The sequence below is a fragment of the Arachis stenosperma genome, chromosome 5 (genome assembly GCF_014773155.1).
Source record: "Arachis stenosperma cultivar V10309 chromosome 5, arast.V10309.gnm1.PFL2, whole genome shotgun sequence".
Classification (NCBI taxonomy): Eukaryota; Viridiplantae; Streptophyta; class Magnoliopsida; order Fabales; family Fabaceae; genus Arachis; species Arachis stenosperma.
The window spans coordinates 131,953,199-132,025,287 of record NC_080381.1 but is presented as its reverse complement, the minus strand read 5'-3'; the positions used below and the strand labels follow the sequence as shown (position 1 = coordinate 132,025,287).

Below are 72,089 nucleotides of genomic sequence, written 5' to 3'. Positions count from 1 at the left end.
CATTGTGAACACATAAGTTCCCCCATATCTGGCTTTCAGCTGTGAGAAACCAACACAAGTATACACAAGCATGGTTTAGATATGTGTAAGTTCTAATTTGCCGATGCTTTTGCAGATTAATATTGCATTTAGTTTGCATTTTCATTTTCTGTTTTCATTTTCAATATTCTGTTTTCAAAATTTTGTGGAAAAAAAAAAAAAAACAGAAAACAGGATTTTATTATTTTTATTGTTTTCTCTTTTTACTTCACAGAATCCTTAAAACAAAAAACCCTTAAATTGAATATAGAAAATAAAAATACAAATCAAGCACAGGTAAGGAAAAAATACTGTCCTTACATAATGGGAAAAATGTCTACATGCATCAACATTGAACTCTTAAAATTTCATCCTACGGAGCTTATTATCGAGAATGAAAGTAAAATGTCTATGGCAATAGACAGCCCTAAACCCATTTATTGAATTCATAGCGTGTACTTGAGTTAGCTTATTTCATGTTCAAATATTTATAGATAATTAATACGAACATAAGGAATTGGTTTTGTTAAAGCATATATCACTTTATGTATCATACCTCCTTTGGATTTCCTATGCACTGCAAGCTACCATCGACGAATATTCCTAACCGATCACATAAGACCTCTGCCTCTTCCATGGAATGTGCTGAAAATAAAGCATGTAAACAAGTTGAATCAATGTATTTATGCATAAAGTAAGGAAGAAAACATTTTAATCATGATGTTATGTAACAATAAGCTAAAATATCCAATCCAAGAAAGCAAGCAGAACAACGGATATAATAATAACACAGCATCAGAACAATTTGTATTAGTGCTTCAAAAACCAATGTGTATGAGCTTACTGGTGAGGATGATAGCACGATCCTGTTTCGCGCGCCTAACAACATTCCACAAGTTGTTTCTTGATGCTGGGTCCAATCCAGTACTTGGCTCATCCATGTAAACAACCTTTAACAAATTTATTAGTATTCACAAAATTAGATTACATAGCATGAATACTCTATTTCTTTCTTTTTTTTTTTTTCATTCGTCCAAATTTATATGTAATAGAACTGTTTTGGCAGAAAGCATACTCTAGGATCCCCGATCAATGAAATTGCAACACTAAGCCTCCTCTTCATTCCCCCACTGTATTTTCCAGCATGTTTATCAGCAACTCCTCCGTGGAAAAGGTTTACACTCTTCAATGATTCTTCCACTGCCTGTAGCATTAGATGGGGAAATTAAGTACTTCTCAAGTCTTATCCGCTACATAAATGTTTGAAGAGATAGTTGTACAATTTGTATCCACACTAATTTCTCTCGCTCAATACTCAAATCTAACGATTTAAGAACCTCTCAGATTATAATATCAAGCAAGCTTACTTGTGTTAAGGCTGAACCCTTAAGATTCTTAAGTCTTCCATAAAAGAGTAGGTGTTCTCTTCCTGTCAGGGTTTCCCACAGCAAGCTATAATATCAGATTTAGAAGGGAAAAAAACATTAAATTTCTCATTCGTTATAAATGCAAGATGAGATAGAGAACATAAAAATAGGAGGAGAATCCAACTTACTCATGTTGTGGACAGACACCCATGCTAGTATATATTCCATCCATATGAGTTCTTATGTCCAGACCTTGAACAAATGCTGTACCAGAGGTTGGCTTTGTGAGGCCGATCATCTGTAAGCATGATCAAGCTGGTCAGGTTTCAGAATTAAGGAGAACCGGTCAATAAAAGCACAACATTCATGGCATTTTATCAAAGTAATCATAAATTGGAATTCTTTTTATCAAGCTATTTTATAAAATTATTCTTTTCTCCTACTCGCTTTAACTGACCATATTGATAAAGGAGGTCTTCCCAGCACCATTGGGACCAAGCATACCGAAGCATTCCCCGTTGGGCAAAGCAAGGGATAAGCCTCTTACTGCAAACTTATCTGGATTACCATCCCTCCCGGGATAGACCTTTTTTAGGTTGTCACATACGATTGCTTGATTAATAGTTGGTTCAAGTAGCAGTTGCTCCACCTTCTCCCTCTAAAGAGAAAAAAAAAAGAAATAAAAAAGAAAAAGTAACACATTAGTGTAACTAAGAAACCATATTGAGTAAGCTAAATCACATTTTCGGGGATGGGAAGATGCAGCGCATGGTTCTTCCACCAAAAAAATACCATTAGATTTATAGGATTTGGGTCCTCTAAAAGTCAAGAGACTTGAAAAACTGTTAGAATAACTATCCTTTGATCAATGACTTCCATAGTACGTGGGTACTCCATTATTTTATCACTTTATAAGTTTCCTCAATTTAAGGGTGCATTTGATTTGCGTTTTCATTTTCAGTATTTTCTATTTTCTGGATTTTGTAAAGAAAAATGTAAGAAAAAATGACAAATCGACCCTAACTTTTTGGTCCGCGGATATTTAAGTCCCTGAGGATTTAAAAATACATTTAAGTTCTCGACCTCTTCAAAATCTGGACATATCGATCCCTGAGTCTAATTTATTCAATTTTAAAAACTCTCTTATGTCTACATCCATATCAACCAGGTCAATACAACGAGTCACGTTTGATTTTTTCGTTGAGTCTGACTGACCCAAATGAACATCAGGGATCACTATGTCTAGGTTTTGAAAAGGTCAGGACTTAAATGTATTTTTAAATCCTTGAGAACTTAAATTTCTGTAGATCAAAAGGTCAATGATCTATTTATCCTTTTCTCAAAAAGTAAAAATAAGAGGTGAAGACAGAAAACAAGATTTTATTGTTTTCACTTTTTCCTTCATAAAATCCAAAAACCAGAAAACACTAAAAACGAAAACAAAAAATGAAAACGCAAATCAAACGTACCCAAGTGATCCAAAACAAAATGTATGCCTAGTCTAACTTTAATGTTGCATTCATGTTGAAATTTTTTCCACTAGAATATTTATGTAAATGCCTAGAGTTACTTTTTCACTAATGGAATCAACCCATGCCTATATTAAACTTCACCAAGCTATGCCAAGTTATTCAAGTATTGTGCATTTGTACATAATACTACCACTATTCACAGGTAGCATCATCACACCAAATTCTAAATCTAGAAAGCAAAACCCTTTACTGATGGACATCCATTTTTTTCTATCCAGATAGGATCCTGCTTTTAATTTCTATAACCAGTAATCAAGACAAGTGAAACTCACCTCTTGGCTAACATCAGGTTTATCCATCTGAATGAAAACTTTAGATCCCTGCTTTCCCAAACTAGGCTTCCGAAAAGAAGAGAGTGGCTTTTTCTGAAACCTTTTCAAGAAAAAGAAGGGACTTTTTGCACTTCCAGACAAAAAAACTTGATCAATGTAATAAGCAAAGAAAAGGACGAATATCCATTCGACAAACATGATAATTAAGACATCCTTCATGCCATTTGTGCTATTGCTTAGATCTCCCCAGCGCATACCATGAGTCTCCAATTTATCCCCATTGAAGGCAGATTGCGAAAATTCATACAGACCACGATATAAACTAAAACCAGGATACAATTCCAAAACAATGATCCACCCTCCTGAGAAGTAGCAAAGGCAATCAATAAGCTAGAATAATGTTTATGTAAAGCCAACTGATACAAGACACATAAAGATCACTGACATGAAATACAATACAAGTACATGTAAATTCTAATGACAATGATCATGTTAGTCCATTGGTTACTAGAGGATTAAACGTGGTGTTCCCTTCAATTCATCAATACAATGTTAAATGCCAACCCACATCATTCAATGTGACTCTGCTCATCTTGAACAAAACCCACATCACAGCCGTTTTTGTCAAGAAATTTATTGAGAGAATGTGTAATTATTATGATGAATATTTCATAAAAAATTGTCTAATTCTGTCAAAAAACAATTAGCATCCATCCATCCAGCAATAATTCCTTCAGAATGACTATACATGAATGATCAAAGATGGGTGAACTAACTTACTTGGGAATGATGTATCCTGAACAAAAAACTGGAAAAGAAAACCACCTAACAGCCCAGTTCCAAATACCCCTATGTATGCAGTTACTGCAGATATTTAAAACGCATCAGAAATCTGATCCAAGAAGAGAAAATATTCATCAATTGATTTCGTGAACAATGTGGAGTAGTTATCATCAAACCTGTAGCAGTCTTGACATTTGAAAACATGGAAGCCAATAGAAATGCCAGCGAAATTTGTAAATTTATATAGATGAAGTAAAACACGAATTGGATGCTGTAGTCATTCTTTGTAAAGAATTTTAACCCTGAAATTGAAAACCCAGTTGAATTGAAGAGAAATGGAAAAAGTTGGAGGAAAAAAAAATGAAAGGAAATAGTCTGCTGGTTACATTCTTACCTATGCCTGAACCAAATAGCACAAAACACAGCATGTAGATCACAGATAGTGCAAGAAAGTAACCATATGAAATCATCCAATATGGTCCATCACTAAGACCATGCATTTTCATCATGATTCTTAACTTTTGTTGCTTCTCATAAACTAGAGATGTTAGAACAACCTACATCAATAAATGCACATGTAAATAATTAAGGATTGTGTTTGATTGTGAAATTTGATTATTCTAGATACACTTTTACAGCTTTATAATTTTATATAGTAGAAAAAAAGCTGAGAACTGAATTTAATCAGATGCTACTTGATTTAGCTTTTACAAAAAAAAAAGGCTGAAACTGAACTAGTTCTTATAAACTCTTACAGGGAAAAGCTGTAGGACGACCCATGTAAAGAAGAGACCACCCAAAAGAGAAGCCAAATCAAACTTGATTTTGGTCTCAGGTTTTGGCATTTCCTTCACAAACTCAAACAACAGTTTGGTATTAGGACCCATCAAAAATTGAAGGTAGGCATTTGATACCTGCAAGAGAAATACAAACATGTCAGTCCCTTCATAATCTGTCAGGTGCACAAAGTTAGATACTCAAATGTTAATTAAACTGGAAAAAGGAACATTATAACACCGAAAATAAGCATCACTTATCATCTTAGAAACAACGGTTAATTTTAGCCATTGATTAATTTCAAATTTTCAAAACAACAGTAACTGAATACTTCCTTCATTTATCACCAGGATCATAATTCCACTTACTAGTTACTACTTACTCAAATATGCTTTTCAAAAATAGTAACGATTAAACAAGGGTCTTGTCAAGAAACTGCATAGTTTCCTGGCTAATCCAAATCTATTCTTGCAACACTGATCAGTCAATTATCTGTTTTGACTTTTAAATATGTGTTCAAGTAAGAGAATAAATAACAACTAATAGATTCACTACATTGACTAACAAGTAAGTAGTAATTTTATATACTGAGGACTGAGAGCATTCGAGATAACAATCAATTTGGTCCCTGAGTTTTGTAACCAAATCGGGTTAGTCCCTCCCATACATTCCATCTTGATGCCGTTAATGGGATGCTGATGTAAACCGTTCAGTATCAAATTGATTATTATCTCAAGAACATTGAGTTTCACATGCTTTATCAATTATTCTGATAATAGCAATGAGGATGTACAAATAGAAGAAATCTTTTACACATACCAGATTTATGGAACGAGGAACCCTTGCCAATGCAATAGGATCAAAGCCAGTGTCATTTTTGTAGGTTGAGTTGTACCATATGCTGACATTATATATATTGTGATTGGAATTTAGAAAATCGTAACCTGTTAAAAGAATATAAAAATAAGTATACCCTTCCAAAATGTATATAAATAGAAGTAAATCATAAGTATCTACCTGCAGCTATCTCATTGATCTGTCTCTCGGAGTTCCCTTTTCGATAACCTTTATATAGTTCATTGTTCACTTCAGAAGGACTATTACGCCACAAAGGTAAAACCTGAGCACATGTTACCTCTAAAGAGAGTTGGAAAAAAATATATAGCATTAGATACAAACCTTGAACATAACCAACCTAGATATTCAAAATGACTTTACCCTATGAGAGTATGAGCGTGTAAAGAAAAGGATTAGTATACTCCATGCAAACAAATAAAATGATTTGCGGGAGCACTTATTTGCCACAAGAGTAATATCCTTATGAAAGTGATTCAAATGCATCCAAAAAGTTGCAACCATGGCCTTTGGACATGTAAACAAGAAACTCTAGTGCAGTATTTTATCTTGTATACTTTGTCCATATACATCATAGAGCATCATCTATGATTAAGTAACTTTCTCATTGACTGTTAAGTAAGTTTAATGATCTTTAATTAAATTTTCTCATTGACAAAGTAAATACTCTATGATTAGTCAAACTGCATCAAGCAAGCACTAAGCTACATACACAAACCAATAAATTATGCAAAGGCCAATTATAAAGCATTTCTTCCACTTCTGATACCATTATCATAACTTCCAGCTAGTTCAATTACTCTTCAGCACATGCATATTTATCGATGATTCACAAACAGGAATGGCAAAAGGGATTGTCAATTTTCAGTATAATAACCGCATAAACAGCACAGCCATAAGCCCATAACTATCGTTTCACTTTTTAGTTACCACTTTCATACACGAAACCTTATCAATACAGGAATGTCCCATACCTTGCTGTATACTATAGGATTCTATCTGGAGTGGAAAGGAAAATGTAGAGTTCTCTGTGCATTGCTTTTGTAGATAATAAACAGGAAGGCCTGAAAAGAAAGCGGATTCAAGAAAATTGGTGTTTTCTGTCTTTGATGCTGATCCCTATTTTGATATTTGCAGCAGTATCCAATTTTCACATAGAAAGAACAAAAAAATTGAAATCAAAATTAGATTTACACTTAGAAACTAAAACTTTGCCATCAACAAGAGAACATTGTAAATTAAAATAAAAAAATAACTCACCAGCAGATCTGTGGCCAAACTAGTCATCACATTAGATGTATTCATAGTGAAGTTACTAGGGATCATATTCCTGTACAAAACTGTCAAAAAGAAGAAACGCACAGGGTTAAGAAATTTAAAAGTTTGAACCTCATCATGCTATTCAAGTAGTACGCGAGAAAAATTGGAACAAGTAACACAATGCAACTGTTTAGAGATTAATTTATAACTAGAAAAAATGGCAAGAAGTAATTCAATTTAAAGGCTACAATACAGCAGCCAAAAAAAAAAAACGAAATAAGCACAAACAACAAAAATCAAAACGAATTCTTAAGATGGCATTTAATCAAACCGACGTCGTTTAGATCCTGACTCTTGAAACAGTGCAAAGACGCCGTTCTGCTTCTCCTTCTTATCTCTATTATCAAAAACGATAAACCCTTGAGCTTCCAAACTGCAATCCCTTCTCCCTTTTTCCGTTTTGTTTCTTTGCCCAATTTGGATTTTAAAAATTCTGTTAACTGTAGTACTAGTTATCCAAAAGGTTTAGGATCGTAACTGTTAAATTAAATCGCTGTGTTTTCTCATTCAAATGCTTACTTCAGATTTTATATTAATCACTTTGTGTATCTAGTTGCTTTGACTTATTTTCACGCATTTTTTGTTTTCTGTTTCTATGAATCTTTTGTTCTGATGCTTAACGGTTTTAATATTATGGCATGGCAATAGGAATGAATACATACTTTGACCAAATGATTGGTTGTTTCCCGTGAAGAGCATGGTGATAGGACAAGAGCCGTTACTCCTGCAGGAGCGGTTTGGAAGATCGGACTCGGAAATAAAGTCAGCGGAGACGGCTCTGTAATTAGGGGCAGGCACTTGTTGCACGGGAGGCCACTCAGGAGGATTGGGAACGGCACAAGCACCAACTTGGTCCAAATCTGAGTACTGAGCACCACACACTTTCTCAAGGCACTGCCCATCTTCTGACTTGGTACAGGTGCAGCCACACTTGTATTTGTCCTTGTCCAGCTGGTTGTCCACCAGCTTCTGGAGAAGCAGCAGCAGCAGGCACAGCACGAATGGGAACATGATTAGCCTCACGTTTGTCTTCGCATTCCTCTTCTGCAAGAAACAAAAAAGAAATATTAATCTGGCTCGATATGAAGACAGAAGAAGAAGAGTTTGCTCAAGGACCTGGAATGTTAAATTCTTCCGGAGGAGAGCGTTTGCTTGAGTCCAGAAACTTGCAGGTTCGTTCGCATGATTATTCATTGTATCTCCTCTGTTTCTTTTCTTCTTCTTCTTCCTTTTTACTTTTTTTTTTTTACCTTTTCCCTTCTAATTAGCTTTAAAGATCCTTTGGAGTTTGGATTACGCTCCAAGAAACTTGATTCCGCTTAGCCAAATTTCAGCGGAACATAAACCTCAACGAAATTTTGAACTCTTTTAAATGGTTTTATAGATAAAAAAATGCATATCATGGTTTTCTACTAAATCATCCCTCAACTTCAACTTATTTTCGAGTGTGAACTGAAGCTTGCTTTGACTAGATAAGTAGTGAATTTTTGTCTACCAATTATGCGTAGAGGAATGCTAGGGCAGCAATTTTGGGTTTTTTGTAATTATTAATTGACTATTAATAATATTTTTAATAATGTAAAATTATATCTAATAATAAAAAATCACTCACTTTTATTTTAATAATTAAATGCGAGCCAAAAAACACGATAGTTACTGCCCATAGACTTTTACTTAGGACGTATTGCCGTCTGTGGAGTCACGACTCACGAGTCACGACAAATCCACAATGCCCCTAGTTCACTTGATGCGGAATTGCTGAGTAATTTATGGGTTTAATTGTTATGGTAATAGGTAATCTATATAATTTTATTTTATTCATTTTTAATTAATTCTTTATAATTTAAAAATTTATAATTAAATTTATATATTTCTTAAAAATTTATATATCACTCTATGGATGAATTAATTTTCGTAAAAATGAAGTGACTAATATTTTTTATTGTATTTATTTATATAAATTAACGTTAGTCAATTTTTTGTTTTTTATTGAATGTGCTGTTGGTCTTTAATTTTTTCTTATTTTCATTATTATTATGTTCTATTGTTAAAAGTTTAGTTAAAAACAATTAGGTTTGCAATTTAATAGTTAAGGTTTTTTACATTGTTTATTTTAAAATATTTATTATTATTATTATTATTTAATATTTTAAATTTGACTATAATAATTAAAAAATATTAGTTATATTTATTTAAAAATAATTTTGCCCATAGTACGATTTTAAGTATTATTACCTTTTTTTAATATATGTAACTTTAGTTTTGAACTATTATTATCAGGTAGAATATTTTATTTTATCTGAAATTTATGAGTTCTACTTTTATTTTTTTCCTTTTATCAATATAAAGGATTAGTTGTACAATATAGCATATATATAGGATTAGTTGTTAGCACTACTAATTTTTTGTCAAATAACATTGCTCGCACTTTTAATTTTCTGTCGGATTATGTTAGGTAACGAATAATTTTTTTGAATAACATAAATAACTATCAATCAAATTAAAATATATTATATTTTTAAATTATTTATTTAAATTTTAATATTAAAATAACTATCCACACACTTAGTAAAATGAACATCCAATATATTCATTATTCACATTGTTTAATATTTTCATTGTTTATCTATACTTTATCTTTTCTAAATTATTCGTGTCTAATTTATTTTAGAGTTTTAAAAAATACTCTAATATTTATCATTAAACCCTATACTAATGTTTATTTACTATATATTATTATATTAGTGGTAGTAAAACTAATAAATAAATTAATATTGTTTGAAATGTAAATAAATAAATAAATTATTAGTATCATAACTAATTACGTCATAATTTTTTTCTATATCAAAAGAAAGAAGAAGAATTATTGTTATGAGTTTACAATTTACATCGATTAAGAAAAAGTTAATTAGTTATTCTAATTAATAATAATATTTTCATGTAATCCAAAAATAAATAATAATAAGTACTAAGGTTAACAGTTTAAATTATATAGTACATAAGTAATGCCAGTGTAACACTCTAAAAAACACAGCGTTATTATATTAGAGTGAAAGTTACCAACAAGCTCACTTAGTCCTTTTTTTTTTAATCCTATAACAATGTAACGAAGCATATAACGTCTTTTAATATATATATAAACTAATCCATCTTTTTGGCCTTTGGAAAAAATAGAAAGTGCAATATTCTTTAGACAATATTTATAATATAATAATTATTTTAAATTATAAATTATGACTATTATCAAAAGCTAAGAGTATACTTAAATAAATACTTAAACAGCGGGTACTTAATTGAACTTTAAATAATTTAATAACAAAATTTAAAATTATATTTAACTTGTTATTAGGACTGTCAATAGGCAAATGGTATAGTGCAATAATAGCTCAACTCTTCTTGTTATATGACTAAAATGTTCTCTTTTTTATAACAATTCTTAATCCATACGCACACAGTCACAAAATATTATTTAAAGGCCAAATATAAAGATTCATATATTATTTAAAGGTCAAATCATTTTAAACATACAAGATTTTTTATATCTGGAAAAAATATATTTTTATTTTTAAAATTTATTAAAAAATTTTAAAATATTTTTAAATTTTATTTTATATTAATTTTGTTCTAAAAAATTTTGATTTATATTAAATATATCATAACAACTAAATTTTAAAAAATTTATGACTAATCTAATAATAATACATGACAATTATATTTTTTATTTATATTGAAGATTATTTTTATAAAATTGTTGTTGAATTAAACCTAAATTTTTTGAAAAATTAATCATCAAAGGTATATATTTGATGCAAATTGAAAATTTATAAAATAAAATTAAAATAAAATAAAATTAAAAAATATTTTAAAAATGTTTAATAAATTTTAAAAATAAAAAATATATTTTATCCGTTTCTATATTATCTATTACGTGAATCTATGATAATATTATTATTATCTAATAGTTTTGTGTATTAACAAAATCAATAATAATTAAAATTCTAATTTTAGGTTTCTAAACGTAATGGCTATATTATAATTTGTATACCGGGAAATTTAACAAGTCTTCATTGAGTGAGAACCTCTTTTCCGCTCACCCATTTATTCATAGAGCTTATTTCCACCCCATAAGAAACTTGACTAATCACTGCTTTTGTTTCTATAATAATAGATAACTCCTGCGAACATAGTTTAATGTTTTTTTTTTTTTTCCAATCCCTATTGCTTAACGGTCACGCACCAGTTAAAATATGCCGAATTGTGAAGTCCATATGACCATATACAATATACATCAATCCATTTTTGAATTTCATTCCATTCTTAACGCGATATCTCAGGGTACCAAGCTAAGGAAACGATCGCATACCATTTCTTGCTAGTTGCTATAGACGTGTGTTACGTCATCAATCAATTTATAGTAGTATATTAGTATATTTAATTATATTTTAATGTAGCTAGATTGAGTGAGATATGTGATGAAGTACATAGTATGATAAACATTTTTTTTTTGTATAAATGATTAGATATCTATTTTATTTTTATTAATTTTTTTGAAGTTAATTACACATTTTTTTATCTCTTCACACGAAAACTTCTTTATTCTAGAATTATTTATACGATGATGAGCATATAGTATATGATATGACATATGATCAATTTCCAGGAAATCACATAATAAATTAAGATAATTTGACTTTTCACTTCGTTCAAAATCCACTTCTTGGGTCGTAGCCGCGTCCGGCGATTGTTTTATTTAACAGTGTAATATTGCATGATTTCAATAACATATACATATAACATTGACCTGCACGTGATATATATATATGCGCTATGCGAGGCTTATAAAATAATCTAAATTATCATGACTTTTAACTTTTTGCACTTTGCTTTTTTTCCTATCCTGTTATTAGGGTTGAAATTCAATGCCTTCTAAGTGCCGCAATTTGATCTCCTTAAAGATATTGTTAAGAAATAAATTATGTCAGCTATTACAGATTCGAATGGCTATATGATATACTTCTTCTTTTTCCCCCATTTTTTTTAGTTGGGGCAGTTGATTTCCTAAAGGTAATATGAAGTTGCTTTCAGACATCAAATGGCTCTTGTTTGCCAATTGCCATGTAAAAACCTCCAAGTACAATTTCCCTTTTATTTCTTTAATTCCTATAACACCGATAATTTTCTGCCGTCCAATGCGACAGAAAAAATATTATTCCCACGGAAAACACTTATTACTTGTTTGTCAACACTCAACATTGGAATTATTTTTTCTTTTTTTGTAAGTATTGTACCAAAAAAAATAGATTTTTTCGATTATCGGTAATTTCAACCACAAAAATAATATTTTGACTACAGAAGTATATTAGAAATAGACAAGTCGAAGAAAGATACAACAAAGAGCATTAGAGTTAGAAGAGTAGTTATTTCTTTTCTTTGATTATCAAGGTTTGTTACTTTACCTTTAAATTGATTGGAGGACATAGGTACAAAATTTGAGAAGCAAGTTGAAGAAACATGGAACTTTGAAGATCAAGAAAGACGTGGGTGTTAAAATTTGGGGTCAAGATTCTTCATGTCAAGGCAAGATCATGGTTGAGAAAAAGAAGGAAGTAAGATAGTGGACAAACATGCTCTATAGCAAGTCTATTTTCACAATCTATAAATAGTAGAAACTCAGAAGAGTTCGGAGACTTCAATCAGGAATACTAGATCATCACATAAGCACATCAAATTCCCAGTCTCCTCTCCGTAACGCAACAAAAGAACATAGAATGCAAAAACATGTGAGTGTTAAAAGTCAATTTTTAACTTGTTTCTTTTTGTTTATTTTGTTCAGTTTCATTTAATTTTTTTTAATTTCGTTATTTCTTTGTTTAAATTATTATTTGGTGCTTTTATTTCTTTGTTGTTTATTATAAAGTTTACCACTAGCAATCTCGACATAGATTGCCTTGACACTAATTAAGTAATTTTCGGGTCGAGCTCACTCTTTTTTAGAGGATTCGTGTCTCTCGGCCTCTCGCTGACGTTCGGCCTCTTGTTTGAGCTGTTTGAGGCGATCCTGCTGTTCACGGATGGCATCTAAGATTTATGTGTTTTGAGGTTGTTTGTCTCCCTTGGATTAGTGTGTGTCTTTTGGGGAGGTTGGTGTGGCATCCGTGTTCTTGAATGGCGTTCCTTCTTCTGATCCGGAGTTAAGGTCGTTGGTAGGGTTGTTTGCCATGTTGATGGGATGACTTCTAGATTTTCCGGCAACGGCGCTAATGTTCCGAGGGTTACTTGAAACGTTGAGGATGATCTCAGACGAGATCTTCTGCGGAGCCACGTATCCGACTTGTTGGAGCTTGAGGTGCTGCTGGTCTTCGATCACCGAAAGTTGGTGGTACCTGCAAGAGACTCCGATGCTTAAGTCAGTACGGGCTTTTATGCAGGTTTTTTGTAGAATTGGAGTGTGTGTTATACCTGGGTGTTTCAGTGTATTTATAGTAGTTTGGAGTGACCTTCTTTAAGATAAGTTTAGTTATCTTATCTTATCTTTTGTGGGTGAGATCACTTATCGTTTGGCTAGCCCCCTTCAGGTGGGCTGCGACCCTCTGCTTTGGGCCTTCTTGGGCCTTTGTAGTGATTTGGCCGAGCTCTTTGAGAAGAGATTAGTGACGAGCCAACCTTAAAAGAGGTCGGTCATTTTTGTCTTCATCCAACCCGTACCGTATAGCTCGGTCAGGATATGAACAAAAAGTGATAATGAAATTGATATTGATAATGATTCTGATATATATATATACATATACATATATATATATATATATATATATATATATATATATATATATATACTTACCTGAGTAGATGTAGTGGCATTAATCCACTTGCTCCGGGTTTGAATTGAGTCTCCCAGAGTAGATGTAGTAATTCGCCCCCACTTGCTCCTAGTTGAGAATGATATGTGATTTTAAAACTTTATCTGATTCCTATATTTTTCTGGGTAGATGCAGTGGGTCAGCTCCACTTGCTCCAGGTTGAGAATTGAGTTTTTGTTGACCCTCCATCGCAAGATGTGACCGGACACTTAGACCTTTCCAGATGGTGCCCCAAATGCATTTGATATATGAATATGAATTTTGAGCTTGGGGATGCGCGCACGCAGGGATTGTCCAATGATTAGCCACTAGGACATGTTGGGTTGGCTATATAACTGATAAATGAACTCATTAGCCATAGGGCAGTCATGCATCATTTGTATTTCTGTGTATTGTTTAGGTGTAAATCTTGTTCTTGGTTTGACTAATTGAGTAATTGCATCTATATGCTAGTTGATCTAATTGCTCTATCTATACTCTTTATTTGTGTATACTTTGCATTATTTTGTCTATGTTTGACAACTAAGAGATCCTTCATGCTGGTGGTGGTAACGCTGAGGGTTGTTTATGATATGTGGTGATGGAGGCTGAGGCAGGTGGACTAGGCGTTGCTTTATTACTCTAATTTATGTATTGGTTGGTTAGGAGTGAGTGATATAAGTTGGGTAGGAAGCACTTAGGCACGTCCTTGGTCCTTTTCATTTCTTTAAACTATTCGCCTTACTAAATTGTAAACTAAAGAAGTTTCTTTACGATTTTTCAAAATAAGTTTTTGCACAATGTTTTTCCAAAAGGTTATTTTAAGGATAAACTGTTTTATAATTAAATTAATTCTATTTGCAAGTATTGCTTTGCTTTGATGGTATTTTCTTCTCTACTGAGAACCTATGAAGATGATGTTCTCACCCCCTACGAAATTTCTTTTTCAGTGACAGGTTCAGAAAATTTTGGCACGAAGTCGCAACTGATCTACAAGCTTTATATATGTTGTATTTTTTGTCGGTTTAGTTGAGATTTTATCTCTCGTCGTCATTTTGAGATTTTAGAGGGGCAAGACTTCTATTTGATAATTTTTGAATAAGTTTATGTATTTATTATTATGTAGATATAATTGTGTGATGAAGTAAATAGTAAAGACTTTTTTATTTCGTAACTAAGGATTCGGTTTATATTTGTGAAAGTTCCATATTAAATAAATATAGTATGAAAATGAAAGGATTAGAGGTAACTAATGCCTGAAATTTTAGTATGATCATGAGGTGTTAAAAGTAAGGGTGTTACAAAAGCAAAGAAAAGTCGAAAGTGCTGGACAAAATAACAAGTTTTAAAGATTTTGTCGACAAAATAAGGGCAACTAAAGGAAGCTCCTTAACATAAGTATCAGACCCTGTTGGCGTTGGTCCAGGTTTGAAGATTCTTGTGCTGCTTCCTGAGTAGTGGTGGCTCGAGCGACGGCTTCGACTAAAGCATTTCGACCTGAAAGCTTGGAAGCATGAGTTTTTTCAATCAGTTCTAGTCGAAGAGAAAGAGCACCATTGGTAGACGCAACTTTGTCTCTTCCTGATTTTAGGTAAGCCAATTCTTTCTCTATGGTTGTAATATTTGATACTAGTTGTTGTTCTTTTGTCCGATGCTCTGACAAAACATCAATAATTTGAGACTTAGTTGCGTCATATTTGGTTAGTTGTGTGTCGTAATCAACTAAAGTCTCAAGTGATCTGTTCAGTTCTTGATCAGCATCGTGAATTCTATTAAAGTGGGAGGAGACGTCCTCAATAAATGAATCAAGAGTATAATACATGTTGGAGGAAATATGTTGCTTGAGAAAGGCGAGAGCATCAACAAATTGAACCATTAGAACGTTATTGTTAATATCCTCAATAGAATAATTAAAGCAGTCAAGAAGAACATTGATGTTATCAACGACCTGAAGATCTGGACTCATGGCCATAAGGGGAATAGACTTTTTGTAACCTCTTCTTTTTTGGTCGACGCTACCTAAGTCAATTTTTCAATTGTTTTCAACCCTGGATCAGAAGACATTGCTATCGTTTCTTCAGAGGAGTAGACTTGTCGGGCTTCAGATAGGAGATTTTCCATGTCGAAGTCGAAGTCGTCGAAATTAAAACCACCAGTTTTTTGAGAAGGAACATCTAATGATTTTATATCTTAATCGACGAATTTCTGTGTCGATAGTGTAAGAGTGGTGTCTTTGTTGACAAATTTCTGTGTCTAAAAGCCAGGAAAGCATAGGGATCAGGTGACAGTCGAAAGGAACATAACGTCAAAATTTAAATAAAAATACCATTGGAAAAGAAGTCGAAATATGAGATGCTATGGTGGATGGCAGATTCTGAATAGGAGTTGGAATAGGGGCAGACGGACCAACAGTCAGAGTAGTCTGAATAAGTTGAAGGAATTCTATATCAGCATAAGCTGGTTGATCCACTTCTGGATCAGGAGGATTGTCGACACTAGAAACCCGAGAGAAAATTCCTTTCTGAGATTGATTCAATTGCAATATGTTAGAAAATTGCATATATAAGTCGAAATTTTTGGATAATAATAGGAGTTATTAAGTATGCACCTTTGAGGAAGTAGGACCAACTTTTTGAGGCTTTAGTGTGTCAACTCTTTTCAAAACATCAATAGACCCATGTTTCTTATAAGTAAGTGTCACACCACCCGATCATCCTCTGCTCTGACTTCTACCTTGTGTATCCAAGTTCTCCTCAACTAGTTGTCGGTCAGTAACAACTGGAACAATAGGCGTTTATCGAGTAACTGAAGGAATTGAAAGATAAAAGTGAAATTATGCCTATGAAAGTACTAAGTATTGGGGAAAAGGATTTCTTTTGCTTACCTCTGATTTTCTTTGACGTTATCCGTGTAGTAAAGAAGACCATATTTGAGAGAACTTCATCGATAAATGTGCAATGAGAAAAAAAGTACTTTGACCATTATTTTGAAAGTCATGAGTTGATAGGAAGGAATGTGTGATATTAAGATGTTGGTATTGAGTCGACATCTTTTGGTGGTTCATTTTTAATATTCTGTCAAATTCTTGTATCTCTGATACCTCATACTGAATCTTTTGAGCTACAGGATCGAGAGACAAAGGAGATGGTAAGGCTTGGACTAAACCAAACTGTCGAGCCACATATTGGGGTGAATAAACAATTATTTTTTTTGAGAGCTCAGGTCGATTCATGAGGTAAGCCAACAGGTAGAATTTGAGGGGTTAAGATTCTAACTCACATATCATCGATTAATGATTGATTTTCTAGTTGAAAACTGATAAAAGAATTTAGACATGAAATAGAACTAGGTCGAAATGAAAATGGATTTGAAAAATATGAGATATTATTGTCTTTATTAACGTCAAACAAAGTTCTGACAAAGTGTCGAAAGGAACCAATAGGGGACATGATTTTTGGTTTCGTCTAGAAAAATTGGAAAAGATGAATGCCATCAATTAGAGTCTTGGGGTTTTCCAATTCAGAAGCTGTGAGTCAAGGCTCTAAAATAGCTTTGAGCCACAAATTTACAACCCAAAGGGACCAAAAGGGTTGGTCGAAGGATCCCCTTGATGAATTTCACCAACAATCAAAGAAAAAGTTTCAAAAAGCTAACTCAGGATCAAGGCAGGAAGGTCGATGAGTTTTTTTTAAAAATGGAGCATAATAGCTAGGGGCAAGTAATTATTTTTTTGAATTTGAACTGACTTAGAGCAGAAAAAAAGAATTGAGTCAAAGTAAGAGAAAGGCTACATGTTCACTATCAGAAATAGGGCCTTTGTCAGAATCTATGTTGTTTTGAATAAAGTTTGATATGGAATTCGATTCAAAATTGATATCAAAATCATCTTTAGGGCAGTCAGTCGACCATGACACAAATTCACCATCGACTAATAAACCGGTCAGGGCCAAAATATCCATCAAGGTCAGGCCCATCATTCCATAAGAAAAATGAAATTATTGGTGACAATTCACCAGAAGTACAAACTGGCCCCTAATAAAGGAGCAATATAAGAGAGGTTAAAGGTAGCTAATTCTAAGGCATACACAATATTTAGATATTCCCAAATTGGCTTATATACAGGTGCTAGTTGAGACATCCAGATTGAAAAAAGAGGACTCAAATCTTTAGGGGGAACAATTTTGAACACTCGACTAGCAAAATATGAAGCATTGATGTTCTTACAGAAAATCAATGGTAGATGTTCTGGTGATTATGGAAAGAAAGAAGAAATAGAATCAATCTGTTCTTGGGTTTCCAAAGGTTCTAAAAAGGAGTACAACACTCTATTAACTGAGAATGGCAAAAGTACTTGGCAACGCCAGAGACTAGAGGTTTCTAGATTTGGATTTGGAGCTCTTAAAGCTCCATCTTCATCATAAAGCTGCGCTATTTTAGCTACTAATGGAATAAGAGGAAAGGTTTTATCTCCTTTTTCACGAGAATGAGAAGTAGCGGCCATGGATGTTGAAGAAGAAAACGTGGCGATGATGTTTGCCGTAAAGGTTGAATGGAAGAGCAATTAAGAAAATGTGGGAAGCGCGTTGCCCAGAGAGAAAAAAGATTAGGGTTTTCAAGAAGCAACTTTCTTCAAAATTGGGAATGATTTAATTCAATTTGTGAAGCAATTCAAGGAATGGCCCATTAAGACCCAGGGAACGTTATGTGTTTCCAAAAAAGCCGCGTCATTTTAAATACTGTGTAACTGTCCTTTCAAATTTTAAGAATTTGAAAAGATCGCATGTGTCTGGCACAAGAAATATTAAAATTTGTATTTTTGAATAAAATAACAAATTTTTATGGACAATTTGTTGGTACAAAAAAATAAAATTTTTCGACTATCAGTGGTTTCGACCATAAAAGTAGTGTTTCGACTACAAAAGTAGAAATAGGCAAGTTGAAGTCGAAAAAAGATTGTACAAAGAGAGTCGGAGTCGGAAGGGTAGTTATTCGTTTTCTTTGATCATCAAGACTTGCTACTCGACTTTCAAGGTGAATGGAGGACATGGATGCGAAATCTGAAGAGCAAGTTGAAAAAACGTGAGACTTTGAAGACCAAAGAAAACGTGGGTGTCAAAACTTAGGGGGTCAAGATTATTCATGGTCAAGGCAAGGTCATGGCTGAAAAAAAAAAGAAGGAAGTAAGATAGTGGACAAACATGCTCCATCGCAAGTCTATTTCCACGATCTATAAATAGTAAAAATTCAAAAGAGTTCGGAAACTTCAATCAAGAACACTAGATCATCACATAAGATCATCAAATTCCCAGTCTCTGCAGCGTAACGGAAGAACATGGAGTGCAAGTTTATGGGAGTGTTAGAAGTCAAATTTTAACTTGTTTCCTTTTGTTTATTTAGTTTAGTTTCATTTAATTTTTTTTAATTTCATTATTCCTTTGTTTAAATCAATATTTGATGCTTTTATTCCTTTATTGTTTATCATAAAGTTTACCACTAGCAATCTCGACATAAATTGCCTTAACACTAATTAAGTAATTCTCAGGTCGAGCTCATTTTTTTTTCAGAGGAGTCGTGTTTGCTTCCCGATACTTGAGATCTTGATATAAGCTCGTTTCGACACCACCTGCCGAAGATAAATAAAAAATGAGTGAAACAGTAAGTTATTGTGTAACAATTATTTTGACTCCTCAGACAGAAAAAATATACTGTTGATATAAATTTCGACCCATAGGGATTCAACTCATAAGTAATCAAAATTTGACAAGTATCACTTGGTTATAGAAATTCTCTTTTGACTACAGAAACGAAGGACACTTGAGGGCGAAAGATTGATGGTCCAAAGTAAGTCGAGAATACCATCTGGATCGACATCACGTGGTCAAGTATAGGCACGATGCAATAACGTGGGACTTGAAGGACAAGACAAAAAAAACGCGGGAGCATCACGATGAAGATTCTTCATGGTCAAGACAAGGTCATAGCTTGAGAAAAAGGAGGAACCAGGTCGTGGTCAATATTATTCAGGAGCAAGTCTGTCATTGTGACTTATAAATAAGAGGAACTAGGAAAGGTTTAGGGACTCCAATCAAGAACACTAGATCATCACATAAACTCATAAAATTTCCAATCTCAACGGCGTAACGAAAGAACATGGAGTGCAAGTGTATATATTTTTTTTTGATGACTCAATTTTTTTTTGTGACTGGAGTGTAAGTGTATATGAGTGTTAGAAGTCAATTTTTAATATATTTTCTTTTGTTCATTTGATTCATTTTCTTTCCTTTTCTTGCATTTTCATTATTATTCTGCTTTCATTGAAATTTTGACACTTTCATTTATTCAATGTTTTTTTTATTTAATTATTTACTTATCTATTTTAATTTATTCATTATAAATTTGCTATCAGTATCTCGTGCAAATTGTTTCGACACTATTTTTAAGTAATTTACGAGTCGAACTCACTCTTTTTTCAAAAGAGTCATATCTGCTCTTTGAATTGAGATCTTGATACAAGTTCGATTTGACATCTTGTCAATAAATACCAAAATTTGAGTGAGTCATATACAGAATCAACTTTTAGTTAGTTAAGATTAATTATTTTTTAATTTTAATAATTTATATTTTTTAAATATGTAAAACTAAAGATTTATAATCTAAAATTTTAGATAAATAAAATAATTTCAAAAAATCAGCTACAAAAAATTAGCTGCATATCATCATTCCGTCGTAGATGCGCGGCTAATTTTGTCAAACAAACAAAATCATTTTCAATTACACGTTATAGTGTATTAAGAAAAAAATGTCCGTGTTTCATTTTCAAGAGAATAAAGGAGTGGTTAAAAGTATTTTGGATTTTTGGATATTTAATAAAGTGTTGACTTTGTACATATATCATTACTCATTTTAGAATATAAGTTAGCCTGTGTGCTATTATTGTTATTATTCTATCCTTTCGAATTGGAAAGTCAAATGGAATTAAAAAAATATATTCAAATTTATTTGAAGCATTTGTGTTTGACTAGGTTGTCAAAAAAAAAAAAAAAAGAATGAAACAAAGGGTCACTTCCACAGTTCCACTGCTTATGGCCAGTTATGGGTGATGATGATCGCATACACGTTTAATACGGAACGGAAGTAAAAGTGCAGTTTGCTGGGTTTTTTTTTTTCGAAAACAAAAATGTTATATTTATACTAAAAATTAATATTATGTATTTATATATAAATATATATTATTTAATTTATTTTTAATATATATTTAAATTTTAATATATTATATATAAATAATTAATTTAATAATTAATTTTTCAAATATACATAATATGATTGTTTTTTTTTCACTCCATGCATGAGCTCAATTTCTCACTATGATAGCTATGTTACAATAAATTAGAATTAAAAGGTCATAATAAATTTAATTTTAATGCAACAAAATAATATTTTTATAATTTTGTATATATATATATATATTAATATATATGATGATAAAAAAATATTTTGAAAAACAATTCTGAGCTAGCTCTTTTTATATTTCCATTATATATAACATGTATTAGTATTAATAAGAAGTTGCTTTCAGAGTTCAGACATCAAATGGCCCCTGTTTTATTTCTTTAATCCCTATATCACCCATAATTTTTTTTCTCGTCATTCAATAGGAACAGAAATTTCCCGGGATAACACTCTCGACCAATAATAAAAACCTAATAAATTTCAATAAAGACCAACCTATAGGATAATTAATTTACTTAGTCCGTCAAAAACATCAACAAAACATGTGGGCACAGTGATTAAATATGGACACCCAAAACGAATAGAGAAACTTAATTAATTAATTGGAAGAATTAAACCGAGTAAATTCAAGAAAAATAACTCAACACAAACAAAACGGTAGTCCCGAAATGTTGATTGTTGTTCCAAGGAATAAATCTGCTTCCTAAAAATTTATGTAAAACAACATGAGAGAATAATTGTGTATTACAGGTAACGGCATAACGCGAATAGTTATGAATTTGAGTTGTATATTGTTGTAGATTCAGATTTTAGTCTTAGCGGTCCAACGACGAGTACCACCTTTAAGTTTAATTCGGTTTTTTCGGCCCAAAAATTGGAAAATTTTCGGACCGCCTCAACTCATTCATTATGATTCATCCTCAGATAGTCAGATGTGAATAGAATCTTTCTCTATTTAAAAGATCTTTAGAATCAGAAAAGCGCTCATATAAGAGGAGTTACCGGCTCCTGGTACGACACATAAATGCTAAAGTCCTACTTCTTATATCAATTTTAAGAGAAGTGTTAGGGGCACTAGGATTTGTGAAGTTTAATTATTAATTAGTTATTATTAATTTTTAATAGTATGGAATGATAATATTTAATAGTGTAGAATTAATCATTTTTTTATAATTAAGTATTGGTCAAATTTTAATAAAAATACTGTTCCTAATTTTTTTTATTTTAATTTAAATGTTGAAATGTCTTTAATTTATAAGTTACTCCTTCTCTCTTTATACGTAGATCTTATTATTTAAGATAATTCTCGAATATATATCAATAATACAGAAAGCTTATATAAATAGTAAAAGACATATTTTAAAAGTTCTTCTTAAAATTTGTTTGCCAAAAAAGGTTAAAAAATTAATGTAATTTTTTATTTGGTGACTAAAAATTAATAGTAATACTCCAATTTTAAAGAATTTTAGTTGAATACTTTAATTATAAAAAATTTAATCACCAAAATTTTGTTAAAAATATTAATACTCGCATCAAATTGTAAAAAAAATATTAGACACACAAGTTCTTGTTTACTAAAAACATAATAATCATTAACAGTGACAGAACTTGAAACAAAATTTTGAGAGGTCAGATAGAGGATAATTTTTAAGATACTTTTGATATGGATGCTATTTAAGATAAGTTCGTCTAACTTCATCTCTCTGGTTTGGGTGATATTGCCAAATTTAAAGTTTTCTAGAATCTCGTTCCAAAAAATTAAGATCAAATTCATCAGATGTAACTTTTTGAACTTTTGAAGATCGTATCTCAGTTTCTTAGTAATTCATTAAAGTAGAAGAACTATCTACAGGTGTTGATATTATAAAAGTTATATGTTATCCTTCTTAAATATTAGTCTTCTTCTTAAAAAATACATCAATTCTTTAAATTTTTATTATTATTTTATATAAAAATTTGAATATATAAAGAAGAAGTTAGAAGGACAAATATTAAAATTTATAATATTTATTGAATTTTTTTATCAATTTATACAAATACAATAATATTAATACTTATTGAATATTCTATTATTTTTATCATATAAAAAATTAATTTAAATAAACAATAAAATATAAAATAATATTAAATTAAATAAATAAAAAAGATCTAATGGTTTATATTTAAACTTAAAAATAGAGGAAGTGTTGTTTATTGAACTTATTAAGTACTTTAAGTCATAATAAAATATTTAACCCAATTAAACTATTTTTTATCTTTTAAAAAAATACTACTAATTTTTTTATAAAAAATTTGAGAAGATCATGACCCCTTATCTAAACTAAACTCCGCCACTTATCATTAATAATATTTAAAATGCTCAGATTGGTTTTTTATATAAATAAATAATTTAATATAAATTAATTTATCTAACGAAATAAAAATTTAAGAATTAAATTTGTTAAAAATTAAAGCATTTTGTTATAAATTTCTCAAGACGGCTTGGGATATTAGTAAAACATTAATATATTGTTAATGGTCGAAAATTGGTTGCTTGGGTTGCAAGTAAAGTAAAAAGGTCATGTCTCTACTCGTGCAGTGGTATCCGCGTGTGGAAAATTGGGCCGCGTAAATCAACATGCATATTTTTTTTATTATTATATTGTGTCTAAGACTCTAAGTTTTATTTATTTATTTTTAATTCTGTTTGACTATTGTATTTTTATTAATTTTATTTAGTCATCAAAGTTAACATTGAGTATATTATTAATGGTACAAAATATATATTATATTCTTATCTAACTTCATTTGTTAGTCATAATCTTTGAAAATAACCAATAGTAAAGTTAGAATACCTTTATTTATATGATAATATGTGAATAATAATTATGAGAAAATGGTTCTAATAATATAATATAGAAAATATAAATTTATATAAAAAACAAACTAAATAATCTTACCTTTTAATCCATTATAATTTATTATTCTTTTATAAATGAATTAGATGTATATGATATTTTGAGATCCCATGAAACTTGTTTCGTCATTTTCTTTCTACCGGGGTTTCATCATTATTAAATATGTATAATAGAAATTGATCAATTATGATACACTATTAATAATAACACTATATTGATATTAAATTATATATCAGGGTATTATCAATATAATTAACTTCCATTTTTATATATTAGAATAATTTTCGTGGCAACTTTAATTTGGAAACGAGTTGCTTTCTCCTGACAAATAGCGACGCTTTTCTACAAGAATTTTATGACCATTATTCTCTTGTATTCTGTTTTCTATTAAAAAGCGTAACTTTGAGTAAGTGTTGTCATAAAATTCACAAATGCAACGTTTGGTGTATTAATCATGTTACATATACACAAAAATCAGCTATCACATATTTTTGTATAAATATATACACTATTTAACTTATTTTTAATATATAATACTTTTTTATTGTCATATACTTTATTGAAACACTTTTTATGGATCTTTCTTTTGTCCAATCTTGATATAAAATATTATAATTTTTTAAAAATTTGATCATAATTAATTTTTAAATATTGAAATAAAATATTATAATTATTAAAAAGTTTTATCATAATTAATTTTTAAATATTGACAAATATAATAATTTAGAATTGATAATTTTAAAAATAAAAAACAAAAAAGAGAAGTAAACAGACTCCAATAAAAATGCACTGCGTTAATATGTCTGGGCCAGAATATAATTTATTGTGAACTAATATAATAATAATGTAATAAAAAAGTGAAAACTCATGTACTACGTGAAGTTGATATCTGAGAGCCATTAAATAATTTGACTGATTTGATTAAATTTTTATCTAACAATCGTCAATTATCAACTTAATCTAAAATCGACTTTACTTCAATTTTCACTTAATAAAAATTTAGATACAATTATCTTGGTATAATTATGTTGAAGGGCAAGTTGATTGTTGAAAATAATTAAATTTAAAATTTCGTCGAATATCTCAAAGCATACCTGTTTAAGCTAATGATAGGTGGGTATTTTGTGGACTTTTTTAGAAAATGGAGAACGATGTTAATAGTTTACTCTTAAAAGAAAATTAGACATAGTAAAAAACACCAACGACAATAACAAAAACAAGAACAGGAACGTTGCTTCTTCTGCTCTGTCTTCCGTTTACTTCAGCACCTTCCTTCTAACTCTCCACTCACATTCTGGAAACAGCAAAACCATAACAAGCCAACGGGAAGAAGAAAAAAAAGTTACCAAAAATGGAAGTGACGAGCGGTTTCGCGCTGCTCTTTCAGCAATTCAGCGCTCTCTTACGGAAGAACCTTCTGCTGTCATGGCGAAACAGGAAGGCGACGCTGCTTCAGGTTCTGTCACCACTCTTCTTCATGTTCCTCATCTTCGCCATTGACAAGGCAATTAAAGCTCAGTACTCGAATACAACTTACTACAAGAGCGTCCCTGAGCCTCCGCTTCGCCCTTCACCTTCCATCCCTCCATGCGAGAACAAGTTCTTCGTCAAACTCCCTTGCTATGATTTTGTATGGAGCGGTGATCGCAACCCTAGAATTCGGACCATTGTTGAAGCTATCATGAACAATAACCCTGGAAGGACTATACCTCCCTCTAAGGTACCTTGCTTACCTATCCATCAATTGGAATTTTGTTTGTTTAAATGTTCTTTTTGGTGATCAATTAGCTTGGTTTCATAACCAATACGTAGTTGATCGAAGTGATAGAAGGACACCTATCATTTGACCAAAAAATAAAATTAGGTTTGTTTGAGGCTTACAATTTTCATGGAAGAGTTGGTCCTGAAAGAATAAGTCTAAAATAGAGGGCTTGATTCCGTGATCTCGAAGTCACAAAGGAGCAACAGTACTGTTGCATCGATATTGACCTCTTGCACAACAATTGGAGAGATCATGAGGGAATGTGTCACTATGATTTTATTTGTTTTACATTTTTTTTTGTTTCTTGTTTTGCAGGTGAAATCCTTTAGTGATAAAGCTGCAGTGGACGAGTGGCTTTTGAACAACCCTATGCACTGTCCAGGGGCTTTGCATTTTGTGGAAAGAAGTAAAACTATCATCAGCTATGGTTTACAGACAAATTCCACATATGTTCAAAAGAGAGGCAAATATGAAGACCCCACTTTTGCATTTCAACTCCCACTTCAGCTTGCTGCAGAGCGAGAAATTGCTAGGAACCTGATTGGAGGTGTAAATTTGTTCATTATTTGAATTTTGCAAATTATCTTCCTTGAATGATAAAATTATTCCGTTTAATGCCCTTTATGTTTTGCTTTTGAAAGCCATGATCTAATTTACGACTTCTAAAAACTTCAGACTCGAACTTCAGCTGGAATGTCTTTTTGAGGGAGTTTGCACACCCAGCCACGGCACCTTTCTCAACAGTGAGTTCCGTAGGTCCAACATTTTTCCTTGCGATTGCCATGTTCAATTTTGTGCTTCAGATGAGTTCTTTGGTTACAGAAAAAGAGCTTAAACTTCGCCAGGTATTTAACGTTTCACAAGTCAAAGCCCACAATTTCAACATTTTTCAATCATAGTTTGTAGTTATTCTTGTGCGTACTTAATGTTGTTGACACAGGCAATGACTATGATGGGGCTTTATGATTCTGCTTACTGGTTGTCCTGGCTCATCTGGGAGGCATTCATTACTCTCCTGTCATCCCTTCTCGTAGTTCTGTTTGGAATGATGTTTCAGTTTCGTTTCTTCTTGAAAAACGATTTTCTGGTCGTGTTCTTTGTGTTCTTCCTATTTGAACTCAGTATGGTACGAAAACTTTTCAGATTTCTCTCAATTTACCATGTATAGATTTTGCTTGTTCATTGGTTGTTTTTTGTATATTGGGAATAATTTCTCATACATATCAATTCTGTTTTGTTTTTAGACTGGCTTAGCTTTCATGCTATCTGCTTTCATTAGTAAATCCTCTTCAGCGACAACAGTAGGCTTCTCCATATTTATTGTTGGCTTTGTGACTCAGGTATGAGTCCCTATTACACTATGTAGACTAGGTTTACTGAATATAGAGAAAGAAAGATCACTCATACTATCCTTGTTTGGAATTCTGCAAATTGCAGCTTGTTATACAAGCAGGATTTCCTTATTCAGATAGCATTTCCAAGACTTTCCGAATAATTTGGTCTTTCTTTCCGCCCAATCCCTTCGCTCAAGCTCTACATATTCTTTCTGAGGCGGTCTCAACTTCTGAAGATCATGGTATTCGATGGAGTAAACGGGGACAATGCGGTCCTGAAGATGAAGGCTGTGTGATTACAATTGTATGCAATAATTTATAATTTATACCAACACCCACAAAATCAAATTAAGAAGCTTTTGACTACCTATTCTACTATGGTTCTATATGCCCCTTTTGCCATTTCCCTTCATTTTTGATGCAACAATTACTTATCATTTCTTCTTCCATGGACAGAATGACATTTATCAATGGCTCTTAGCTACATTCGTTTTGTGGTTTGTTCTGGCCATCTACTTCGACAACATAATCCCCAATGCATCTGGTGTGAGGAAATCGATGTTATACTTTCTAAATCCGAACTATTGGATGGGAAGAGGAGGCCAAAATGTGAAAGGTGACTGAATATTTTGTGATTTAAGCTGTGTTCATTATTTCTTCTTAACAGCTACTTTTGGCTGAACTTGTCTTCCTTCTTTCCTTAACTTGCTTTTGCAGAGGGTGGGGTTTGTAGTTGCTGCATAGTTTCAGTGCCTCGTCAAGAACATGTTACACCAGATGATCAAGATGTCCTTGAAGAACAAAATACTGTCAAAAGACAAATAACAGAAGGTGTGGTTGATGCAAATGTTGCTGTTCAGATACGTGGCCTTGCAAAGACATATCCTGGTGCTTGTAATATTGGTTGCTGCTGTAAATGTAAAAGAATTAAACCTTACAATGCCGTTAAGGTACACAATTCTTCAAAAAGTTCTGGTCTTTGAAGTTTGGGAGATGTAAAGAACACTTCTCTGGTCCTTTTTGCTGTGTACTTGCAACATATTTCATTGCTGAAGCCGTTTTCTTCGTGGTCTGGGTGCTTTTCTGTTGCAAGATGGATCTTAGTATCCATCTCTTAGATGGTCGTAGAAACTAAGCATGCAGAAATCTTTTTAACCTGATTTCTTTCTGGATCATGATTTTCAATTACCAGTTTGGCTATTTCTCTGTATGCTTCATCTTTCAATTTGGCAATATAGTGGGACTACTTTATAATTTACTTCTTCGTGAAACTGACTCATTTTTGGATGATGTACAATGTGCTGTTCTTGAACTTTTTCAGGATTTATGGGTGAACTTTGAAAGGGATCAACTATTTTGTCTATTAGGACCTAATGGAGCGGGTAAAACTACGGTTATTAATTGTTTGACAGGGATAACTCCAGCAACTGATGGAGATGGTGAAACTCTTTCTCTCTTGTTCTCCAATCATTAGTAAAACTATATTTCCATATATAGTAACAATTGCATCTTTCATATCAGCATTGATTTATGGACATTCCATCCGTAGCTCCACTGGCATGTCAAACATTCAAAAGCTTATAGGAGTATGTCCCCAGGTGTTTCTCTCTCCCTCTCATTTGCCAATGACACTCTCTTTCTCCTCTGTAGCAAACTGATTGACCTTTTATTAAATTTTCTCTTTTGCAGTTTGATATCTTGTGGGATGCACTGTCCGGCGAAGAGCATCTTCAACTCTTTGCTACTATCAAAGGCCTAACCCCAAGTTCCATCAACTTAGTATGTGTTCTCCTGAATTTTTCTCATAGTCACACACAACTGCATGCATATATGGCTTCTCCACTAGAATTTATTTATCACTGACCTCATTGAGGTTATGCGACATTACACATCATCCCCTTTAGTTAGTTATGGCTACATAGACACCACTCCGGGGTTGGAGTCATGCCACAAGAATACCATGTGTCATTTTGCCAACATTGGTTGAATGTAATATCGCTTGAATCTCAAAGGAGATATTGCAATTTTCAAAATTATAATTTAGTCATGTATAATACCTTCTTACCTTGAAATTTACACTCAAGTTCTTTTTGAAAAATATAGATTACCCAAACATCACTGGCAGAGGTGAGACTCACTGATTCGGCAAAAGTGAGAGCTGGAAGTTACAGTGGAGGAATGAAACGTCGACTCAGTGTTGCAATTTCCCTTATTGGTGACCCTAAATTGGTTGTTTTGGATGAACCAGTACGTATGCAAAGTTGGATACTTCCTTTTTTGTGAATTTATTCAATTGGATTGATTACAAGATTCGTCTCTTGATTTTAAAATTTAGACTACTGGTATGGATCCAATAACAAGGAGGCACGTATGGGACATAATTGAAAATGCTAAAAGAGGTCGTGCCATTGTCCTTACCACACACTCTATGGAAGAAGCTGACATTCTCAGTGATCGAATAGGAATCATGGCAAAGGGAAAGCTTTGCTGTATTGGCACCGCAATCAGATTGAAGTCACGCTTTGGTACTGGTTTCATTGCTAATATCAGCTTCTATGGGAACAATGTTGAAAGTCGTACAGACAATAGGGATGCTGTTTCTACGGTACATCATGAGGCTGTGAAGCAATTCTTTAAGAATGTAAGATAATAATAGAATTTAATTTTTGATGCACTATTATAGAAAACTATTTTACATAGTAGATATGATTGAATGATAACGTAAAAGATAATTCTTTTACACTGAAAGTGTATAAAAAGTACTCTAAATAATAATGGGGTGTTTAGAGTTCTTCCATGTCAAGCAAAAGATTAAAGTTTGACCTCTTATAATATTTTGACAGCATTTAGATGTAGTGCCAAAGGAAGAGAACAACAACTTCATAACTTTTGTGATTCCTCATGACAAAGAGGGGCTCCTGACAGTAAGCTTTGTTTCTTTTATGGTTTTCGTTTCTATTTCTTTAAATTCATTTTTAAGATGAGGGTGACTATTGATCTAATACTGATCACTACAGGCAGATCTTGGTTCAAAAATTGGTTATTTATGTGGTGTATCTTGTCTTATATTGCTGTTTCTTCCCAAGCAGAATTTTTTTGCGGAGCTCCAAGATAGAGAAGAAGAATTTGGCATATCTGACATTCAGCTTGGTCTGACAACTCTAGAAGAAGTTTTCCTGAATATTGCAAAGCAAGCAGAGCTAGAAAGCGCTGCAGCTGATGGGACCCTAGTGACTTTGACCTTAACATCTGGGGAGTCTGTGCAGGTGTGTGCAAACCATCTTTTGCTTTCAATTATTCTATATATGAGTTGAGCAATGCTATATGACAAACAAAATTTATTATTTTGTTGGCCAACAAAAGTATTTTGATGCTAAATTTTAAACCCTAGACCTTAGACTCTAAATCCTAATAGAATAAAAAAAAAGTGTTGGCACAAAGTGTTGGCTAATATTGATAAAAAGTATTGGCCTCATAACATTTTTCATATTGGTTATACGTCTTAACAAGTCAAGTTTTGTTCAAACTTCAAATTCAAAAATGCTATTTGATCAACTCAAAATAGCCGTGTGAAGGGGCCATAATCTTCATTTTTATTTTTGGTTCAAATATAATTTTTTATTCAAATTATAGTAGTTGTATTGATTGTTAGCAGAAGATGAATATCAAATGTTAATTTATACACACTTGTCAAGGATTTACACCGTGAACAAACCAAGTTGATTTCAGCACTCACACCTCTACATGGAATTTGTGAATTACACTTTTCAGTTGTGATTGCTGTTGAGTCATGACATCTTGTGATTTTATGCTGATTAATACAATAATCATGCAGATTCCTATAGGAGCTAGATTTGTTGGAATTCCAGAAACAGAGTCTGAAGAGTACCCAACAGGGGTTATGGTAGAAGTATACTGGGAGCAAGATGAATCTGGTGCTCTATGTATCTCTGGTCACTCACAAAAAGTTCCAGTTCCTTCTGGTGTTCGACTATCATCATCTGCTTCGGCAAGACACCGTAGAAATTCGCGCCGATCAGGATCAGTTCACGGGGTTATAATTGATCCCAGCCAAGTTAGTTCAGTCAGGTTTCAATGAAAAGCAAACCCATATGTTGTGGGAACTGGTGGGTCATAGATAATGTTTTTAGGATTGTACATGTTCTTTTGCATATTTTTCCTTCATACAGGGTTCAGCTATCTCCCTCGTATTATTAGTACTTTTTGTGTCTACCTAGCTTGTTAAATCTTAAAATGACTTATTATGAACGCCAGAGGTAAACTTATAGAACAATTATTTGAACTTTTTTATTGTAACTTTTTCCTCATTACTGGTAGATTGATAGGTCCTTAATGTGCCGCTCGATTCATACCTTTTTATAGTAAATGTTTTGAACTGATTTTTATATAATTTTGTAGAAATAATTTGAAAATAAAAAACTAAAATGTGCTATTGGTTTATAAATTAAAGGAGAATGCTCTTGGGTAGTGTTATATATATACTAGACTAAAACCCGAAATAAAAATTAGTATATAGTATAGATTTAAAAGTGTTATATTATTTACAAATTAATAAAATAATATATAAATTAATATTAAATCTGAAAATATTGTACAAAGTATTAATTTTGCGATTCGTATATAATTCAATATAGTTGTTCAAGGTGAAGAGAATTTGAAATGAAATATTCTGCATTTTAACAAAAGATATAGGTATTTGATATTGGGGTCGTATAAAGTTACATATGCATTTATTGTTTTTATTTTTATATTATTTGTAGTTGACATACACTTATTAGTCTTCTTATGTAGTATTTATTTTACTTTTGTGTTTTTACTTTCTATTGAAATGATTTGTTCTTCCTCTCATGTTTTTGTAGAGATGAGCTCTTTCTAAAATATTAACTTGTTTATGTTTTGTATGGTCCTTTTTATTTCACCTTTATATATAAGTTTCTCATTTAAAAATGTCTCATATTTTTTTTTATATTTTTTCGTAGTGTCTTGATTATTGATATGCAAACTTCGTTTGAAAATATTAGCGTGTTAGTTTTTATAATATTTTAAAAAAAAGTAGGAACTTTATTTAAATAACTAATATAAATGATATTTTGAACAAGAATTTTTTTTAATATTATATATTTTATTTATCAAAATAGAGCGGTTTAATGTATTGGTATTTTATTTGTTATTCTAGAATTTGTGAATCATATTTTTTGACATAATTATCTGAAGAGATTATATGTAATTTTTTTTACCTATTTTTTATTCGTAGTTTTTTTTTTATTAAATATTGTGTTGAAATTAAAGACTACATATATAAATGCCATTTTGAATTATATATTTTCTCATGCTTTATTATGTAAGTTTTTCTGTTCTAAAGAGATTATTTATATTTGATCAAGAATAAATAAAAGTTTATTGATAGACAAACAACTACATATAATTTTCAGATATCATACGTGTATTTTTATAGAAATATAGATCAATCTTATTCATAGAACAACTTTATGTAGACATACATCTATTTTTTATGGTAAACTCTATTCTTACAACATACATTTACAACTTAAACACAAAAGCACAAAGAATGGATTCTATAAATTTTTTTAATAATTGAGGGAATAAAATGTGATCTCTCACCATTAATTTTATAAGTGAGATTAAAAAAAACATAAAAAAATAATGAAAGATTAGAAATCACACCGTACTCTATCAAATAAACACATGATATACAACTTTATTTATGAAACACATTCATGTCACTTGAAAGCCATTCACACTTCTTCATATAAGAATACATAGAACTTATTCATTACAAAGCACTAACAGAAAAGAAATATCGTTTTATTTTCGAATATTTGTTGTCTTGATGTGATTCACTTGTCCTCTTCATTTTAGATCTCATGAAACCTTGCAAACAAATTTCATGAATTACTATAGTAGGCATTTGCTAAAAGTTAAAATAGCTTGAAGGTTGACATATATTGATTTACTTATTTTTATTAGATACACACCTTAAAGTGCACACTTTATTATTGTATAAGATAGGTGATTCACATGATAAGTCTCACACCCAATCCAACTATAAAAGAAAATATGAGAACTAACATTAATATAGCTCGTTAACTAATACTTACAAAGAATGTTTTGACCTTAATTTAGTGATTATGTTAATTCAAGTCGTCTTCTTCTATTTAGTTGAGTTATCATCATTTTCTTCTTCATCTTCATCCTAATAAATACAATTACATAATCACTTAGTACATATATTTAGCAAAAGTAAGAGAAAAACAAAAAAGAAATATAAAATTATGTAGAAAGAGATAAAGAAAATATGTAGAGTGAATGTCGATTTATATAGTAGATATAAGAAAGAGTAAACATATAAGGTGAGAATGAATTATAATTTAACTCAATTTATACTTATCAAAAAGAATTTATTAGTATTGAAAGCATAAAATAACCTATATAAAATTAAATAATAAGAGAATGTTGAGTTAAGAAAATAATTAATTAATAATGATGACAAACATTGATTTATAGGGTTAAATATCCAATTGAGTTTAATATACAGATGACAATACCATCCGAACCCGCGGGTACCCACCCCGGCCCTACTCGCTCGGGGCGGGTAATTACCCGTCCCGCACCGGGGTGGGTTTTTAGTGGGGCAGATTCTTGAGAGGGGCGGGGCGGGTCGGGTTTAGGTAATATCCGCCCCTACCCACCCCACTATATATATAATATATATAATTTTAATATATAATATGTATAATATATGTAAAATAATTAGTAAATAATTAATAATATTGTATCATATCTAAATTTGTACTTTAATTTATGTTATGTATATGATGATGATTATATAAATTTTGAAATTTAATTTTATTTATTGGATTTTAATAATTATATTGGCGGGTATAGGGGCGGGTTAGGGTTTAACGTTTTACTATCCGCGGGTAAAAGTGGGGCGGGTTCTATGCGGGTTGTTGTACGGCAGGATGAGGTTGGGTAGAGCAAAAATCCGCCCCTACCCACCCCGTTGCCACCCCTAGTTTAATAGTTTGATTTAGTGATGCAGGCTCAAAAATTGATTAAAGTTACAACCCAAATCTTTGTTGGTTGAAGCCCAAAGCGTGAAATCCCATGGATGATGAATAGGAATGGAAAATCTACCAACCAAGTCCAATGCATCTCAAGCAAAAGGAAAGCTAAGTCTCAGCATTGTTCTCTTTGGGATAAACAAAGAACGTTGCGTCTGTTTATCTCTGCTTCAAATTTATGGCCTACATTGTTACTTGGAGTCAAAGTACAATTTCAAGGGTTTGGATTTGGAATTATCACTGAGCAAGCTTATTTCTGCTGTTCTGTTGTTCTCGGTTAAGCAAATGAATCAGATTTAAAATCCCTAACTCAGGAGCTGATTGAAGAAAAAAAAGGGATGAATTCTAAAAGCTCAAAGTCCAAGAAGTCGATTTAGGAGAAACTCTAATCTTGGATTAGAACAAGGTATAAAAAGAAAAATTGAATCTGTTTGGAAGAGGGGGAGAGAGAACTCGAGAGAAAAAGCATAAAGAGAAACTTCACTTATGAGTTTGATGTCTTGGAAGCATTGCACCTACACTAAAGGGAGCACTCCACCAAGATGAAGAACAAGGTTATGAGTTTAGATACTAGGTTCAGTGCATAGAGTCAAAACTGTTATTCATCATCTCGTTTATGTTTTACTCTTTGTATTTCAGTTTTAATGTATATCTTTCTTAGTTTTCTTTGAGAGGTTAAAGGCAAGAAAGAGAGGTATTGAGAAAGAGCCATAGAGCAAAAAAGGCTGAGAAAAATACTTGAGAGAAAAGCCAAGAGTGATTTTAGATTTCTTTTGGTTGTATTTTTTGTTTTGTGTCATGTACTTGAGAGGTATCCTTTGCTAAGTTGGGTAAGCACTTAGTGTGGTGAGTCTAGGCATTAGCATAGCCAAGTCAAGTTTGTGTTGAAACTTGTGTGCCCAGATTGGATTACGTTGAATCCTAGGAAATTGGTGTATGTAATACTTGGATTGATAGTAAAAATTCTACCAACGTTGTGGTAGAGAGTGGATGTAGATTGCATTGCACAAGACAACTGAACCAGAATCTATGGCTGTGTCACCTTCTTTCTTTCTGCTCTAGTTTTGTTTTTCTGGTTTTTATGAGACAAATTGAAATTGTCTCTTGCATAATCTGCTGCACAGACTAAACAGAAACAAAGTTTAATTTCTGGTTTTAAAACTTAACTAATCAAAGTTAAAGAAGGTCATAGATTCAACCCATTCTCTAAATCTTCTGGAACCTTCAGAGAATGTAAAGAATAATATTTAAAAAAATCCTATAATATTATACAAAGGAAGAAGGTTACAAAGAGATAAAAATATGATAATAATCTTATGACATAAGAGAAGGTTCAAGTTATGTTATTATTGCTCATTCATTGTATAATAAATTATAAGAATAGTAATGGATTTTTTTTTATTTTGTAAAAGGATTAAAAAGTATTTCAAATAGAAATAGGAGAATTAAAAGATAATTTAGTTAGATAAGTTGTATTCAAGTTGTGTAAATTGACCACTAAAACTGACGTGGCAAAATAGTAGAAGCCTAGAAAATTAAAAATGAATTTAGAGGCTATTTTTAGTTCTCTTTTAATATATATATATATATATATATATATATATATATATAAATAAAGTATTTCACATATACCTAGGGTTTTAGTATTTTTAGTTATTGATCTCAATTATTAAATATATTTCAATAATCGATTTCAATCATAAAATATATACATGATTAAGAACAATAGTTAAGAATACTAGAACACTTAATACCATGGAACATTTGAAATACTTACTATATATTAAACAACAATTTTTAACTACCAAAGTTTAAACATTTGAGAGAACTAATCATCTGGTATTCAAGCTAATTAATACCCATAAAAAATTGAGTCTATTTGACAAAATCAAATAAATATTAATTTGGATTATAATAATGTTCTACAATCAAATTAATTATCCAACTAAATCCAACTAAATTAGTATAACCTAATTAACATCTATGTGCTACTATCTCTAATTGTTTTTTGACTAAACACGCCATTATATATAACTTTCTTTTGACGTAAACGGCTTCTTTTTCTGTGGATTTCGTTTTTTTTTCAAATTTCTCTGTGTTATCTCCATTCCCTCCATTTTTTGTTTTGGACTGATTTGAAGATTTGGATAAAATTTTTCTTAAAATCAAGCAGTGAAATTAAATTTGAATATGTTTTTTGTTTTTGAAAATAATAAATGATGATGCAAGTTTAGATCAGTTGAATCAGAACAAATTAGATTATTGTTCTAAATCCAATCAAGTGGACGAGGTTTGCTTTGTTCCTAGTTAATGTAGTTTGTTAGTAGTTGATGCTCATGTAGTTGTTTATCTACGAGTTGAATAATTTCATTTTTCTTTGTGAAAATCAGTGCCATGGTTGAAGATTTAAATTTGAAGGGAACGTAAGAGTTTTAAATTATTTTTTGATGAGTCTATTTATATTACGTTCAATGACATTTTCGGTGTATTTTGAAACACAATTTAGTGTAATATAGATTTATTCTCAGTGTAATGCTTATAAGTTTTCGGTGTTTTTTCAGTTTTTGTATGATGTTGATGAGTAGTTTGTATCAAAAGTTGGGATGACTTTTAACACACTTGAAAAAGTTGAAAACTTTTACAAAGAATATTCTAAACTTATAGATTTTTCTACCAAAATTAAGAATACAAATAGGAAGAAAAATGAAATTAAAAACCAATTGATTACATGTAATAGAGAAAAAAAATAGAAATCAAATACATCTCTAACTGAGAAGACAAACCCCTCAGATGGATTAAATTGTTCTGGAAGAATTTATATACATATATGGATAATGACACACAAACAAGCATAAGTGCACTTGATTTCACATAGAATTGCACCAATATTAATTAATGATTACGATGCATAAACTCACTTTAAAACAAGCACACAAACAAGAGAATTGATAAAGAAAATAAAAATATGCATTATATAAATAACTTAGAATAAATTTATTCATTAGTGTTCTTTCATCAGAGGGAGATTCTTTGTGAATGAGGTCAAGAACATAAAAGATTTTCTTTTGCACATTCACAATCCATAGCCACCAATGTCCTCCATGACAAATTGGGGCAAATAGCTGAAGTTTGGATAAATAGGACAATATTTTAGTCTAAATAACCTCGAATTTTACAAATAAAAACTGACAAATGGATAGGATACTAGCTTTTTTTTTATCAAGAAAGGGTAGGTACTCCTTATATTCACTGATTTGGGATAACTAAGGTATATATTTAAATTAATGAGTTTTACATAACCAAATCATAATTACTATCTAAATAGTTTGATATTCAAAATAACATAACCCACATGAGGACCCTTCCTGTGATATATGGAGTATTGACATAATCTAGATTTTTGTGCAAAGATTCTATTACATAAACACATAGTCCTTAGAAAGAACAAAGGCTCACTGAAATTATTAAGATCTACTGAGGGACGGGTGAAATGGAACCTGGAATGACACCTGTATCAGAAAAATATGAAAATATAGTAGGATGAATTTTGCAACTCGGTGAGCAAATATTATATCTATAACCTACACAAGACAATACAAATTTTACCTTGAAAGTTATATTTTTTTTAGAGATAAGAAATTCATATTAAGTAAATATGCAAATTATTAGATAAGTAATTAAAAGGATGAGCTGAATTAGAGTTCTCATTCCACAAGTCAAATCAAACCGAATATTACATACATAGGGTGGCTCCACCACTAAGGGTAACCCTTCTTCCAGTGTGCCTGTATGATATAACAGATCCAATGTGTGACCTACACGTTAGGCTAGCAACATCTCTGGTAGTTGAGATTTGAGTAAGATGCATCTAGGTTAACGTCATAACCGCCGTTAACTACGTTTTTTTAGTCAAAATCTCTCAAACCAATTCAAGCCAAATCACTTATAACAAATCTCTAATACTTGTAACATATTACTAAATTTCATAATAAATACATATACACACATAAATGCATATTAAAAATTTAATTAAAGTTTAACATTGTCAAATATGAAAAATATGTATGCTTCATAAAAGATATATCGTCTCATGTGTATTTTTATAAAGTTATGAGTTTTCAAAAATAAATATTCCTTCTAAAAATTCAAAATTTACAAAATCAAATACTTTTAGATGCAAAAACTCAAAATCCAAGTTAAATACTTATAGTAATACATTTAAAAATAATTATAGAGATAATATCTATTCACAACCTGATTCCAAAAAATTGGAAGCAATAATGAGTGCGTCGAACTACCAAGTGATGTTCAATAACTCTACAATTCTAAAATTTTGACAATAATAATATTCGTGAGCTACTAATATTGTCAATTAACATAATCTTACTCAGTTTGACAAAAGTTTCAAATTTCCTAACCTAATAACCCTAATTTCGGATTTAGCTAAACTCACAAGTATATAAATGACAAAAATTAGAGATATAGCTAATTATTGAGTTAAAGAGTTATCTTGAAGTCCCAATAATAACCGAAACTCAAAAGTTGAATGCTTTCTTCACTCATTAAGATGAACTCCATGATTTGGGATTTTGAGAAAATAAATTTTTTCTATGGTTAAAAGTGATATATTAAAATAGAGATAAAATAGAAAGATAAAATGAAATCTAGTGTGTTGAGGTTGTGTAAAAATTTTGGTATGAAGAAAATAGAATGAAAGGGAAGATGAAGGAAAGGAGAGGGTTTGAGTTTTTCTTTTACGAAGGAATGAGAAAAAGGAGATTTTAGTGGGGCATGTGCCCTCCACATGCTTCTCTCTCTTTCTCTCTCTCTCTTCTTCGGTTATCACATGATTACTACACACAAATTCAGTTCAAAACATGTGAATCACTCAAACATGAACAAAAATACATGCAAATAACTCAAACATGCACAAAATGATACCAGAAGTACTACAATAACATTCTATGGTCTAATTACACCAAATCCAGGACAATAACACCAATTGCACCTCAATTCACACATAATGCACTAAAAGTACTTCTTGATTACTACACACAAACTCAGTTCAAAATATGCAAATCACTCAAATATGAACAAAAACACATGCAAATCACTCAAACATACACAGAAACACATGAAAAGCACTCAAACATGCACAAATGACACCCGAATTACTACAGCAACATTCAAGGGCCAAATTACACTAAATCCAGAACAATAAAACCAATTACACCTCAATTCACACAAAATGTACTAAAACTACTTACTGATTACTAGACACAAGCTCAGTTCAAAGTATGCAAATCACTCAAACATGCACAAAACACATGAAAATCATTCAAACATGCACAAAATGGCACGAGAATTACTACAGCATTTTAAGGCCTTATTACACCAAATTCAGGACAACAACACCAATTACACCTAAAATCACACAAAATGCACCGAAAGTACTTCTTGATTACTAAAGCCAGACTCAATTCAAAACATACAAATTACTCAAACATGAACAATAACACATGCAAATCACTCAAACATGCACAAAATGACATAAGAAATATTACAGCAACATTTTATATATTGGTTACACCAAATCCAGGACAAAATGGACTGAGAGTACTTCTTGGTTACTACACACAAACTCAGTTCAAAACATGCAAATCACTCAAGTATGCACAAAAACACATGAAAATAACTCAAACATGTACAAAAACACATGTAAATTAGTTTTGGATAAGAAAAGGTGATTAATATAGGAATGACACCAGAAGCACTACAACAACATTCTTACACTGACCTAACACAGTTATCACAAAATGAAAGTACGTTATTGCGAAAACAGAAATTGAATCTACTAAATATATAGAAATATGACTATTTAGTGTTTCGTGATCGAAAATACGAAAGAAAAAAAATGAAAAAATATGGACGATTAATTTTTGAGCATCTTCAATAATCTTTCGCCTTCTCTTTTAGTGTTTCTTATTGAAGATTTCGAACGTAACTCTGAGAGCAAAGATTTTTAGAAATTTTTAAAAGATTTTGAGTGTCATTTGAATTTTTTGTGTTGAAGTTTTGAGGAAGAGAGATGAACTATTTTTCATAATGCGTGCGGCTTCGAAACGTCTCGTTGCTTTAGTGAAAAGTGGCGCCAACGTGTGTGTATACGCTCTTGCTTATGAAATTAGTTTTTGTTGAACTTGAACTAACTTAATTGAATTTAGTTGCCAAAAATATTTGAATATATAGCATAACTATTTGGATTTACTCCGTTAACAGATTTAAAGTGCAAGATTTTTGGATCTAATTTATATCTAGTCTTTTTTTTCAAATTTTGTTGGGAGAGTTGGTTTTATAGTAAAGATACATAATTACATATTAGCTAGGATTTGTTGCAAGAATTTTGCTAGTCCTCGCGCAGGATTTGTACATCATATTATAAAACTTAAATTCAAGATCATTTATTAAGAGAACAAATTAAAATTATTGATTCTATACTTGTTATTATTACATATATTTAATAAATAAAATGGTTTATTAGTAAGGATGATTTATTTAAAGCATATGAGAGCACCACACATTTTCTCTCATATCATTAGCAAACTAATAACTAGGAATCACTAATTATATAGTTAACAACATAGCTAAATAAAGTAAATTAATTGTAACCCTTTCAAATGTGCAGTTACTACTATGTACTCTGCGGTAAAACCACAGAAATTAGTGAAGGAGAAATGGCTGTTCATCTTTGTCCATGCATTACAAATTGAAACACTGCCCATACATGGTTAAGCAATTTTAAGAGTTAATTGCAAATCTTTGTTGATCTTGGAGCATCCCAAGAGATTTCAAACCTTTGTCCCCAGGTGACATGTTCCTTCGCTTTTTAATTCCTCTGCATCTCCCTATTCATGTGCCTTTTTTTCCCAGCTAGTTTACAACTACATAAAAACATTTTGTGATTGTTACTTGATAGATTCAAATTTTTAATTTATCTCTAAAACATATTTAATTCTAAAATCAACTTTTTTAATATGAAAAATTATCGTTTCTTTATTTTTCTAATGATGTTTTTTATTTATTTGACATGTCATAGCTAAAAAGTTCTTACGTTTGACAAAAATTTAATATTATTTCACTTTTTATCAATCACTTTTATTTAATACTAGATTTTTTAAAAAATTACTTGGATAATATAGAGATGTTGGTGTTTAAAAGAAAAAAAGTTTAAATTATCAATGTACTTAAAGTAGTTATGAAATTTATCAAATTAATAGATACTTTGATCTCTTAACTGAATATTTCAAATTTGAAATACTTATATTCTAAGATACAAATAGTAGTAGTTCAATTTTAAGAAATACTTTATTTCATTCTCAGAGGGAACAAAATCAAAATATAGCGTGCAACAATATGGGAGGAGGTGAACAAGACGAGAAACATGAGGATGAAGAAGTTAATCATGAGAAAAAGGATAAGAAGAAGAATAAAAAGGAAAAGAAAGAGAAAGACGACGAAGATGAGCATGGTGATGAAGAAAATTCTAAGGAGAAGAGTAAGAAGGATAAGAAGAAGGATAAGAACAAAGAAGAGAAAAACCCTGAAGATAAGAAAGATCCTGCCAAACTGAGGCAAAAGCTTGAGAAACTTGAGTCCAAGATGCAAGCTTTGGTGGCTAAGAGAGATGAACTCTTGAGGCTTCTTAATGATGTTGAACAAAGTTCCACCAATGAAGCCATTACTGAAACTGATACACCAGTCACATCTTAAGATCACTCTAAACCCTTATCATTAATACATTAAGCATTGTTTGGTATTTCTAAACGTATATATATATATATATATATATATATATATATATATATGTAATTATGCTACAATTGTGGGAGTTAGCCAATATTTAGTAGTATTGGCAGTATTATTATTAAACTCCTGGATTTTGTAGTTTATACAATTAAAAGTTAGTTTGTATTTAATTTTCTAGTAATAAACTAAATTCCTAGCATGTATGATTTAATTTCTTGAATCAAAGTTAAAGGTATGTAACTATGAGCAATTATTTATATCGGTTGTGTAAATTAAATAATGGATATTTATTAAAAAAATTGAAATGAAGATGAATCTAAAAATATTATTACTGATCGATAATAAATAATTAAATATGGAGAGTAACAGTTAAGGGTATTATTCAAAATTTCTCTGTTAGGTATAAGATAAATGATACAGGATGAAAAATTAGAAATAACTCAATAACTATCTTTGAGAATTACAGTTTCTCTTTATTACAAGAGATTACAATAATACTATCCTTTAAAAACACACTTTTCTCTAAATAAATAGGAGAACACCTTTTAAAAAAAAGATAAAAAATCTCAAAGAAACTAAAATATTTTTATTGCTCTTGTTGGTGGTTCGTGGTATGAATATGAAGGTGGTGGCTCTTGATAGTTGGAATATGGAGTATTGAAGTTTTTTTAGTTTTGACTTTGCCAACCAAATTTGGATAGTTCCTCCATCCACCATAATATGAATCACTACTCGGATGTGAGTAGTAACCCATGTGATCTCTCTCCATTATTTTTTCTTAGCACAAAACACCAAAAAGGATTAAATGCACCATGTGGTAAACAAGAAAACAAAGAAGAAAGAACAGAATTCAAAGAATTAAAATAAAACTACTAGAAAACACTAAATTTAATTTTAGAAATTAAGAAAAATATTGGTGCTATTTATTTATTAAAATTTTTTTTATAAAATAAATCAAAATATTTTTTCGAAAATTTAAAATTTAATTAAAATAATGTTTTATTATTATTATTATTATTATTATTATTATTATTATTATTATTATTTTTAAATCAAGTAATAAAAGAAAAAAGAGTTAAAACGAAACAGGGGAAGGGGGGAGTAAACGAAAAGGAAAAGTAAAGAGAAAAAAAATAAGGTAAAGGACAAAAGAAAAAAAAATTAACGTAAAAAAAAATAACGTAAATTTTTTTTTTTAAATTTAAAGCAAATTTTTTTTAAATAAAATTAAAATTAAAACGCCTAATCTAAGCAATCAAACAACTAATAGTTGTTAATCACAGTCAATCTCTGGTAATGGCGCCAAAAATTTGGTGCGGTATTTTATAACCCACACTACTAATCGGCAAGTGCACCGGGTCGTACCAAGTAATATCTTACGTGAGTAAGGGTCGATCCCACGAGGATTGATGGATTACGCAACAATAGTATTTGATAGGCTTAGTTAGGCAAGCAGAAAAGGATTTTGAGATATTCAAAAGGTTTAAATTCGAACTCAAAATATAAAAAGGATAGACAAATAAATAAGTTGTGAATAAAATATGGAGAAAACTGTTAAGGCCTTAGAGTTATCTATTTTTCCGGATTAACTTTTCTTACTAACTATTTTAATTATGTATGATTTAATTTATGGCAAACTATATGTGACTATACCCTAATTCCTTAGACCTTTCTAGTCTGCTCTAATATTTATTAACTGCCAATTCCTTGGTCAATTAATTCCAATTAGAAGCTATATGATCAAATTCCAGTTTGCATGCCACAAAAACTCTAATTATCCAAAAATAAAAGGATTATATGTCACGTATCCCGTTAAATCCAGATAATTAAAATTTAGGAGAATATGTTTTCAAGCTGTTGTTCTAGTAAAGAGCTTTTCCAAGTTTTACAAGAACTTAAATAGAAAGAGGGTCATACTTCCGTTTCACCCAAATTCATAAGATAAAGAGCGAAAACAATTCTTAAATTTAAATCCATGCATAAATTAAAATAGAAAAAATAATAAAATCAATCCATACAAATAGACAGAGCTCCTAACCTTAACAGTGGAGGTTTAGTTGCTTATGGAAAAGAAAGAAAATTAGGATTGTCAGTTATGTTCCAATCTGATGGCATCTAAAATTCCTATTTATAACTAATCTTAATAAATTTAAAATCTAATTATCAAAAATTAAAAATAATATCTTTTCCTAAAAGATAAGATTTTAATTTAAATTTGAATTAATTAACAGGTCTTCAGCTGATGGGTGGGAACCACTTGCTTTGTCCATTCTGCAGCTTCTAATCTGTGTTTCCTGGGCTGAAAATTGGGTCAAAAACAGCCCAGAATTTGTAACCAGCGTTTTCTGTATTATTACAAATCGCGCATGTGACGCGTTCGCGTCGTTCACGCGCTCGCGTCATTTGTGTAGATTCCAGTCCACGCGTTTGCGTCAAGCACGCGATCGCGTCATTGCGTTTTCTCCATTCCGCGTGGTCGCGTGAGCCATGCGTCCGCGTCGGTCTTCGCTGGTCATTTCTTTGGTTTCTTCTTTTTTTTCTGCAGAAACTTCATTAAATCCCTCCGAATACTACTTTAAATAAATAAAATTGCACAAAACTCAAAATAGCATCCATAGTGGCTAAAATATAATTAATTCTTAATTAAACTCAACAAATTAGATACAAATTCACTAAGAAAAGATAGATAAGATGCTCATGCATCAGTGGCTGAGGCTGAGGTTGAGGTGGAGATGATTGAGGCTGTCTCAACTTAGGTGTAGGAGCAGGAGCCCAAGGTTGGGATCATTATAATGGGTGAGTCCAGCTAGTTTGAGCGGCTAACCCGTATTCTTTCTGAGTCTGCCCCTATAACCAATAACAGCCCAACCATGCTCTCATTCATCACCCCGCCATTTGGCACTATCTCTTGGTGCGACAAATTATGCTGTCATATCTAAGTGAACATGTCCTTTTGCGAGCATAATGAATATAACCACTTTCTATTAAGCATGCTACATGCCTACATCATCATGCGAGTAGTAGAAGCTTTTAACTAGTGGAGTTAGGCCACTTGGTCTGTCCAAAGTGGCAAATCCAATGCCTCTGAGACTATGTTCGGAAGAGAGATTGAGACTGAGAAACAGAAACTAAATTAAGATTCTATATTATATTTGGTGTAAGGTGTATATGACTAAATTATATCTCAGTATCCTGTTTAGCTTAAGATAAAAATAGAGATTGAAATATATGAAGTTACTAAAAGCTCCTAACAGCGTTATTTTATGTCGATCCTTCCCAAGTTCCCAATCTCGCCTTCTGCAGTCGTCACCGCCCCCCTCCTTTCTTCCTAACCCGCCGCCATCACTATCCTCTCCGATTGTACACCCATCTTCCAGCTATCCGTTTTGTCATTCTTTCTCTCCCTGAGCTTGAAGAAACCACGATTTCACTCTAGTCCATGAGCTCTACCGTCACCGTCGCCTACATCTCGTGCTCACCTCTAACCGTTACGCTCACCATCTAGTTGCAGCCATCATGCTCGCGATGTCGGAGAAGGCCACCACTGCCACCATTGGGTTCAACGATGCAGAAGAAGCCGAGAGAGAAGGAAGTCGTGAAAGGGAGCTTCTTCGTTGCCATCACCGCCATTGCTGCGATTTCAATCTCGCCGAGATGCTCCGCCATTGTGCTTAGCCCAGCTTTGTTTTGTCCTCTGTTTTGGGAAAAAGGTAGAGTTGGATATTAAAAGGTTAGATGAGTGTGTTTTCGAAAATAAATGTTATTAAAACTTTCATATTCGTTCCCAAAAAGTTCAATCCCCTATGTCTTCACTTTTTGAAGGTATTAAAAGGACTGAAATTTTATATTCCGAAATTAAAATTTTAATTTTAATTTCTAGCCATCTAACACAATATTGAGTCCCAATAACCTATACTAAATGCAGCTTAACAGAACATCATATTTTTTTTCTTTAATTTTTAGCTTTCTTCTTTCTTTTTTTGTCACTTTATATTTGATTTTTTACAATATTTCTCTCATCATATTTTTCTATTATATTTTGGGAATTATTTATTTATTATTGTCATATCATTTCATCAACTATTTTGCCATTTCTACATCGAGGAGTATGGTTAAATAAAAGGAACTTGTCTTCTTTTTTTTTTTATGGTCAAATGAATTAGATAATCCTTAATTCTAGACATTACTCATGTAATACACAGTCACACAACACACTTACATATTACATAAATTCATTTAAGGATTCATTTTTCCTTTCATAGAAGTTGTCTTCTTTTAAGAACTGAAAATTTGATTCTTGCCACGGGCATGAGTTTTAAAAACTTTAAGCTGGTTGCTCTGCCCAACAGCAACAAAACACCTACAAATTATTGAAAAATTAGCCATTGTTTTTGTCAATAAACATTATTGGTGAAAAAATAAAAAAGAAGAGAGAGAAGGAAAGAGGACAAAAATAACAGGTCCTTTTCACACTCCGTCCACATGGGTAAAAAGAAAAAATAAAATAAAACATTCCGGACCCAGGTTCGTTCACTCTGTAAACCGTACCAACGTTGATAATTAAATAGCTAACTTCTGCCTTACTCTTGTTCACTATCCCCCATGTTTAATAGGGTCCTAGTTTATAGCTACGATTTGGTTAATGGAAATTTCGTCTATACATACCCAATTAATTGCCGTTTTGTTATTTTGTACACGAGGAAACATCACATTTCGGACAAGCCAACCTAACTGCTCACTCTTGCAACCTTTCCCTCCCATCTCATTAAACTCTGTGTATCATAACTGAGACTATCAAATGAAAATTTGATTTCTAAGCATTCATATCAACATAGAAAAAATGAGCAAGTCATCCCCTGGATGCTATTTTGATATTGGGAAGAGGGCTAGAGGTATTATTTTACCTTTCTATTATTTGAAATATTTCATCCGAATATAGAGCAAATATGCTATCATATACTCATATTATAAATCAACTTTGTATTTGCCTTTATTTTTAGATGTGCTTTACAAGGACTATGCTGAACGACCAGAAATGCAGTTTCACTATAAATACTTCGACTGGAATGTAGATCTCTCCTGTGAACGTAATTTCATACCAACTTCATCCCTTCTTGGTTTTTTATTTCTTTATTTAATTTGTACTTTAAGTTGCAAAGAAATATTTAGTCAAATATTTTAGTCTTTGCAAATTTTAATTATTAAATCAGTTTACAAACTTTTATTGCCTTAGATATATCAGCTCTTGTATCAAATTATTTATCTATATAAAGAGATTGATCTCAAAATTTTAAAATTTTTTAAAAAATATTATGATTTTTTTAAATCAAAATTTGATTTCATAATTGATTTATTTAACAAATAAAAAATTAGAAACTGACTTGAATATTAATTTTTTTTTTTGAAGAACATACATTTACACTTAAATTCTTAATTATGTCTCCCAACCATGACTTATTAAAAAGCAATTAGTCCTAAAGATTGTCCACAACATACAAGAAGAATGTGAGTTTCTAAGAATCTTGAAATAGCTGTGGAATTATTCCATGTCTCATTGTGATGTTCTGTATCTGCTATCCATTACAGTAGAACAAGCTGTGCAAGGACTGAGGACCGTTCTAGAATGTACGGTACCCGATTCTGGGAAGGTACCTCATATATGATCTAGTTTATTATCATTTACTTATGTGACACAATATATAAACTGATCTTCAATACAGGTTGAACTTCAATACTTGAATAAATACATGGGGATTACAGGGAGTGTTGGATTGCTGGCGAATTCGGAAGAAGAATTGGTCCCGGCTGCAACCGTGTCGGGTCTAATAGGAACGAGCATTGTGTCCCTGGGAGGCTGTGTTGCCCTTGACATATCATCAAAAGCGATTGAAAGGCTCAATGCTGGTTTGAACTTGAGCAGTCCCTACCTTGCTGCTTCCTTGACCATGGGAAGAGTGAGCCCATCTCACAAGAAGTAGATACTAAAAATCACATCACAACATAAAACAAATCATTAATTATTTGTTGAAAATCCTGAGTGAGTGTATTATGAAAAAGAGTGTTGGGTGTTATGCAGGCGCGGCGACGAAGACAAATTCGACACTCTGAGAGGCTCATTCTTTGTGGATGTGAACCCCTTAACAAGAAGTGCCATTGCAGCCGAAGTGAATCATAGCCTTTCAGAAAATGTGACCAGTGTTACCATGGGAGCGCAGCACGCGCTGCTTCCTTCGACTCTGATCAAGGCACGACTTGACTCCTACGGCAAGGCAGGTTTTCTCGTTCAACAAGATTTCTGGAAGAAATTTTATGTAACCATGGCTGCCGAAATCGATCTCGGTGGCAGTGAAGAGATGATTCCCAAGCTTGGCTTCTCTATGGCCCTGTGTCCCTAGTGGACATTCTCAGTCATGTAAATTTTGATTTTACTCTTCCGATCATTATTTTTAATTTAATACAGGTCAACAGACTTGAATCTTTGATGAATTGAGAAGCAAAGAAAACAAACCGTATAAATAATATAACATTACTGGCAGGGTAGGAAATCAAAAAATTTTGATCTACGAGTTAATTATTAATTTGTTATTTGAAAAATAATTCAGATCTTACCAAAAAGGTTTATAAAAGATATTATTGATAAAATATTTTTAAATAATTTAAAAATATAATAAAAATAAGTAAAAAAATATATTTTTTATAAATTATAAAAAAATTATATTAAACGAATGATTTATTTATTTTATTCGATTTTCGTGATAATATTTAAATAAATATCTAAAAAAAATTTTGTTGTGCGAACTGTAGAAACACGCGAGTCTCAGTTAAAATATCAGGAACCACATATAAGTTTAGGGACTAAATTAAATATTATGTTGTGAACAATGTTTGTGGGCCACAGATAAGAGTTTGGGATGTGGGCTTTACGTTTTTATTGGCGTAGACACTAGTAAGTAGTCTTATGGAAGCAAAAAGACATGGTGAATAATCCATGGTGAAAGATCATTTTGAATGACATTTTTATTGTTCTGCTGGAGCAGTTTGAAATTCCAGTTTGGGGGATTTGGTATGGAAGAAGAAACAGTATGACGAAAAATAAAAAAGAAAGATTGGTGCGTAAAAGGGTAGGAAAAAAGTAATTCAATGTTATGGCCGCTGAGTATTGATATAAACACGTAGTACAAGTGGAATTTGTTGCATTTTATTGGATGAAATTGTTCAAATGGTGTTAAATCAAGACCCCACACCCAGCGTCGAATGAAATGGATTCTTGCTTTGCCGTATCTTTTTCCAATTAGGGTTTCGCCTTCTTCTCTTCGGCTGCCCTCCAAAAACCCAAAGCCTGGTCTTCCAGAAAACTTTCGCATCTTGTAACCAGTAGGGGTGTTCGCAGGGATGTCAAAAGGTTCAGTCCATCCAATTTATGTACTACCTATTTAAATCTGCCAGTTATACAGGTTGGCTAGTTTATCATTTGCTTGTTGGTAGGTTAAAAATTTTGGAGAAAGTATGAGAAACAATGAAATAAGTTTAAAAAGTATTAAAAATATAATCATTAGTGTTATTATTTTTTACGGAAAAGCTCTGCATACAAACCATGGCTTGTATGCTTTACAAGTTCATTAAACAATAAAATCAAAATATGCGCTGCTCCACGTACGTTGATTACACGCGCTATATAACATCCCGCGTATATCTAACTACCAAATTTAAAATATTTGTTTCCTTCTTCGTTTTCGTTATTTTGAGATTTTGTTGTTCTTCTTCTCGCGCGTCTTCCCTCCTTCTTCTCCATCGTTCTTTTCCTCTCCTTTTCTCACTGGTATGTTCTTCGTTTACGTTACCCTTTTCTCTCTCTGCAACTCGAGCTTCGTTTTCTATTTTGATTTGTTGTTTTCTGAAATCAAAATTTTAACTCGTTTTGAAGATAATGGATCATTCAACCTCAGATTATCAGCTGAATCCAGGCGAAGTGGATTATGAATTTGAATCTAACGAAGTTCCTGAGGTTTGATTTACATAGGATTAGTATGAATTTTCTTTCAGTAATTTGTATAGCGTTGTGTAGTTGAAAAATTGCTGAACATTGACTGTGAAAGTAACACGTTAACATGAATTTGTCGATTCAATGTATTAGTTGTGATTAATTACCTGGAATTTATAGCAGACGCTCGGGTGTAGATCAATTCTTTGGGTGTATTTTAGCTAGAAGTGTGGGTGTATCTACATTTTACTGGTTTTTTGTTATTTTAATTGAGTTGTTGTTGTTCAGGTGTATTATATCAGACATGATTGGGTGTGTTTATAGTTTTTGACATGGTGTATTCTGCAGCCTGTGTATTTACAGTTTATGGCTTTAAAGGTCATTCTGTAGTTGAGTTGTTGCGGTTCGGGTGTATCATATTAGACATGATTGTGTGTATTTGAATCATATCTATGGGTGTATTCACAGTTCTGACACGGTGTATTGTGCAGCCTCTCTCGGTTGTTGATGACGAGCTTGTTCCGAAGGTCGGAATGACCTTTACCACCCTTGAAGATGCTGAAAAATTTTACAGGAACTACGCCAAGGCTGCAGGTTTCTCTACAAGAGTTCGGTGCACAAATAGGAAGGGAAACGAGATTAAGAATCAACTGATTACATGTAGTAGAGAGGGAAAATGGAAATCTAAAATATCTCCGACCGAGAAGACCAATCTGACAGCCGGTTTAAACTGTCCTGCAAGAATTTATATACACACATTGAAGGATGTTGGTGCTTGGATCATTTCAAAGGTTGTGTTGGATCATTCACACCCCTGCTGTCCAAGCAAAGCAGAGATGCTCAAACGGCACAGAGAACTAAGCATATCCATTCGTCGTACGATAGAGAATAACGAGGAGGCCGGTATCAGACCAAGCAAAACCTACCAATCATTTGTTGCGGCTGCCGGGGGTCACCGCGAGTTAAATTTTATCGAAAAGGACGTGAGAAATTACATTACCAGGGAAGTGCGGAATGTTTCCGAACAAGAAGATGCAAAGGAATTCGGGAAATATTTCTTAAGAATGAAAGAGAAGAATCCGAATTTCTTTTTTGAGCTCGAACTCGAGGAGGATCAATCGATTAAGCTGGCTTTTTGGGCCGATGCAAGAAGCAGAGCCGCCTTTGAGTATTTCGGAGACGTCATTTCGTTCGACACCACCTACAATACAAACAGGTAACAAACTGTCCCTGTTTATGATGCTAAATTAATTTATTTTTTCAAATCCGCAGTAAAGGTGTATATTGGTTGTTTCATTGGGTGTATTCGAAGCATTTGTTAGGGTGTACCTAATGATTTTGCATTCTGGACCATGGTAATTTGTTTCAGGTATAATTTGGTCTGTGGTTCTTTTGTCGGGGTGAATCACCACGGTCAGTCAACACTTCTCGGATGCTCTTTGATGAAGAAGGAAGAAATTGAATCATTCAAATGGTTATTTCAATGCTGGCTTCGTTGCATGGGAGGAAACGTTCCAAAAGGGTTTCTCACCGATTAGTGCGCATCAATGAAAAGGGCTTTAGAGGCCTGTATGCCAACAACAGTTCACCGCTGGTGTATTTGGCACATCATGAAGAAGATTCCAAGCAAATTAAACGGGTACAAGGGACATGCCGATATCGAACAAGAAATGAGCCATGTTGTTTGGAACTCTCATAGCAAAGACTCATTCGATAGGAATTGGAACGATTTTCTGCTGAATTTTGGTCTTGCGGACAACAAGTGGCTTTCAGGTAATGTGTTTTTAAAATATGCATCAGAGGTGTAAATTGTATGTTCTGTTGGGTGTATTTTACAGTCTGTGTTTGGGTGTATTATGCAGATCTGTACGAAGACCGTCACATATGGGTTCCTATCTATCTGGATCACCACTTCTGGGCAGGGATGAGAAGCACACAAAGGAGCGAGAGCATGCATTCATTTTTTAACAAGTACATCACCCGGAACAGCTCGCTTATTCAGTTCGTCAAACAATACGATAATTGCCTCGGAAGCAGGGAGCAAGCAGAGAGAGAATCAGATGCTGCAGATTTTCATACGGTCATACCGTGTGCAACCAAATCCTCCATTGAAGCTCAGTTTCAAGATGCATACACTCAAGCAAAGTTTAGGAAAGTCCAAGCGCAATTCAGAGGAAAGGCGAATTGCATCACCAGATTAAAGAATTCCGCTCTAGGCTATTCAATATACGAAGTCGGAGAACAAGTTTCCAGCTCAATATTCAACAAGTTCGCAGTTACCTACGACTCAGTTGCAGCCAAGGTAAAATGTCAATGCTTATTATTCGAGTCGAGAGAGATACTGTGTCGTCACGCACTAAGCGTGTTAAGCTTCGAACAAGTAAGCCAAGTGTCCCCAAGATATATACTGGAACGATGGAGCAAGAAGGTAAAGAGGCGACACACACACATCAAGAGCAGCCACGACGAGCCACTAATGGAGCCAAGAAGCAAGAGGTTCGACCAATTGGTTTTTCGTTCGTAAAATATTTGCGAATTTGCCTCTGAATCGGAGGAGCTGACTGCAATTCTACACCGTGCGTACGATAACGTCATGGCCGAGATGGAAGCATTAAAAGCCAAAAGAAAGGGGAGATCTTCTTTATCCCACGAAGACGCCAACTTGGAATCCGTTAACGAGCTTCGAAGCCCGCCAAGGATTCGAACAAGAGGACGTCCAAAAAACAGGCTAGGTTCAAAGCTGGAGAAACAGATTGCAAATGCCACAAAGAAGAAGAAGACGAAAGTTTTAAGCGAGGTACAAGGAAATGTTCTTTAAATTTGTGGCGATTGAGTTTATTTTTCTCGTTAATAGTTTAGCTAATGTGTGAGTGTTATATTCAGATAAACGTGTTTAATGCTGCATCAGCGGCGCATTCAAATTCCAACCAATATCAAGGACACGTTATGAATTATCAGCTCAGGGTACCAGCAGCAGGGGATAACTCGTTGGGTGTATAGTTTTATAGAATATGGGTGTAAAAGCACTGTTTCTTTTGGGTGTATTTTTGTTAATTCACAATTTACATATAGACACATATATAGATACATATAGAACAAAAGCTATAAAAATTTGCAGGTTATGGGTGTATATTTCATTTGATGTTTTTCTTCATATTTTAGTACATGTAATTCATACATTTTGAATACAGCACAGATAGTTGGGTGTATATTTTATGCAATCTTGGGTGTATTATTAGACTTGCGTTGGGTGTAACATTTTATAATTTGCGTTTATATATGCCTTGATTTTTTGCTTCATATTTACCACATGTAATACAATTTTTGAATACATCACAGACAGTTTACCAGCACAGATAGTTTAACTATGGGTAAAAATATACATGGAATAGAAGTTGTTGATAAATGGCAAATATTTACATCATTTGTTCAATTTACATACTACCCAGCAGTTTCTATATCAGCAGAATTAATCTGACAAAACGGACTCAATAATACAGAGGATGGCTTCGACAGCCTTATAGCACTACTCTCTCTAATTGCCCGATCTCTCTGTTTATTCATCTCACTGAATAGTATCCGGGAAGCATACTCCACTCTATAGTGGTCCACCTCCTCCTACAATTAAAAAGTATATTCTGTTTAAACAGCAATATTAATTCAGTAAAGTAATACAGGGTTATATAGTTCTAAAGACAGTTACCTGTGGCCAATTATTCCATTCATACTTTCCCTTTTTGATGTTTTTCGGCTCAATTAACTCAAGCCACTTCATAATGTAGATAGCGCAGTCATAGCTGAAAACGAAGAAAATAAATTACAAATCTCATTTAGGAAAGTTTAATGTTCAGAGTCACAAATTTATACCTTATTTTTTGGCCTGATATTTTAACATATGATGCTTTAATTTTCTTCTCGTTCTCCCCTTTTTGCAGAGGTTCTCCGCCGGCATATGTTATCAATCTTGAAAATACATATCCCTTAAATACCAAAACAAATCAGAAAATAAACCCGAATGAATGGACAAGATACACCCAACTGAATGAACAATATACACCCAACACAACTAACGAAATAGACCTATCTATTAAAGTAAAGAAGACAGAGGCAACTTACAGTGAATTTATTAATGTCCTTTCTCTCATCGCTTGGAGCTTTTTTGTGTAGCGGGTCAAGTATTTGACATTTCCACTTTGTTGTATTTATCAGCCATAACCACCAATGTCCCGAGTGGCAAACAGAAGCAAAAATCTGAAGGATTGCCACATTTCAACAGTGTGTTATTTTATTTGGCATATAAGTAAATAAGCGTACTAACAAATTTAGCAAACGAAAAATTACATATGGATGTGAAGTTAATTTTTTTCTATCTATGAAGGGAATGAAACTCGGGTAGGCTTCCACCCTGAATTTCTTTTTCGTTTTCGATGATATGAATTCCCCCCTTGGGTGATCCGAAAGTGCCATGCTCTGCAAGAATTGCGAAACAAGAAATGAAATACTGAAAATACACAACTTACACCCAATCAAACCTAAAAAATACACCCAAATCAATGCAGAAAATACACCCAAAGTTCGTAGAAGTAACACTTACCACAATATCGGGGGGGAGACAGTATATTTGTTCCTGAAACCTCTTTTCATTTTTCTGGTTTAGGATGAGGCAGATGGCAGATACAATCTAGAAATATATGCCGAAATCAATTTTACATTAATAAACATTGCAGTTGACTTTGGTGTAAAAACATTAATGTTAGTCTAATATTACCTGAGATTCTATATCACTTTTTGCCTGGAGGGATGCAAGGTGCATTCTGATCAAAATGTATTCTCCTTGGCCAATCAGAGTGCACATCTCCTCATACTCGTTAGTATTGCCATCTGCGTCTTCCTTCAGTCTTGTCCCCCAAATGTAGCACTTTTGTTTCATATCATCTGGAATTTGATTTATTCCCCCAGGAGTTTCAAACTTTGCAGAACTTTCTCCCCTAGTCTCCCTCTGAATTTGTGGACTTTCGTTTTTTCCCTTCGCCGCATTGCTTGCTAATTTTTGGACCAAATTGTCTAATTGTTCTAGCATACTTGCAGTTTCTGGAGATTTTTCCTTTTCTGTCTCCTGCGTTGACGCCCCCTCCTGGCTTGAATCAGTCAATCCAAGGCTGAATGATGGCATCCCTGAATCTATTTTAGGAACATAGGTTGCTGTCCGTGCCATCATCAACAGGACAGCAGCGTCTTCTGCGGCTGGATGACTGCGTCATGATGTATAAGAATAAGAGTAAGAATAATAATATACGGATGATAAGCAAAGATTGATTTTAGTCTGATGAACTTACATTTTAGTTGGAGCTGGGGGAAGCGTGGGTGTGGTTTTTTGAAGTTGTTTGGGGGATTCAGGAGTGCTGCACAGTTACACAAAATTAATCATGGCGTAAAAAAAATTGATCAGGAACAATATACACCCAAACTGTTAGCAAATATACACCCAAACCCTAAACAAATATACACCCAATACTATTTCTTACGTTTCTCTAGTTCCTTCAATCCATAGCATAGGGGTTGGTTCGAAATCTATGTCAGTGGTTGTTTGGGATGCCGGCACAAAAACCTGGATCGGGACTCTAAACAAGAAGAAAAATGAAAGGTTAACAACGTATTTGAAAATAATAAGGTTATAAGGTTGAAATATTCTTGGGAAAACTCACATTGCAAGCGCTTCGGACGGTGTTTGTTCCCTCACAACCATCATATTCTTATCAGTCGGACTCAACCTAAAATACACCCAAAGAAGGTCAAAAAATACACCCGAACAATTCAAAAAGAAGCCATGCTTTGTTTTTTGAGAACTTACATACTTGCAGTTTTTGCTTTTTTTTGCTGCCTTTTTTTTCTTGAATAAAATAATAAAGGGTTTTTTTTTCTAAAAAAAATATATACAGAATTAGAAGTAGAAGGTATTAGAAGAACAAAAGTAACGGTTATTTGAAAGAGAAATTACATGCTCTGTGACGGCTGGTTTACACTACTCTGTTCTGTGCGTCCTTGAGAGGAAGGATCATCACTTCCCAAGTTCACAGCCGGTAGTCTAAACAGATTTCATATTATTCAGACAAAATAAGATACAGGTTTAAAATACACCCAAATTTATGCACAAGATACAACTAACCGAATGGACAATATACACCCAACAAAACAAACGAAATATCCCAACTTAGTAAACAACATACACCCAACTTGATCCACAAAATACACCCAAATTGTTTCACAAATACATCCAAATCATGATAACAAGATTTTATTAAATAATAAAGCTTCTTACGTTTCAGAGGACACATAGCGACCTTCTGTCGATCGCAGGTCAGCTTGGTTCTCCCTGCGAAACAAGATACAATTATTAACAAACAAAATACACCAAAATCTCAAATACACAGCCCAGCAAGACATACCCCTCTGCAGCAGATTTATCAACGTTTTCCCTTAGCCATTCATCGAGTTCGTCACTTGATATTTCATATCTCTCACTACATTCATAAAATAAGATGTTAACAAAAATAATTACGATGATAGACCATAGTATAGCATACGAGGTACTGTACCCGTCAAAGTATTGATCTTCTTCAGGAGGTGAATCCTCCACAACAACTTTTTTCTTTTTTTGTTGTGTTCTGGGTGGAAAAAAAAATAGTACCAATCAGAAATAAAAAATTAATTTTATCACAGAATTTTATCCAAAGAATTGCTTACTTTTTTGGAGTTGTTTTTGTTTTTTTCTTTTTCTTCTCCTTCTCCGTAGGTGATGATTCTTCGCTCCTATAAGTTAATAATAGACACTTCAGTTAATACACGAAATCTTTATAATGAAGCCAAAAGAAAGGAGTAATAATTTCAGGACATTACTCATCACTTGGTTCAGATTCAGATTCTGAATCAGAATCTGACTCCTCTTGCCTCTGCTTTCTTTTTCTGGAGTCCATTCTGGAAGGCAAACAATCATCATTCAGAACATACTAATAATACACCCAAATGAATTCACGAGATACACCCAATTGAATATACAATATACACCCAACGCAGCAAACGAAACATACCCTGCTTAATAAACTACATACACCCAACGTGATCAAACAAAATACACCCAACTCAAAAAAGAAATTACACCCAAGTATGGTACTTACTTTTTCCCCTTTTTGCCGGGGTGTTTTCTTCCCGAATCCTCTGAGTCTTCTTGAGCCTCAGACTCAGAGGTAGAAGTGTCACTGTCAGTAGTTTCTGTCTCTGAAGACGATGTTGGACTCGCCTTCCTTTTTTGTTTTTTTTTTATTTCTTTTTTTTTCTTTTTTTTTCTTTTTTTTTTCATTTTTTCTCTTGTCTCTGCCATCTTCACAATCCCCTGAAACATGAGATATTTTAGTTAGCAGCATTCAGGTAAATAAAATACACCAACTTATTATGATTACTTACCAAAATTTCCTCTCTTTCTGCAGTCATTCTTTCCACCAACTGCTCCTTAGTCCAGTTGGCAATCCAGGGCTTTGGTGGTCTTTCAGCCCTGTTCTTGCCTTTATTTTTTGAAAGATGAATGTAGATTATCATCAGGGCGAAGAGACAGCCATTAATTGTCTTCTTCTTCTTCTCCTGGTAGTCTGTGATGCCCTTTACCATGAAGGTCAAAACATGCCCCCCTCCAGTTTCTTTCCGATATGCCGTCCATCTTAAAAATTGGGGCCAGGTGCACGGGCGATATTTTGTTTATCGTCGTTGGCAAAAGGAACGCCATCTGTATGTAGAGGATGAATATCCTCTTGAACATCAGGCGTTCCTCTTCGTTGCCAACGCCAATTTCCATCATTTCATCGGTAAGACTTTTGAGGGTCTTACCCTGGAATCTTCTATAAATTATTTTGTCATCATCAGAAAGTTTCTTATACTCAACTTTCTCAGAAAATAGATCTCCTACAAAAAGGAAGACAACAAAGTATCCAAGTCGGTTCAGATACACCCAAGCATGAACTTAAATTCACCCAAGCAACAACTTAATATACACCTATAATTATAAGCTAGTTACCTGTTGCATTGATGCCAAGCGCATGATCTATTTTTTTTGGGGTTATTTGGAAAGAACCATATCCTGTCTTCAGTTTGTTCTCCCCAAGTTTGAAGTTGTTTGCCAACTCCCTTAAGAGTTGGTGATCCACCCTTAGTGGTGGGATGTGCATCAAGCCACCAAATCCGAGATCCCTCACAATCGCCTTCTTCTCCTCAGTCATGTTTCTGAACTTATCACTCAGGAGATGTGTGGCACACTTAAGGTATTTTGTTTGGTTTCTTGCTGCCATTTTCTCTGAAACGAACAATACACCCATTGATAATAGTAAGATACACCCATATATATGAGTCAGATACACCCAAAGATATCAGCAAGATACACCCATTGATAACAGTGAGATACACCCATAGATATTATTCAGATATACCCAAAGATATCAGCAAGATACACTCATTGATAACAGTGAGATACACCCATAGATATTATTCAGATACACCCAAAGATATCAGCAAGATACACCCATTGATAACAGTGAGATACAACCATAGATATTATTCAGATGGATGCGTATAGATATTAGTCAAATATCACTCAACCATGCTTCAATATCAAGCCACATTACAAGGTTAAGCAGTATACACCCCCCAATCTACGGAATAAACCCCCAAAAATCAACAACAATAGCAGGAGAACTTAGAACAACTGTAAAACCCGGTTAATTAACGGCTAATTAACCCACAAATGAGAATTTATTCTAGAAAGCCCAAAATATGATTTTTGTGGCTAAATGTGATAGAGGAGATCGAGACGAGAATTTCGGTACCAATTTTATGGAATTCGGACCAAGATTGGATCGAACGGGCCAAACCGGGCCAACCGGACCCAAAGTGGGCCCTTGGCCCAACATAACTAAATCAAAACCCTAGTTTTCAGCACTCTCTCTCCTCATTTGAGACACTAAACACGCTGAAATGGAGGCCATGGAGGGAAGAACTCTCTCTCAAGTTCTTTCTCTCACTTGATCTTCAAACCACCATAACTTTTGATCTAGAGCTCCGATTGCCGCTCCGTTTGTGGCCACGCGTTCACCGCAGAAAGCTCTACAAAACCCATACAATTAATCTTGAGGTAAGCCACGTTTTGCTCTTCGAATTTCCAGCCTTGATTTCGAGTTTCATGAGCAAAAATGTTGAGATTTTGGGTTCTTTGATGTTATAGGACCCAACTCTCTTGAAGGAGAAGGTTAATCTTGTCTCCTTGGACCTTGGGTGTGGTAAGATTCTCAACCCTAGTGTGATTTGTTGTTCTATGATGTTTGGGTATTGAGATGTTGTGTATGGGTATGATGATTGTGGCTTAGGTTGTGTATATGTGTATATTGGAGCTTGATTGGTGATTTTGAAAAGCTTGGAAAGGGTTTGGTGGTGAAAAATCTGTTCTTAGAGGTTTTGAGGCCTTGAGAGCTTGTGGATAAGTGGTTTGGAAGTGCTCCGGTTGAGCTTGGAAAATCGGCTAAGGTATGGTTTCGGTTTCCCGTATCTAATATGTAATGTGGTAGGAAATACTTAGGCTAGAGGCCCTAAGATAGGCATTGAATTGTTGATGTTGTTGAATGATTGAGATATATGATGTGGTCATATATGTGATGATGATTATTGATGCCTTGGTGGTATGATGTATGACAAATATGCATGTTGTAATATATGCTTGATGATTGGTTATGGTTGAATTGTGGGTTGAACCACGTTGATGGTGAATATGATGTTGATTGTGTACAATAATGATTTATTGGAATTGGTGTTGTTGAGAATTGGCATGAGGAATAGTATATGATATGTCAATATGTTCGAGTTTGAACCACTTGGGTGAAGAGGGTTAAAATGATGAGATAATGATTTTGTAAATTGTGGTAATGTGTCAATGTGTGAGTTGAGGAGGCTTGATGTTGAATTTGATATATTTTGATTGATTTCAAAGAAAAGGGATCAAATTGGCATGTTTTGATTGATTTTGAAAAGAGTTGAAAATGGCTTGTTTTGAAAATGGCATATTGTGGTTTTGTATGAAAATATGGTTTTTGGGCATACTTTGGTGGGACATAACTTGGACTACGGATCTCCGTTTTATGCCAAATCTGTTTAGAAATGAAATTGGATCCGGGAAGTCCATGCCGTTCGAAGAACGGGTGAAAAACGATTTAAAATGAGGAAGTTATGTCCGTTGGAAGATTGGGGTAAAAATCTGTGAATTCTGCAGCTTTTAACTTAGAAAATTTTTAGCAGAATAACCCCTTGCGCGTAGGCGCACTTGGCGCGTACGCGCCGATCTTCCAGCAAACGCCATCCACGCGTGCGGGTGATGTGCGCGGGCGCGCCGATTGTGCTGCACCCAATGCCCAGCCATTTTCCAGAGAGTTATGCCAGAACTGTGCCAGTGTTGTGCCTGGGGCACGAGAACACCCACGTGTACGCGTGGTTGACGCGTGCGCATCGATTGTCAATTTTTAATTCACGCGTTAGCGTGCATGACGCTTGCGCGTCGATGAGTTTTTGAGGCCATCCACGTGTGCGCGTGGCCCTGTTTTCATCCCAAAGTTGATTTTTGAGTTTTAAAAGCCAAATCTCATACTTCTAAGCCTCCGATCTCACCATTTATGTCTTAAATCATTATGATATATCTAGCATGAGAAAAAGGGCTAGTGAATGTGGTAACTTGCGAGTGAAGCAAGGGGAAAATATGTATGATCATTGAGGATCAAAGATGATTATGTGAGATGCGGAGAATGGCGGTGGAGGTGCTTGTTATGCCATGGGCCGAAGGGCCGTAAATGTTAATGAATTGGCTGGTTATGGATTTAACCGTGAGCCGGATGGCTAGATTATTGCCGTGTGACGGCGGAGCCATGTTTATGGCTAAGTATAAATGCATATATGCTGTTGAATGAATTGTGAATGTTTGCACTTCCACCATCGGAGATGAGGGTTTCCCTGGGTAGTAGCAGTGGCTAGCCACCACGTGCTCTAGGTTGAGACTCGAAGCTCTGTTAACCCTATGTCGTAAGTGTGGTCGGGCACTGTGAAAGGCCCGGATGAGCTCGCCCCCGTAAATATTCACCAGTGAGGGTGATGGATATAGATCATGATTATGATCAAGTTTATGATGAGTATAACTCGAGTTGGGGATGCGCGACAGAGGGACAGTCTAATGGTCAGCTGCCAGGACTTGTCGGGTTGGCTCTATAACCGATAGATGATATCATCAGCCATTAGGAACAGGCATTCATCATATGCATACTATGTGAATTGTTTGAGATTGCCTATTTGACTGCATATTACTTGCTAATCGTCTAAATGCCTTAACTGCTCCTATTTGTATATTCCTTGTTTGATATAACTGTGTTTGCTACATTATACTCCTGCTGGTGGTTGGGAGGTTTGAAGGAACTGGAAAGGAAAGTATTAGTTAAACTGGAGAATCTTTAGTTAGATGCCCTTATATGGTTTAGCTTGTTTATAAGTTTTGATATTATCTGGAGGAAGTTCTAGGATTGCCTTCGGCTTTCCTCTATTACTATGTATTATATATGTGGAAGCTGTTACCATGCTGGGGACCTCTGGTTCTCATCCATGCGGATTTTGTGGTTTTCAGATGCAGGACGTGAGGTTTCCCGCTGAGACATGCTGGAGACTTCTAGATTTGCGAAGATCCTTTGTTCTCGGGACTATGTTTTGGTTTATATGTTTTGCTTAGTTACTTTTATCTCCATTAAATAATAAAACTGTGATGACTCCTCTTATGGGAGATTTTGGAGAATAGGTTTTATGTATTTGTGTCCCTTTGGATTTCCTTTGGGGTTTTCATTATTTTATCATATGTATATATTACTATGCTCGGACCGGTTATCTTCGCAGCCGGATTCTGAGTCTTGATATTCCTGTTTTTGACACTCCTTTGTATATATATAATCTCGCGTTGGTTTATCCTTGTTCGTTACGTTATCGATCGGAGTGTTGCGCTTTAGAGTTGCGATTTTTGTTTACCCATTTTTCTTCAAAGGCTCCTAGTTATAATCAATCATTCATACTACTATACGCACTAAATTTTTATTTTAGAGATCGTAATACCTTGCCATCTCTGAATTATGACTTAAGCATAAGGCTCTGTATGGTAGGGTGTTACAACAATAACGTAGAACGACGTAGAACTTAGAACATTGTAACAAAGAAGCAAGAATAATAGTAAACCCTAGAAGAACGACGTAGAAGAAAAGTAAAATATACAGGAATCTTAATGGACTTACGTTGAGTATTGTTGCTTTGTTTTCTCTTCGGATTCTTCACGGAGAGTTTGATGGTGTTTTGATGGAGGTTTCGAACAACGATTTGTATATTTTGAACTTTGATTTTCGCTCGAAAATGGGAGGGTTTTCTTATTTTCAAAGCGCCTTGAGAAGTGGAAGAAGTGGAAGAGTCTGCCATACGTAACCGTTTGAGTGTTGAGCGCGTGATTTTGACGCGCCATGTTATCTCTCTTCATGCGCGTGAGTTCTATTTGGGCTGGGCCAACTTGTAAGCTTGTAAACTTGTATGTGTAGCAGGCCCGTATTTTTTATTAGTATAAACCTCTGAATGAGTGGTATCATGAGTTTAAATTTTTGAGATGAATAATTTTATGATATGAGATGTTTAAATTTTAATTTTAGGTTAAAAAAGATTTTAAATCGAAAAAGGGCACTGTGATACCAAAAACTTTTAGCAAATATATTTTTTTTAATTAATAGATCGAAATTTTATATCGAATAAGCATATTTTCTTTTAAATGGATTGTCCGATTAATACGCGAGCTAATTTGTTTATTCTATAATTTTATACAGATTAATTGAACTCCCATCCATTTAACCTAAAATTTAAAGGAGTATAATTTTAAGAGTAAAAATCCACAAATTAGTCGGACTAGTTTGACCCATTTCAACTTTCCTTATGTCTTTATAAGCTTTTGATAGGTAGCCAAAGATAAAGCTATCTTCAATCTGATTGGTGGAAATGAAACAAGAAGATCGCGTTACGGAGAAACAAGGTTATTAGTATTTCATGGTGGTCCCACGTGGCAGTTTAGACACCAACAGCACTACAGCACAGAACCCTTCTCTTCCTGCAACCCAAGCTCCCAAACCGAAACGAAACCCCAAACCCATCTCATCCATGGCAGTTCCTGCCACTTCTTCATCTCCTTCTCTTCGATCCCTCCACAACAATCACACCACTTTCTCCTTCAGCTCCTTCCGCCGCAAACCTTCCCTTCTCACCGCCACCGCCAGGAAACCCTTAACCATCCTCGCCATGGCTCCCAAAAAGAAGGTAAAGAATTACACAAACCCACAAATCACCTCTCATCACTCTGTTATATTTTCAATATCTAACATCTCTAACGGCCAATAACTAACTTCTCAACTGCATGACTAACTGATTTTTCTGCATCCGTGACTGTTAACCAACAAACTATAACAACTGTACGTCCCTACGTAACCGTCTAACTAACTTTTTAACCGTTTCATACTTGAAGGTGAACAAGTACGACGATAATTGGAAGAAGGAGTGGTTTGGGGCGGGGATTTTCTACGAGGGAAGCGAGGAAGTTGAAGTGGACGTGTTCAAGAAGTTGGAAAAGAGGAAGGTCCTCAGCAACGTCGAGAAGGCTGGGCTGCTCTCCAAGGCGGAGGAGCTCGGACTCACGCTCTCCTCCATCGAGAAGCTTGGCGTCTTCTCGAAAGCCGAGGAGCTTGGACTGCTCAGCCTGCTCGAGAACGCCGCCGGATTCTCTCCCTCCGCCCTCGCCTCCGCGGCGCTGCCAGCCCTCGTCGCAGCCATCGCGGCGATTGTTCTCATCCCTGATGACTCCGCTGCTCTTGTTGCAGTACAGGCGGTTGTCGCCGCCGTACTTGGAGTTGGCGCGGTTGGGTTGTTTGTTGGGTCTGTTGTGCTCGATGGGTTGCAAGAGGCTGATTGATTCTTAGTTCAAATGTACATTATATTGTTAGTTAGTTGATTTTGGGGGTAAAAGATGTGATTTCCCTTTTTTATCCTTCCCCCCGGTTGATGTGTTAATGGAAAACGAAAGGGACAATATTTGACTGTCTGTAAGAAGATACTTAGATACATCGATTGCACTGCATGTTGTGGACGGATATGATTGTCCTGGTTTGATTGTTCGATCTTAGATTGCCATATTCTTATACAAGGAAAGTTGTATGAACAAGTGATATTTGTGTTAAATCATAATCAAGTCCCACCTTGTGTGTACTTGTCTTACCCACAGAAGTTCGGAGATTTGTAATTCTCAATATATGAGTGTTATTTTAATTTAAGAGCATTTAACTCCTTATTTAATTATTTAACTTTTTAATTTTAGAGAACTTTGATCCGAAGCTCTCTATCCACGGGCTGTTCCTCACAGTAATTGATTTTAAGATGTAAGAAATATGAACTTAGAACATTCTAGTGCAGTGATGAGCACAGTTAAAAGGCAGAGGACTTAAAGATTCAAGATAAAGAGTTAGGGGCGGGCGTCTTCTTGTTGTGTAGGAGAGGTGCATTGATAATGTAGTTGGGTTGGGTAGATGTTATTGAGCTACATAGCAACAATATATCAGTGACGGACCCAAAAAATTTATGTTAGAAGGGCAAAAAATAATATATATTATTATTAAAAGATATATTAATTTAAATTTAAAAAAATAAAAGTGTAAATTAATTATTTATATACAAAAAATAAAAAATTACATATAACAAAATAGGACGAAAGATATTTTTTAAAATATTTTTCTATTACTATTTCTATCTAAATTAGTAAATTGATCAATTGACTTTAGAAATTTATATGCAACATAATTACATATAACAAAATAGAAAAAAGATAAATAAATAAATAACAAGGATTAACAAATTAAGAATAAAATAAAATATATAAATTCTTGAAGAGAATAAAAAATTAGATTAATACTAAAATTATAATTACTTGAATTAAAATTTGCAATTGAAAATATCAAAAAGAGAAACAATGAAATTGAGAAATATATAGAGTCATAGAGAGTTATATTAAAAAATAAAAAATTTAAAATTTATCTTTTAATAAAGAGAAGATGACTACTAAAAAAAGAATAGAAAAAAGAGTTGAAAATATGAAACTAAGAAGAGGTTTAAGAGAATAAAGAAGTGGTGATGGTTAGAATTTAAAAATGAAAAAAGACTAAATTTAATTAAATTAACTAATAGTCAAAATAATAAAAAAATAAAATAAATTTGAGACTTTAAATAATTAGACTTAATTTATTTATAATAAAGTTATTTACAATTTAAAATAAGACATATTATATATATATAAAGAAAATTAAAATAAAAGTGGAGCAAGTGCCCCCTTATCACACTAGGTAGATCCGTCCCTGAATGTATGCTTATTCTATCAAGCGCGAATAGTGTAATTAATCTATTTAGTTATATTTATCTAATTTGTTATATTTATGTATAATTTATTTAAAATATTAATATATATATTATCAATTCTACTAACTAACTAACAGAAATTTAGTCAACAACAAATAAATAATATGTTGTTATAGTTTATGTTTATTTTAAAATACTTTTGTGTATATAAATAGTTATCCGGCGTATATATGATTTGTTTGAATGTTTTTGTGTCGTTGTATTTAAGTATAATTTGATTTTTTTTTTGTTGGAGTGAATCACCATAGTCAGTCAACATTTTTGGGATATATTTTTATGAAAAATGAAAATATTCAATCATTCAAATGGTTATTTAAATGTTAGTTTTATTGTATAAAAAAAATACTCCAAAAGACATTTTTACTGATAAATGTACATCCATGCAAAAGGCTATTGAGACTTATATGCCCACAACAATTCATCAGTGATGTATTTAACATATCATAAAAAAGATTTCAAATAAATTAAATGGCTACAAGCGATACAAAGAAATTGAACACGAAATGAGTCATGTAGTTTAAAACTCTTTTACAAAAGAATCATTTGATAGAAATTTGAAAGATTTTCTGATGAAGTATAGTGTTGGGGATAACAAGTGACTTTCAGGTAGTGCTATTTTTATTAGGATTAATTGATGTTGTTACTTTTAGTGTGTGGATATTTGTTTTTGCTTGTGCAATAGAAGTTCAACATGTATGTCTTTTGGTGTATTTTGGTTCTTATTTAGGTATTTTCTAAAATTTTTAGAGCTTTTCAAATATAGTCATTCATGGATTTCAATTTATCTAGATTATTACTTATGGGTCGAGATGAGAAGCACACAAAAGAATGAGTATGGATATTTTTTTTAACAAGTTTATTATGCGTAACAGCTCACTTATCCAATTCGTCAGACATTATGATAATTGCCTAGAAAGTAAAAAACAGAAAAAATCATATGCTACAGATTTTCATACCGTCATACCTGTTGTTTTTAGTTATGAACTTTTATAATTGTTTGTAAACTTCTAATATTAAATTATAGATAATTTATTATATAAAATCGTGTATTGAATTTTATTAAATTAAAAATTATTAAAATTGCTAAAAGATAAATTTGACAAGAAAATTAAAGTTGTTTAAAAGATAAATTGAACACAAAAAGTAAAATTTTGCAAGAATTATAAATGAAAAATAAAAACAAGTAAAAAAAACTACAAAAATTTGATTTGAGACAGACTCAGAAAATCGCTGAAATATGAGTGTGCGAGAATAATTTATGAAATAAAATTATAATCCCTTTATCTTTGAGTCTTCCCATATTTATAGCCATGTCTTTAACTAGTAAATTTTGAAATAACACCTCTATATATACAAAAACATAGGTAACTGTTCCTATTTTTTTGCTTTAATTCTATGATAATTACTGGATAACCTTCGATTTTAAAACTCTTCGATTTTTTTCTTTCATTCCGACAACTTCTCAATAATTTACTGTGCTAATCAAGCTCTTGTTTGACATTTTCAAATACGCTTCCTTCGATATTAACTTCTATTCCAAAAGCTTGCTTAATATTTTGATATACCTCCTTCTTTAAATTTAGTTATTGTTGACTAACAAGTATAAAGAATGTTAATTTATATTAATGATTTGAATTTTAATATTGCATATCATATCTAGAGAATAATTGAAATCATATTTAAATTCATAAATGGTTTATGGCTTTATACCATAGTTAATATATTTTACTTTTTAATTTTTTTATTTATAGTTATGAATATAAATACAACTTTATTTTTCTCCAATTGCATTTATATATACTGATATTATTATTATTAATGTGTTTTTTATATGAATAACCATAATTGATATTTATCTAACTAATTACAATTTTCTTTTAAAGGGAGGTTTATTCATGGAATCAAAAGTTACACTACAAAAAAAGTAAAAGTATAAGTTATTATTTTTAACTTACCGATATAAACAATTAGTTAATTTATATAAGTAATTCTAATTAAATATAAAATTTTCAAATAACTTAATAAAAATAATTTAATATTAATTTTTAAATTTGTTTATTAAATATTTTTTATATTTACAAATTAATTTATTTTAATTTTACAAGGATATAAATCTAATGGTATATAATTTCACATCTTTGTCACCTAAATTTTTTATTATATGTCCAGAACAAATCTAAATGATTAAAAGCTAAAATTTTCTACCAATACCTGCTTATATATTTCTTTCTTGAAATTGACTTTTTTTTTATTTACTTCTATTTAACAGTACATTTATATTAATCAAGTGATGTACTATTAGGATTGATGTTTATTCTTTTACTTATAATCGAATTTTTTTCGACGCTTTCATTTTAAAATGTTAAAATTTTAACTTACATAATACTATAATTTTGGTTTGTAAATTGCATATTATGATATAAATAAATAAATATTATAATGATATTAAAGTTGTTGGTTAAAATGGTGAAAAATGTAAATTATTAAGACAAGTAACAAAGGGTACAAAAGACATCTCCTACCTATATATACTTAATAATTTTTTAACCGGTTGTGTGATTTCTGTGAACTTTCTTTTCATTGTTTCCACTTAATAAAAGTTTTCACATATCTCTGTAGTATAAATAATTTAAAAAAAATATCACTCTTCTCGCTGTAAGATATTAAAATGATATTCTTTTCTCATCTGTTTTATAAATATACATTTATCTCCCTTCTAACTTTTAAAAAACTTTATTTTTAATATATTTTAAACTTTTTGTGTTAACTAATGTTACTTTATCTATTTTTTAAAAAAAAATAATTTTTTTTTTAAAAAATATCCATTAACAAAAATTTTATTTTTTATCATTAAATTTTGTTTGTCAAAATATCTTTTAATAAATTATTTTTTTATTAATTAAATTATATTTTTAAAAAAATTAATAATTATATTTTTTTTCTAAAATACCCTTCAATAATTTTTTAATGATTAAATTATAATTTTACCAAAATTTTTGTTAACAATTTTTTATATTTTACTATTAATTTTTGGATATCGATATATATATATTATTTTAATATTAAATAAAAAATTTTAGTAAAATTATTTTCAATATCAATATATATTAATTGTTATATATATTAACAGTGGTAAGATTTTTTTATTTAATATTAAAATAATATATATTAATATTAAAAAATTAATAGTAAAATATAAAAATAATTATTAACAAAAATTTTGATAAAATCACAATTTAATAATTAAAAAATTATCGAAGGGTAGGTATCTTAAAAAAATAATTTAATTATTATTTTTTCAAAAATATTTTAATAAAAATATAATTTAATTAATAAAAAATAATTTATTAAAGGATATTTTGGTAAGTAAAATTTAATGATAAAAAATAAAATTTTTGTTAATGAATATTTTTTAAAAAAATAATTTATTTTTTTAAAATGAATAAAATTAATATTAGTTAATACAACAAATTTAAAATAAATTAAAGAGGAGGTTTTTTAAAATTAAAAAAAATGTACATTTATAAAATAGAAGAAAAAAAATGTCATTTTATCACCTCACAAAAAAAGAATATAGAATTTTCTCAATAATTTATATCTTGAATGAAACAACAAAGTTCCGCTTCCTACCGAAGAATACCAGAACCGCTTCCAATATATAAAACATCAACTAAAAGTGTCAACCACCGATATAACTACCATCGACTACCAGGTCATGTCCGGTGACAAATTCGGAGTCACCGGACACGAGAAACAGCACCGCGTCGGCAACATGCTTCGGAGTCAAAACCATACCCTTCAACCTTGCGTTATGCGCGTACAGCATTTGCATCTCCTCCGTCTCCAACCCAAACGACGCACAGGTCAGGGGCGTGGCCAGCGCGTTGGGGGAAACGCAATTCACCCTAATGCCGTGCGCTGCGAGCTGTAGGCTTGCCGCTCGCACTAACCCGAGAACCGCGTGCTTTGACATGGTGTAGTCGACACGCCGGGGAGTACCGTGTGTGGCGGCCACGCTGCCCGTGCACACGATACTGCCTCTCACGCGCCCCTCCATCATGGCACGCGCCGCGTGTTTGACGCAGAGGGCCATGCCGCGAGCATTGACAGCGAAGAGGCGGTCGAATTGGGAGATGTCAAGGTCGAGGACCGTCTGGTCTGAAGGGCTTAAGATGCCAGCGTTGCTGAACATGATGTCCAATTTTCCGTGAGAGTTGACTGTTGTGTTCACAAGGATTTTTACTTGATCCTCGTTTGCCACGTCACAGTGGACGTAGGTGCACCTGCGAATGTTTCCAAGGAAAAATATCATATAGAAAAAGTAGAATAAACGGCCTAATCACTCAAATTGATCTTTGAAAAGTTTTAGACTGAATTTTTGATATTTAATAAAAATTTTAGTTAGGGGTAAAAAAAATAAAAATAAAAAATCAACATCATTCAACAAATAAACTTAATTACTCAAACTTTTTTAAATTATTATTTTTTTTCCTTTTCACTTCTTTTTACTTTTTAAATACTAAAATTTTATTTACTTATTATTCACCACCTCTTATTCGTTGCTAATGACTTTAAATTTTAAACTCTAAACCTAAATTTAAATTTTAAATTATAATTTTTAAACTATAAATCTTAAATTATATATTTTAAATTAGTTTTATTTTATTTCACCTTCAAATATTTTTTTAATTAATTATTTTTATATTTTTATTTTTTAAAATTTTAGATGTTTATATTTAATATTCAATTTACATATTTATTAGTTTAAAAAATACCGACTCCTAAGACTTTTTCTTCTAAAAAAATATTATCCTTTAAAAGTTTTCGAAGATATCACTCTTATCGAAGAGACAATTAATCCTTTCATCGATTTCAATCAAATTTTTTACATATGTTCTAGATAATTAGGTATCAAAAAATACACTTTAAAAAAAATTAGTTTCCTTTCAAAATAAGAAGGACTAATATATTCGACGAAAGTATCTTTTAAGGACTTAAAGAAAATAAAAATTTATTAGACTAAAGTCTTCGATCTAGACTCTAAAAATTAATTTGGATGTTGTTGGTACTAAAAATGAATTTTTCAATAAGAAAACATTTTGACTACAAATTGTGTCAATCTGATGAAATTAGTTAAAATTAGCAATAGATGTAGAGACGAGCAAGTCGAATTCAAAATAAAGATGGTACAATAGCATTGAAGTTGAAAATTTTCAACACGTGAAAAAAAGATTGAAAAACAGTTATTATTTTTCTTGAACATTGATAAACTCCATTTTGTTGTTATAAATTGTATTGAAAAATATGAAATTTATCAACTAAATCACACAATTTTGGCTTAATTCATGGAGTTTTTCAATTATTACTTCCAATGAACTCAGGAGTGAAAAATATGCTTTTTATACTCTTAATCATTGATTTTTCTTAATTCTTATTTTTATGTCATTCGATGTCGTGATCAATTTTATTTAAGTGTTTCAGAGTTAAGACCCTTCAGTAACTACAAAGAATCGAAAAGAACGGAGCAAACAAGCAAATTTAGGAAGCAATTTGAAGCGAAAGTTGTTGAAGTCCTCGCATGGGCGAGCTTATGTCGCTCGTGAGAGTTCTTCGTGTAGGCGAGCTTCTGTCGCCCGTGCAAGTTATCCGCGAAAGCAAATTTCCTTCGCATCAGCAAGATTCTCTCATGCACGAGATTCTTGTATGCGCAAGACTTTTTCGCCTGAGCGAAAAACCTCCACATGCTTGGATTAATAAAAACATGTGCTTCTTCGTTTTGGACTTCCAAAAGGTCCCCAATTGCCATATTCTAAAGCATTTTGGGTGCCAAGATAATGGAGAGAGGGGACACATTTATATATTTATATTTTACACATTATTTTTTTTAGCTTTTAGGGAGATTCTAGAGAGAGAAGCTCTAACTTCTCTCTATAATCCCTAGGATTTTACTTAATTTTCTTGTTAGTTTTAGATTTTAGTCTTGTTTATTTATATAGTTTTAATTTTGTTTTCTTATTCTTGGATTATAATTCTCTTAGACTTTGGTGTTAGTTTGCTTTCTTCCATTTTGTTATTTGATGAACTTGTGAATTCTTGAGTTTTATTAATAAAGTTGATATTTTAAGTTTCATATTTGCTTGTTTAAGTTGTTGATGTTGTTTCTTAAATTTAGTAGTTGTAGGTTTTATCAATGTTGCGCAATGCAATGTATGATGTTTTATTTTTATACATTTTAAGTGTTTGATAAAATGGTTGGATTAGTTATAGAGTAGAATTTTTAACTATTGCATTGGGTTGGTAACTTATGTGATCTTGAGTTACTAATATTCAAGTTATTTGATAATTTAGAGATTTTAATTAATCTTGTTTCTATTGACGCTAATATTTTGCTAATTTAATTAGTAAATTGATTAGAACTTATGGATTAGGATTAGTTAAGCCCGGTTGACTTTTCTCACCATTTAGAGGTTGACGAATGGAGTTTGCTCTTTATAATTATCATGTTGTGGTTAGTGACTAGGATAGTGATCCTTAACCATCAATTCTTTTCAGGATCTTTCTTAGTTAATTTCCTTAATTGTCTTAGTTTAATTACTATTTGATATTTATTTATTGTTTGCTTCTTTAATTTCTTGTGATTTAGCTTCTTGTTTATTGTAATCAAAAC

General features: G+C 32.5%; 6 protein-coding genes and 1 long non-coding RNA gene across 9 annotated transcripts in view; 4 read left to right on the top strand and 3 right to left on the bottom strand.

The window, feature by feature from the left end:
- LOC130979167 (ABC transporter A family member 7-like) overlaps positions 1–8,354 on the bottom strand; it is a 9,021-nt gene extending 667 nt beyond the window's left edge. Inside the window, exons 1-18 of one of the 2 annotated variants that reach the window (XM_057902539.1) lie at positions 8,041–8,354; positions 7,587–7,968; positions 6,865–6,944; positions 6,579–6,723; positions 5,767–5,886; positions 5,569–5,693; positions 4,728–4,886; positions 4,367–4,529; positions 4,149–4,274; positions 3,970–4,053; positions 3,190–3,551; positions 1,843–2,043; positions 1,574–1,683; positions 1,386–1,470; positions 1,094–1,222; positions 863–968; positions 575–663; positions 1–39 (exon numbers count right to left, since the gene is read on the bottom strand). The exon at positions 1–39 is cut by the window's left edge and continues 667 nt beyond it. In XM_057902539.1, the coding sequence (XP_057758522.1) occupies positions 1–39; positions 575–663; positions 863–968; positions 1,094–1,222; positions 1,386–1,470; positions 1,574–1,683; positions 1,843–2,043; positions 3,190–3,551; positions 3,970–4,053; positions 4,149–4,274; positions 4,367–4,529; positions 4,728–4,886; positions 5,569–5,693; positions 5,767–5,886; positions 6,579–6,723; positions 6,865–6,944; positions 7,587–7,968; positions 8,041–8,118 (2,583 nt within the window). In that variant the 5' untranslated portion in view covers positions 8,119–8,354. Of the gene's footprint in view, positions 40–574; positions 664–862; positions 969–1,093; positions 1,223–1,385; positions 1,471–1,573; positions 1,684–1,842; positions 2,044–3,189; positions 3,552–3,969; positions 4,054–4,148; positions 4,275–4,366; positions 4,530–4,727; positions 4,887–5,568; positions 5,694–5,766; positions 5,887–6,578; positions 6,724–6,864; positions 6,945–7,586 lie in introns of both variants that reach the window. The other variant, XM_057902538.1, reaches the window with a different exon arrangement.
- A 16,697-nt stretch (positions 8,355–25,051) lies between these two features.
- On the top strand, positions 25,052–31,288 carry LOC130981619 (ABC transporter A family member 2-like). The gene is made up of 16 exons (XM_057905195.1): positions 25,052–25,607; positions 25,965–26,196; positions 26,325–26,494; positions 26,590–26,775; positions 26,894–26,989; positions 27,087–27,287; positions 27,440–27,599; positions 27,701–27,933; positions 28,305–28,422; positions 28,505–28,581; positions 28,673–28,762; positions 29,087–29,230; positions 29,319–29,624; positions 29,827–29,907; positions 30,073–30,249; positions 30,819–31,288. Exons 1-16 carry the CDS (start codon positions 25,239–25,241, stop codon positions 31,080–31,082), a joined length of 2,904 nt encoding a protein of 967 aa, XP_057761178.1. The 5' UTR covers positions 25,052–25,238; the 3' UTR covers positions 31,083–31,288.
- Positions 31,289–41,502: 10,214 nt separating this feature from the next.
- On the top strand, positions 41,503–41,859 carry LOC130981429 (protein PXR1). Its single transcript, XM_057905028.1, has one exon. It carries the CDS (start codon positions 41,503–41,505, stop codon positions 41,857–41,859), a length of 357 nt encoding a protein of 118 aa, XP_057761011.1.
- A 4,679-nt stretch (positions 41,860–46,538) lies between these two features.
- LOC130982825 (mitochondrial outer membrane protein porin of 34 kDa-like) lies at positions 46,539–48,419 on the top strand. Of its 2 annotated transcripts, none has more exons than XM_057906932.1 (5): positions 46,539–46,787; positions 46,896–46,982; positions 47,482–47,543; positions 47,616–47,869; positions 47,972–48,419. In XM_057906932.1, the coding sequence occupies exons 1-5, from the start codon at positions 46,736–46,738 to the stop codon at positions 48,288–48,290; spliced, it is 774 nt and encodes a 257-aa protein (XP_057762915.1). In that variant the 5' UTR covers positions 46,539–46,735; the 3' UTR covers positions 48,291–48,419. The 2 variants fall into 2 exon arrangements, with proteins under 2 accessions (XP_057762915.1, XP_057762916.1); XM_057906933.1 differs by having other exon boundaries at positions 47,616–47,849; positions 47,972–48,303.
- A 5,904-nt stretch (positions 48,420–54,323) lies between these two features.
- LOC130980007 (uncharacterized) lies at positions 54,324–54,697 on the bottom strand. The gene is made up of 3 exons (XR_009086840.1): positions 54,645–54,697; positions 54,471–54,557; positions 54,324–54,346 (listed from the first exon to the last, which is right to left on the bottom strand). It is a non-coding gene; the product is annotated as an uncharacterized LOC130980007 (long non-coding RNA).
- An 8,277-nt stretch (positions 54,698–62,974) lies between these two features.
- LOC130979400 (uncharacterized) lies at positions 62,975–64,304 on the top strand. The gene is made up of 2 exons (XM_057902838.1): positions 62,975–63,280; positions 63,486–64,304. Exons 1-2 carry the CDS (start codon positions 63,014–63,016, stop codon positions 63,927–63,929), a joined length of 711 nt encoding a protein of 236 aa, XP_057758821.1. The 5' UTR covers positions 62,975–63,013; the 3' UTR covers positions 63,930–64,304.
- A 4,622-nt stretch (positions 64,305–68,926) lies between these two features.
- The window catches only part of LOC130982847 ((-)-isopiperitenol/(-)-carveol dehydrogenase, mitochondrial-like), a 9,747-nt gene continuing 6,584 nt past the window's right edge, over positions 68,927–72,089 (bottom strand). The window contains exon 2 of the mRNA XM_057906966.1: positions 68,927–69,705. Coding sequence (XP_057762949.1) covers positions 69,102–69,705 — 604 coding nt within the window. The 3' untranslated portion in view covers positions 68,927–69,101. The remainder of the gene's footprint in view (positions 69,706–72,089) is intronic.

Bases quoted from the DNA above. Each gene is read 5' to 3' on its own strand.
- LOC130981619 (XM_057905195.1), top strand. From the start codon at position 25,239: ATGGAAGTGACGAGCGGTTTCGCGCTGCTCTTTCAGCAATTCAGCGCT. The intron at 26,197-26,324 runs GTGTAAATTTGT...TAAAAACTTCAG, and splicing joins TGCTAGGAACCTGATTGGAG to ACTCGAACTTCAGCTGGAAT. The intron at 30,250-30,818 runs GTGTGTGCAAAC...ATAATCATGCAG, and splicing joins CATCTGGGGAGTCTGTGCAG to ATTCCTATAGGAGCTAGATT.
- LOC130981429 (XM_057905028.1), top strand. From the start codon at position 41,503: ATGGGAGGAGGTGAACAAGACGAGAAACATGAGGATGAAGAAGTTAAT.
- LOC130982825 (XM_057906932.1), top strand. From the start codon at position 46,736: ATGAGCAAGTCATCCCCTGGATGCTATTTTGATATTGGGAAGAGGGCT. The intron at 46,788-46,895 runs GTATTATTTTAC...CTTTATTTTTAG, and splicing joins TATTGGGAAGAGGGCTAGAG to ATGTGCTTTACAAGGACTAT. The intron at 46,983-47,481 runs GTAATTTCATAC...TATCCATTACAG, and splicing joins TGTAGATCTCTCCTGTGAAC to TAGAACAAGCTGTGCAAGGA.
- LOC130979400 (XM_057902838.1), top strand. From the start codon at position 63,014: ATGGTGGTCCCACGTGGCAGTTTAGACACCAACAGCACTACAGCACAG. The intron at 63,281-63,485 runs GTAAAGAATTAC...TCATACTTGAAG, and splicing joins CCATGGCTCCCAAAAAGAAG to GTGAACAAGTACGACGATAA.